The 72089-nt window shown below is 33.9% G+C and overlaps 3 protein-coding genes, 1 long non-coding RNA gene and 1 pseudogene across 4 annotated transcripts; 3 read left to right on the top strand and 2 right to left on the bottom strand.

The window, feature by feature from the left end:
- Positions 1 to 8783: 8783 nt before the first annotated feature.
- LOC131639654 (WD-40 repeat-containing protein MSI4-like) lies at positions 8784 to 16687 on the bottom strand. The gene is made up of 7 exons (XM_058910134.1): positions 16664 to 16687; positions 16288 to 16361; positions 15562 to 15673; positions 15371 to 15445; positions 15200 to 15276; positions 14454 to 14553; positions 8784 to 9064 (listed from the first exon to the last, which is right to left on the bottom strand). Exons 1-7 carry the CDS (start codon positions 16685 to 16687, stop codon positions 8957 to 8959), a joined length of 570 nt encoding a protein of 189 aa, XP_058766117.1. The 3' UTR covers positions 8784 to 8956.
- A 12419-nt stretch (positions 16688 to 29106) lies between these two features.
- Positions 29107 to 29649, top strand: LOC131639653 (secreted RxLR effector protein 161-like). Its single transcript, XM_058910133.1, has one exon. The coding sequence runs from the start codon at positions 29107 to 29109 to the stop codon at positions 29647 to 29649; it is 543 nt and encodes a 180-aa protein (XP_058766116.1).
- A 1099-nt stretch (positions 29650 to 30748) lies between these two features.
- LOC131639651 (serine--glyoxylate aminotransferase-like) lies at positions 30749 to 31597 on the bottom strand (annotated as a pseudogene).
- A 2374-nt stretch (positions 31598 to 33971) lies between these two features.
- Positions 33972 to 34661, top strand: LOC131639650 (uncharacterized). The gene has a single exon (XM_058910132.1). It carries the CDS (start codon positions 33972 to 33974, stop codon positions 34659 to 34661), a length of 690 nt encoding a protein of 229 aa, XP_058766115.1.
- Positions 34662 to 36609: 1948 nt separating this feature from the next.
- LOC131639648 (uncharacterized) lies at positions 36610 to 38481 on the top strand. Its single transcript, XR_009295011.1, has 2 exons — positions 36610 to 38145; positions 38237 to 38481. It is a non-coding gene; the product is annotated as an uncharacterized LOC131639648 (long non-coding RNA).
- The last annotated feature ends 33608 nt before the right edge of the window (positions 38482 to 72089 follow it).

The following is a 72089-nucleotide window of genomic DNA, read 5'->3' as shown; positions in this document are numbered from 1 at the left end:
TTCTTCGCGCTTGCACTCGTTCCTCTTATTCCCTGTTTCACCACAGTTATAGCACCTAATGGGAGCGCCAGAGTCTCCCCCACTAGGCCTTTTCCAATCACCAGCTCTTGGGTTTCCTCTACCATATGGTTTACCTCTGTCCATAGGCTTCTTACCCTTCTTATCAACTAACTCGCGAGAGTGAGATGATTTCAGCTTAAGACTATCTTCCTCAAAGATCCTGCTACAGTCCACCAAATCAGCAAATCGGCGAATTCTCTGATACCTGATACCCTGTTTGATCTCATCACGAAGACCATTCTCAAATTTGATACACTTAGAGAATTCTCCAGCTGCATCGTTGGTGTAGTGTATGTAGTACTTAGCCAACTCCACAAATTTGGAAGCATATTCCAGCACTGTCATACTACCCTATTTCAGCTCCAAGAACTCGATTTCCTTCCTTCCCCGCACATCTTCAGGAAAGTACTTCCTCAGAAATTCCCTCTTGAATATGGCCCAAGTAATCGCGATCCCATCCGAATCCAATTCATTCCTAGTAGTAACCCACCAATCATCAGCTTCTTCTGATAGCATGTGAGTACCGTACCTCACCTTCAGATTTTATGCACAATCGATCACTCGGAAGATCCTCTCGATCTCTTTCAACCATTTCTGAGCACCATCAGGGTCATGGGTGCCTTTGAACAGTGGAGGGTTGTTTCTCTGAAAGCTGTTCAACTGCCTGTCAGCACCAATCACATCTCCATTAGCATTCCCTCCCAATACACCAGCAATCATGCCCAGAACCTCTGCAGTAGCGTCATCGTTCCTTCCACCTCTTCCAGCCATTGTTCTGCTCAATCACAAAACAATCTCCTTAGAATAAAAGTATCGACAGTGTTTAGCTTACACTAGTCGCATACAAGGGAATACTGACACTAACACTCTGACTCTAACGACCTACTATGCTCTGATACCACTATTGTAACACCCTTCTAAAACCCCCGCGAAAAATGTAATACGATCGGAGTAATTATACAGCAAGGATGCTACAATTAATAAAATAATTAAACTCCAAGTTGTTTGACATGCTTTATTAGGAATAATCCAAAATATCAAAACATATGTTCAGCACAGCGGAAACTCATTTAACAATGTTATAAAACATCTCCAATAAATTCAACGGTACATAAACCGATAATGGCAAAACAATGTATCACAAGTAACTCTAAGACTATCGATCCCAGTGTTACAATCAGAGCATGACTCGACACGAACTACGGACTAGCCTACGAGCTATCCTCACCCAATCAAGAATGCCGCCACTCCTTAATCTGAAATCATCAAAGTAAGGGTGAGTTTCATTCAAATTAATAAGCATTATGCAGTCATAAGCAATAAAATTTCATAGCAATTATTATCCACTCAACCATACATGTAGTCGGAATTATTATAACAGGCAAGCATCTGTACGTAAGTACCATCTATCACATCACACAAACATTCAACTATATCACGCTATAATGCAATGAATGGACTGACACCAATGCATGTGGTACCAAATTCGTGAATCACATTCACAGGACTTCTTTCTTCGATACTGCCCTTTAAGTCGCTCACACCCCACATGGGCACACGACTAACCTCATCGCTCACATCCCACATGGGCACACGATGACTGCTTGCTAATCTCCGCACAATGGGAATTAGCCACCAAGGATCCGCTCATCAACGAGTCCAATGCAAATGATTTATGAATGAATGCACACATATCACATACTTATATCATCACCGATCCGATGCTTAACATTGTCTTATTTCATCTTACCAATAACGTCACAACAAGTATGTACATGTCCAAGCATCATTTAATCATTTACATCCGTATACCACAACAACATATTAACATTGACAGCATATTAATATTTACAAATCATCAATCATCCTCAACACAATTACATGCCCCAATAATCATATATACTGGCATATATACATATGCTACAATTCAATTCATCAACAATTAAATCGAATAAGTAGAAATAAAGTTGGCCACTGCCCATTTTATCACTTTATCAAATAAAGCATCTAATTAGCTTCGCAACGCCCAAAATGGCACATAAATCAGATACTCGGATCAAAAGTTATGGGTTTTTAAAATAAAAACATTTTTCAAAAATATACAGCAGAACCCGGTTCGTCCCTATGTGGGAACCGGTTCCTGACTGCTTCCCAAAACTCGTCTCTGATTTTTACTATGGGGAACCGGGTTGTCCCTATCTGGGAACCGGTTCCCAACAACCCAGAATTCTCACGCCTCTGTTTTTATATGGGGAAACCGGTTCCTCCCACATGGGAACCGGTTCCTACGTACCTGCACAGCAAAAATTCATAGTTTAACAGCAATATGCTTTACCCCATTCCACCAATTCGGCCACACACGAATGTAACACACAAACATTGTCAATTTACACGCTATAACACATTTCAAACAAGTTTTAAACATCTATTAACAACATATATCATGGTGATTGTCAAAATCATACCAAATTATGAAGATTCATCAAAACCTAACAAAATTCCCAAACCCGACACGTTCGAATTGAACTAAACGACAATCCTAATCAATTCTACTACCCACAATCACATAAGGATTACTAACCCGAAGAATCCCCCCTTACCTCAGAGTCGAATCTTCAAAGGTCTTCTTCTTCTTTCGCTCATCCCTCTTTCACGTACTCTTCAGTTCTCAGACTTCTGTCCTTTTTGCCTCTCCCTTTCTCTTTTCCCAATTTCCTTTATTTTTATGAAAAAAATAAAATATCTTAATAGGCTTACATAGTTAACACCCCCCTTATGCTAACTACCACACTAAGCCCAATGCCAATATTTCGTCATTTTCCAAATAATTCCCAAAAATTAATAATTCTAATAATTTAATTAAAAGTTTAATTAAATTAATAAACAAGAATTAATTGGGTGTTACAGCACAAACGCGTGAAAAACAAAAACTAAACGCCCAGTTCGCCTTAAAATTCCCCCTGATCACGAATCTGAGGTTCATTTGGCCTGAATCACCCGGAAAGCAGAGATACGAAGAACAAGGACCTTGGAGCCCTAGCAATGGCGTCTCCCTATTGCTGCGTGCATGTTTCAAACAAAAGGGTCTAAACAGTTCTAGGAACGATGTTAAGCATGTCTGAACACATCAAATCTATTTATATTACACGAATTGAGAATTTGAAAGTTAGAAAACTTGCAAACCGTGAGTTTGTTAAAGAGATGTTTCTGGATGCTTTGGCTTTCACCAATGACTGAAACGTGTTGCTGAGGACTTCAGGAAGCTGAATGAATTGCTGGGCAGAGTTGAAATTTGCTAGAAAATAAACTAACTCGTGCGCTAGTTTGCTTGAACTCTTGCAACTTGGAAACCCTATTTTTCTTATCTTTTTTCGTCCTCTCCTTATTAGGTTTTGTTATGAATATATAGAGAAGCCTTTTAGGGTTATAAAACCTAAAAAAAAATCTTGTTTTGGTGAAGAAAATCTTTGATTCTAAATTTGCATTAAAAATTGATTTTTATATTCCAATCTTGTTCCTTTCTCTCCAATCTCCCTTTTCACGAAATTGGATCATATATTTGATGTATTACATGATTGGAATTGATTGAAAAATCAAATCTTGGATTTAAAATAAATTATTCTAATTTTATATGATTTATCAATATTTAAATGAATTAAAATTCAAATAAATATTTATAAAAATAAAATAATTATTCCAAGAGTCATTATAAAGCCCATAGTGAAGTTTGAAACCCATATCTTAGGCTCATTTGGAAATATTTGGAGTTTTGAACCTTTTCTCTTCATGCATAACCTTGAAAGTAGGTGAACTTGTGCACCTTGCCATTTCCTCATACTTCAACATTTTTTCAAGATCTTAGAGTTTTTAGAAACCTTGAAGAGTCTTCTAACCAATGTCTTTGGTCTCATGTCAAAATAATTTTCCATGCTCCTTGTATTCTCTTTTGAAAAAGATGTCTTTTGGTTGACTTACAAAAGGACCTATAATGTTTTGGGTCATATCTCTCAAATGAAGCATTTTTGGACTTGGCATGTGATAGACAAAGTTGTAGAGAATTCAATTTCCTTTAGAATGAGCTTTGGATGGAAAATTTCTGATGTTCCATGTAGTAGTTATGGCTGGTCAAAGTTCAGTTGACTTTTCCTATGAAAACCCTAATTTAGAAAGTTTTGAATTTGTTGATTTCTGATCTTTTCTTGATGAAACATGATCAATCCTTTAACAAATGGTGAATGATACTTCAAAATAAGTTTGTTGACAAAAAATCAAGAATTTTGACTGTACTTTGACCACAGTTGACTTTTAGGTCAAGCTAGTCGACTGTTGACCTCAATCCTTTGAATTGAGGCCTGAATTTTGTCATGGAGATATTTTGAAACATCATAAGCCATATGAAATGCATTGGAGACTTTGATTCATTGATTTTCTTCAGAGAATTCAAAACCCTAATTCCTTGAGATATTGTTTTGGAGAATGTATCTTTGAGTTTTGAACTTTGGTATGAGCTTGAATAGGAGAAATGAGATGGGCAAATTTTGGGGCATGATAGAAGGCAATGGGAGTTTTTAAAGAAAGACGTGGAAGATAGATTGTGGGCGGCAATTGTAGCGATGGGAGTGGTGGATGTTGGGGGACGGATTAAAGGGGGTAGGATTGAAGAAGGCAATCAAGGAGGAGATATAGAAGGGGAAGGAAGAAAGGAGAATTTAAAGATTATGCAATGATTATTGGATCTTTAAACATTAGAGGGGGAGCGAGTGCGCTCAAAAGGAGGAGATTGAGTTCCATTATTAAAAAAGGTAATGCGGATATTTTTCGTATTCAAGAAACAAAGATGTCTAATATGTGTGAGCGGTGGCCAATAGTTTTTGGTGTTGTCCGGAGATTGGTTTTTTTTCCATAAATTCGATGGGTAGATCGGGGGGTTTAATCACTTTGTGGAAAAAAGATAACATGGAGGTTTAAGCCAGTTTTAGAGGAGAAGGTTTTTTGGGGATCAAGGTGATTTGGAACGGTAATTGTTACTATGTTGTGAATATTTATTCGTCATGTGATTTAGTGAAGAAGAAGAGTATGTGGGCCGAATTGCTAGATTTGAAAAAGAGGTTTTGTGATGGGGAGTGGATTATGGGAGGATATTTCAATGCGATTAAGAGTGGCAGGGAAAGGAAAGGTAGGGCGGTTAGGACCGTTACCAAAGAAGACGAGTTGTTCGCGGAATTCATCCTTTTGAGCGATTTAATTGATGTTCCATGCAAAGGTAAAAAGTTTTCTTGGTATAGCGGTGATGGTAAATCTAAGAGTCGGATTGATCGTTTTATTATTTCAAGCACGGTGGTGAATATGTGGGATATTATCGGTCAAATGATTGGAGATAGGGACATTTCGGATCATTGCCCAATTTGGATTATGATGGATAACTATAATTGGGGACCAAAACCGTTCAAATTTAATAATGAATGGTTCTCAAACGATTCTTTCGTTCCGTTTGTGGAAAAAGAATGGAAAAGCTTGGTGGTTCATGGAAGAGGCGATTTCATCTTAAAGGAGAAGCTTAGACTCTTTAAAGACAAAATCAAGATTTGGAATAGGGAAGTTTTTGGGAAGATTGACTTAGAGATTGAAGAAGGAGTCCATGATATTAACACCGTTGATGAAAGTTTAGATTTCACATCATTATCTTCTTCCTCTTTTGATGATGATATTGCCCTTAGAAAGGAGGTGTTAGGTAGATTTTGGAGGAATTTGAGGGTTAAAGAGAATATGCTTTTGCAAAGATCAAGGTTATTGTCGCTTAAGGAGGGGGATTCGAATAGTGGCTTTTTTCATAAAGTGATGAAACAAAGAAGGAGAAACAATCACATAGGTCCTATTAACACTACGAGAGGTTTGGTGGAATCGGTGGAAGATTTTAGGGAGGAGGTGTTTTCTCATTTTGAGAGTAAATTTTACGATTCGGAGCCGATCCGTCCCACTTTGGACGGTATTCCTTTTAAGTTCATCAATAGTGAAGAGGCGGAGGCTCTTGAAGAACCGTTCCTTGAATGTGAGATTAAGAATGCGGTTTGGGAGTGTGGTGGGGCGAAGAGTCCGGGACCAGACTGATTATCTTTCCTTTTTTTAAAGAAGTGTTGGAATTTTATTAAAGTGGATGTTATCAACTTTTTCAATTACTTCTTCCAAGGAGGACCGATTTCTAGAGGTATTACATCTTCTTTCTTGACTTTAATTCCGAAGTCTAAGAACCCGGTGTGGTTGGATGATTATAGACCCATTTGCTTGGTGGGATGTTTGTATAAAGCGGTGTCCAAGCTTTTAGCGGGTAGATTAAAAGTCGTTCTTAATTCTATAATCTCTCCTTCTCAAAATGCTTTTGTCCCCGGTAGGCAATTATTGGATGGAGTTATCGTGGCGAATGAAGTGGTGGATCATGCGAGAAAAGAAGGTTGTAATTGTGTTCTTTTCAAGGTGGATTTTGAAAAGCGTATGATAATGTTGGATGGAATTTTTTGAGGTACATGCTCAATAGAATGGGGTTTGGGGAAAAATGGAAGAAGTGGATGGAGTTGATGGTGTTTTCTAGTAACATGTCGGTGTTAGTCAACGGAAGTCCAACTAAAGAGTTTAAGGTTTATAAAGGCTTACGACAAGGTGATCCGCTTTCACCTTTTCTCTTTGTTTTAGTGGTGGAGGGTCTTACGGGTCTTGTGAAGAAATCTATACAAATGGGAGAATTTCATAACTATGCCTTCAATGAGAAATGCAAAGTGGATATTCTTCAATTTGCGGATGACACGCTTATTGTGAAGGAAGGAAGTTGGAAACATTTATGGGCCGTTCGAGCGGTTCTTCGGGCTTTCGAAAAGGTGTCGGGTCTTGGTATTAATTATCACAAAAGTAAGTTGATTGGTATTAACACTAATGCTCACTTTTTGGAGGCGGCTTCCAGTTTCCTTTCTTGTAAGGTGGAGGAGAGTAATTTTATTTTTTTGGCATTCCTATTGGTTTTAATCCGAGGAAGGAAGCCACTTGGAAACCTCTTTTGTCGAAGATGAGGAATCGGTTGGAAGGGTGGACTAATCGCTTTTTGAATTTGGGAGGTAGAATTACTCTTCTTAAATTCATGCTTAGCTCGTTATGCATATTTACTATGTCATTTTATATGATGCCGAAGAAAGTGGTGAAGATGTTCGCTAGTGTGCAAAGTAGATTTTTATGGGGAGGACTGGATGATAAAAGAAGTATTCATTGGATAAAGTGGGGGGACGTCACTTTACCGAGGAGAAATGGTGGATTAGGGGTGAAGAATCTAACTTTATTTAATTTGGCGCTTCTTAACAAATGGAGATGGCGGATCCTTCAAGGCCAAAATTCTTTGTGGTACAACGTTTTGAAAGCTCGGTATGGAGATCTTTCTTCCATGGCGTTGGGAACGAAAAGTAAGGTATGTATTTCGCCTCTTTCTTCCTTTTGGTGGAAGGATATTGTTAAAATTAATTCTTCTTCATCTATTTCTTCTCTTGGTATGAATGATCCTATGGTTGGGAGTTGTAGCTTTGTTATACGAAACGGTCATAACACTCCGTTTTGGTATTCTAAGTGGTTGGACGATACGGCTTTAAATGAGGTTTATCCGGATTTATTTTTGGTTTCCCGTCTTAAAAATGTGTCTGTGGCGGCCATGGGAGGATGGTTGGAGGTGGGGGGATTTAGGTATCCCCGGTTCCGTGGAGGATGATCCAGTTCTTAGGGGTCGGTGGTTGTCTATAAAGAGCCGTTTGGAGAATTTCAATGGGTGGTCGGAGGGTAAGGATACCGTGGTGTGGAAAGGAAATTCGGAGAGGGAATTTTCGATCGCTTCGTGTTATGAGTTCTACGAGAAGTCTCTTATTCCTTTTGGTCCCCATGTTAATCATGTGGAAGCTTTTGGTCTTTTGTGGGAAATGGATGTTCCATTTAAAATAAAGGCTTTTGGTTGGAGGTTATTTCATAATAGGCTTCCCATGAAGGACCTCTTGGAATTTCGAGGTATGTCTTTTTCATCAGAAGATTTAAATTGTATTTTTTGTGGAAATAGTAAGGAGACAAGGGATCATTGCTTTTTTGGTTGTTTGGTGGTGAAAAATATTTGGAATGAAATAGCTTTTTGAGTGGGTAAAGGGTTTTTTTCGAAGAAGGGTGTTTGTCTAATTTTATGGATTGACACTTATTCTTTCATAGTAAATTGGTGGTAGATAGAAAGTTGGATATAGTTTGGTTTGCAACAACTTGGTGTCTTTGGTTGGTTAGGAACGGTGTTTGTTTCCATAAAGAGGCTTGGAGTGTAAACAACGCCGTTTGGAACATTAAGTTGTTGTCTTGGAGATGGTCGTTTTGTAGAAAAATTACTCATCCCAATTATTCCTTTTACGAGTTTTGCAAGGATCCGTTGTACTATATCTCGTAATGTAATTGGTTAGGTTTTGGATGGTAATTGGTTTGTAATTTTTCTTGGCGGGGCTTTCCCGTTTCATCTCTTGTATTCGGGTTGTAGAACCCTTAATTCTCCTTTTTAATATTATCTTGATTTCTAAAAAAAAATTTAACCAATATACTAAAATTATCCGTTGAGATTTTGAAGGGAAAAAATAATAGAAAAATTTTAAAGGGAAAAAATAATAGAAACATTTTATGGTTAGTGAATCTCACTCATTTTCTTAAGCTATAAAACATCTTGTTATAAATAAGCCTATTCATTCTCCAATATCCAGCCTACATCTAGTTCAGTCCAGTGAAAATGGAGCCACATGAGCTAAGAATTACATGTTATGTTCTCTAATATGGCAAAAGATGAACCCACAAGAAAAGTAAATAAAACAGTGAAAATTACACAACCCTTCGTCTGTGAAGTAAATTATGCATCGGTTTTTGCAGCACAAGCCACCACGTGAGATTTGAATTTCTCCAACTCTGCCAAAACCTCATCCTCTGGTCTGTAGAGCAAATCACTCGTACGCCATATCTGCAGCAAAGATAAATGTTAATGAATCAACCAAAATAATTAAGTTAAAACAGGTTGCTGAACACATAATTATTGCTCAGTACTAAACTCGGACAAACATCATATATTTATCATTTATGTATTATTTTATGTAGTTTCTATTCGGGCATATTGCATTGAGCTTCCCTAAAGACTCCTTAAACAACACAAATGTCTTAAACAACACATGTCTTTAACTAGATACTGTCCCTTGTTTACTTTTTCTGAGATACATCCCTTCCAAATTAACACCGACTGTCCTCTGTTAAGACAAATATTGTGAGGCTACTTCCCCACTTACAATTGGGAAACAATTTCCAATGAAAGGTGGTGCAAAGATAGTCACTGAATCTTTACTATCCTTTCTTTCAATCCAAGTTAACATGACAGCATCCAAATTAACATGACTTGCCAGTGGAACTGGAATTTGCATTGACTTGTCAAAAGTTGCCTTTTTTTCTTTTATTTTGCTTCTTAAAAGTCACAGTTCAGTCCAGTTAACTTGGGGTTCTGTCATACTTAAGCATGTTGGCTTATTAAAAAATACCTCAAATTAGAGGGTCGGGGATGATATTCAGGGGAGGGTATCTATCATATAAGAAAATTGAATGGCCTGGAAAAGACCAAAATATCCTGCTTGCTCACTCACGTTCCACGTGGATAGCTTCCCCAACCTTCTTTCTTTTAGGTTTTGCCATTTATTTCTTCTCTTTTTCTCTCTCACTGATTTTCTCTTTCTTCCTCTTTCACGATTATTTTTTCTCTCTCTCTCACCAATCCTCTTTCTTTTCTTCTCCCTTCTTCTAACTCTTCCCCTTCTTCCTGGTTTTATTTTTTTACTTTCTTTTCTCTATTTCATAAGATCCATTTGATTTCTAATTTCACTCTTTTTTTTTTTTTCTTTCTTCAGATTCTTCATGTTCAATCTCGGAGGTTCTAACATCTTTCGTCATCAACAACAACAAAGGATTTGTAGGTAAAATAGATAGAAGAAAGTTTCAAGGATTCAAATTTAGATCTATAAAAGGTAAAAGATATAAACTTTTTAGGGTTTTTCATTTTTAGTTGTTTCATTTTTAGTCGTTTCATTTTTAAACAACATTGTATTCATGTTTTAACTTAATATTTTGTTTTTGGTTAACAATATTATTTATATTTTTTCCATAATTTTAGACATGTTTTTTTAACTATCACTCTTGATTTTCCTTTTCCTTGCGAGATCCATAATAATAATGGTGATCGGAATTATTTTAAACGGGTAGTAGGTTGGTCTGTTTTTCTTCGACAAAATAGATTTTGGTTTAATTTGTTTTCTTCAGTTTTCGTTGTATGTTTTAGTGTTAGTTCCATGACAAAGATGTGATTTTTACAGGTTTTTGTAGTTATGATGTTTACTGTTTAATGAATATTTCGATTTATTTTTGAAAAAGATCAATGATGTTTTTCAGATTTGTGTTATCAAAGAAGATCTATTTGGTTTTTAACTTCATTCTTTTTTTTCTTGGTCTTTAGGTCTGATTTATGGTTTCTAACTTCCTTCATCGTCAACAACAATAAAATAATTTGTAGGTAAAATAGAAAGTATGATTATTTGAGAAAACAAAAGAATCTAGAAAAAGTTAAGATTTTCTAAAAAAAGAGTTTTTAGAATAGAAAATGGGTTTGATGATTTAGAGTGATGATATATAATTTTCTAGAGTACTATGATGAATTTGTTGAGTTTTTAATGTTGTTTCTTTATATTTAACATATCTCCAGATTTGCAAGTCACCAAGGACGTCTTACATAGTTTTCAAGTTGTTATGTTACTGGGAATACTCATTGTATCACTGCAAGGAAGATTTCAACTAATGATTTTCTGATGTTGTAAGCTTCGATTTGTTAATTCCTCTTTATATTTAACTTTTAACAACTCCTACCAACATTGATATATGTGTATACTTTGTTTATGATCACAGCTTCTCGAATATTTTTCTGTAGTTGTGTTCATATAATAATCTCCATATATAGTTTATGATCACAACTTCTCGAATATTTTTCTGTAGCTGTGTTCATATAATAATCTCCATATATAGTTGATTATGTCAAAGAAATACATAATTATGGAGAAAATGCTTTTAGTGTTTTTGCTTTGTAAATCTTTTGAATCTTATATTGTGGTGTACAAGAAAATGTAATTTTTTAGTATCTCTTTTTCTGGTGCAATTGTTTTGACCATAGCGGTTGGTTGCTCTTTATTTCGATTAAGTCAAATGCAATCAATCGGGTAGCGCCGCTCTAAAGAGAAAAATTGGAAATTGTAACTATTAAGATTGTTTGATGTACACTTATTCTTGACTTTTAGGTGATTTAAATAGCTTTTCAATTTTTACTATTAGAATTATTATAACTAAGGTGTTGTTTCACCTACAAATATAAAGTAGGTACTTATGTCTACTGTAAGAGAAGAACTAATGTACGGAAGGACAAGCTCATTGATCAGTCACAATATTGATATTGATATTTTGAGAGGTTTTACGATACATACTGCATGATACATACGACATGAATTGAGAGGTTTTACAATGCCTACTACAGTAAGATATGAGTAATTTTTTGAGATCTGGAACAACTTTTGAACAACTTATGAGCATAGCTGTAATAGGTACTACAAGTAGTCAAAATCAAAAACAAGTTTCAAAAAATAGATATAGTTAACTACACTAGGAAAGGGTGACTTTTGGTTTCTTTCCATGAGTTATTTTTCTCTGATGTTTTATTTTATAATTCAAAAGTTAAATGAAATAGGATAAATACATTTATTTGATCATTCTTTATGAGATTTTATAATTTGTAATCAATGTAGCTCTGTTAATGTAGATTTTTTTTAGATAGGAATATCAATTATATTTTTTTGGGAATTTGAATCCTTAATAAATGTTCAAATCAAAATATTTTAGGTATAAAAATAAAAGGATTGTGAAATGGTTTAAAAATTGATCACTAAATACACAATAAATATGGAAATTTTTTATCTAGAATATTAATTTTAGTGTATAACCATAATAAAATAAAATATAACAATAATATGAAATAGTAAAATTAAACCACAGCAATATTAATGGAATTATTAACCCAATAAAAAATAGATACATAGTCAATATATTAATATATTTTATCGATGTTCTTCTCCAACTTATAAAAAATAGAAACATATTTAATATATTAATATATTTTATCGATATACTTTTCCAACTTATAAAAATTATTAGATAATTTTTTTCCTTTCAAACTTCAAACTTTAAGTTTTATAAAAATAATAAAACAACAATTTCAAAACAAATAAATTTATACACATCATAATTATGATCTATATAATTATTTGTTAAATTATTTGTGATATTTTTTCTATTAAAAAAATATAATATATCATCTAAAATTATAAATACTATAACATTTTTAAAGAAAATCAACAATATTCTAGATAAAGGCGTTTATGTTATAACATATCAAAAATTAAATTTAATATTGTTGATTTTCTTTAAAAATGTTATATATACGTTCAATTCAACAATATTAAATTTTATTTATGATAAATAAAAACATATCAAAAATATTTTAATTATTTAAACGTGTTTATGTTATAATATATATAGTATGGTATTAATTGCAATTCATATAATTAAATCAATTATCATACGATCTTTATTTTTGACATAAAAATAATCATACGTTCTAAATGAATTAAATGAATTTCAATATTAATACGATGGATGAACAAATTAAAGATTATAATAAATAATATATTATAATCTAAAAATTAATAAAATTATAAAATATAGTATCACAAGCAATCTAGAATAAATACATAAGTAATGTATGAGTCAAATAGTATCAAAATTGTATGATAATATGAAATATTCTTAATTATTTTATGATCACCAAAAAAATATAGTTATATACGGATACTTTTCATATCATTTTTTGTGTAATTGATTATTTTTTAAATTGTGTTTAAAAAAATCAGGCACAAAATTTAATATTTATATAAATTAACAACATTAATATTATACTATTCAAAATATTGAAGTTATAGGTCAAAATATTGAATATTAACGGGTTAACATGAAATTATTGATCAAAATAATTTGAAATTAACGGGAATCTGAAGTTACTGATTAAAATATTTAATATTAACGGGAACATGAAATTACTAATCAAATTATTGAATATTAACGGGAACCTGAACTTACTGATTAAAATATTGAATATTAAGGGAAACATGAAGTTACTGATCAAAATAATGAATATTAACGGGAACATGAAGTTACTTATTACAATATTGAATATTAATAGGAACCTGAAATTACTGATTAAAATATTAAATATTAACGAGAACATAATGTTACTGATCAAAATAGTGCATATTAACGAGAACATGAAGCTACTGATCACAATATTGAATATTAACCGGAACCTGAAGTTATTGATTAAAATATTGATTATTAATGGGAACATGAAGTTGCTGATCAAAATAGTAAATATTAACGGGAACATGAAGTTACTGATCATAATATTGATTATTAACGGGAACTTGAAGTTACAAAAGGCTATTTAGACACAATTTAATTCTGATGTTTTCAATTTTATTTCTGATTTTTTTTAAAACATAATTTAATGCTAAATATTCTTATTTTTTTTCCACAAAATGTTAAATATTCTTAATTTTGGGAACAATTTTTTTAATCCATGTATAAATTAAAATATGTCTTTTAATAAACTCTTTCTCTTAAATAATTTTGTTTTTCTATTTTACATTCTTATTTTATTGATTATTAACGGAACATGAAGTTATTGATCAAAATATTGATTATTAACGGGACATGAAATTACTGATCAAAATATTTTTTTTATTAATTATACCTTCAATTATTATTTTTCATAGATAATCAGATATTTTTTTATTAAAAAATATATATCTGAAAAAATATGGGTCCCGTACTAGAACCCGTGCGAACGCACGGGTTTGTTACTAGTTGCTTATTGAAAACTAAAGATGGCCTTTTAACAAGCTTTGAGAGAGGTAAATGCCATATGCCATTTCTTTTCATAGTGAATATATTCATGTTTTATTATTTTATCAATGACCTATATTTTAAATTAATATCATATTGACATGTCTTTCAACAGAGAAGATGATCTGACATTTCAATTTTAAGATTTGTTATGTCACTTATGTAAAGACAAATGTTCCGATACTTTCTTAAGACATTCATCCTAAATCCCATATATATGTCCGTGCAGTTTTCACAAGCAAGCAACATCATTTCAACTGTATAAAAATTGGATGATTACGGTATATAGTTAGAATATGGAAAATCATTTGACATACCTGCAATGTTCCCCCTCCACCAGTGCTTTCACAATCATCTGACACACTTACAATTGTCCATGGATCATATGCATTCCAGTGGAAGTCAACAACTTTGTCTCTGCATATATATATATATATATATATATATATATATATATATATATATATATATATATATATATATATATATATATATATATATATATATAAAAGTTTGTAAAAACAAATAGCAAGGTCGGGATGAGGGGCAGCAAGTATTTTGACACATTAAATAAAATAAAAAATCTGTCCAACAGATCTAATATTGTTTGACATTTTCACAATATGGGATGACACGATGCTATTAAACAGTCAAATGAATGCAACTTGAGGATGAAACAATGCAATTCGAGGAAACCACTAGGTTGATGTTATCTTGAAGAGATCATTTCTACTAGAATTCATTGATTGGTATTGCAAGCATGAGACCAGTACATCTTGAATATGTTAAAGATAGAGAGAATCAGAAACAGAGAAACCCAGCAAGTGTAAGAACACTTGAAAGCAACATGGAAACCCAGCAAGTGTAAGAACACTTGAAAGCAACATCAGATGAGAAACATAAATAACATAAGGTTAAGAATCATAAAATTTTATTTAATTGGCCAGGCTAAAAAAGGTAAACTATCAAGTAAAGAGCAATCCCTTCAGCTACAAATTTAGATGATTGAAATAACTAACACTGAAGTATAATTAAGTTTACCATAGAGACAGTACGTTCATACCTATGACCAGCATGTTGGAAAAACAACCCTGGAGGAGAGTTTATTGTTTTCCCAGATCGCTCTATCTTTTTACCAACCTGATCACAAAACAAAATAGACATCGACACCTAGCAACCAAATATTATCTTTGTGGCAAGTAAGCAGCAAAATATTATCCAATTGAAACTGCACCTTCTCATAATCCCAAATGTTTAAGAGACCGTCTTCTGCTGAACTTCCAAATACAGATGATTTGTCTGGAGACCACTGAATTAAACAAACTGTTACTAACATATGTTGGCAGCACAATCATAATATATATAGTGCCCGATAGTATGGCGAATTAACAGAATTCAAAAAACAAAAAGCATGCCGTAAATCACCTGAACACAAAGAACAGCGGCTTTATGAGCCTCAAACTTATGGATAGTAGACCCAACCCCATTAGAGGTGAGACTGCGCCGATCAAACAAGCGAACAGAATTATCTGCCGACCTAAAGTGATATGGTGAAAAGTCAAACACACGTGAAATGATAGGAACGAAACAGATATTGAAATATAAACAGGATTAAGAGAAATAACCCCTACAACCAGAGGTAGTTGTAGAAAAAACAACAAATGCAGACAGGGAAAATTGGAGAAATAAATGAGCAACCCTGCTCCTTAATAGATGGAAAATTAGAAATAAAAAGCAAAAGAAAGAAAGATAATCCCAACTATGAGAGATAACCAACTTCTCTGCTCTGCTCAAACAAATCTATTATAAATTCTTTGACGCCTATCTAATTCAGTTACACCCCCTGATAAACACCCTCGGATTCTTGATTCAATTTCCACCCACTCCCCCACCCCCCTTTGCCGCGCGCCCCATTATGATATATTGCAACCACTTTAGAGTGGATATTTTCAATAGTGCCTATTCTCCTAAGATATGTGGGTCTAACCACTTTAGAGCGGGTATTTTCAATAGTGCCTATCCTCCTAAGATATGTGGGTCTAACAAGATACTTCCCCATCTTGTTCAAAATAGTATGAATTACAACATGAGTTGAACTGAACAAAACAAAAAGTGGATAATTATAATTAGACATAGAACATGAGAACATACCCAGTAAGAATTAGATTATCATCATGGGGATTCCAGTCAACGTAGTGAAGATCAGCATTGTGAGCTTTTTCAACCTGCCACCAAGTTCACATCAGAGAAGGGAAATAATGACAAATAAATAATAAACTAATACAATGACATATTATGTTATTATGGTACACAGAAAGAAAGGGGGTTGTGTATTTAAATAGCTAAATAGCTAAAGATAAATGTGCATATATCCCAGTTGATAAAACCCCAATGTTGCACACACATATACCAATGATATTTTTAATAATCTTGAAAACTGAGTTCACCTAATGCTTCAAAATGTGTACAGGCATCAAAACAAAAACAAATTTAAATAGATCCTTGAAGTACAAAGCATGTACCTTACCAAAAAGCATGCCTTAAAATCCATACTTATATCAAAACAATAACAATCGAAGTCCTTTTTGTTAAAATTAATGTGTTGTAACCACCACAGACTTTACTAAGAATTATGAGAGAATTGCAACCATCAAATTTTAAGTATTGTCTTTATTTAGAGTTATGTTAGAGTTGTAACATTAAGATTGAGAGAACCAAGAGTCCTCATCTTAATTATCATTTTATTATGTCGATTTTGATTCAAGCCTATATAAAGGCTTTGTAATGCTAAGAAAAACATAGCAGTTGGTGGTGAATTCAATAAAATAGCAATTTTAAAGCATATCTTCCACCAGTGGAAGTATAGTGAGAAAAGTGTCATGTGCAGTTTTAAAGTATATCTTCCACCAGTGGAAGTATAGTGCAAAAAGTGACTAAATCCAGTTTTCCTCTGCAGAATCCTGCAACACCATAATTTATCACATACCACCTTTAGAATACCACCAACAAAGTGGTATCTGTGAATACAAGATTACAATCACAAAGATGTTTTTGATTCATGGCAAACTCAATAAGCATACAAGCAACAAGGTGGAAGCAGAAAACTCAAAGAAAAGCAAGCATTCATCACTCATGTCAGAACAGGTCGACCTATTATGCATATAGGTCGACTCAACACAAGCAAAACAAGAAGAATGCAGAAAAGCAGCAGTTAGGTCGACCTACTGTCAACCCAGGTCGACCTAAAATGGAGAAAAATCCATATACTTCTGCTAGGTCGACTCACACATCATCTAGGTCGACCTAAAATGAAGAAATTTACATATCAGTCTGCTAGGTCGACCTACACAACAACTAGGTCGACCTAATCTGAGAAAATGTCCCCATAATGCATCTGAAGAGGATTCTGGTCGACCTACTCCTTTAACAGGTCGACCTAACTGGGAGCAAAATTCTGCAAGCTCTGCTAGGTCGACCTAAGCACTACAAGAGGTCGACCTAACTGATCAAGAATGCCAAAAATTCTGTTTCTCTCATCTCCAACTGTTAAGCTATCATATATATTATCAAAGGTTCAATTATTCAATGAAACACCAAAGACTGAAAGATACACAAAGGCTTCTCATCTTCGTTCTTCGTCATCTCCAACACAATTACACATAATCATTCTTGCGTTGAGGGTTAGTGATCGAGTTCGATAACGTCCATGGAACGGAATTGAAGATTCCTAGTGGGTGAAGATTTGTGGGGTTTTTGGTGAATAAAATCTGCGGGTTTTGTCCTCCAAGATAGGTGTTTCTTGGGGGTTTTTATCAAGAGGTTCATCGAGGATCCATCTGAGTGTGAAGATTGAAGAACAAGGGTTCAAGGCAATTCAAGACACTGCAGAAAAGGAATTAAGTGAAGCTCTTGGATAACCTTGATCTGACGCAAGATTAAGGGGGAAGAAGATTCAAAGGATCGACATAATTGATTTATGGTTTATCTCTTTGCTATCTTCTTTGTATATACTACTTTCAACATTAATGAAAGATTTCCCAATTTCAGTTTGGAATTGGGGGCAGACGTAGTCGTAGCGAGGACGATCGACGAACTGCCTAAACAAATATCGTGTTCTTGTCGCTTTTACCTTTTCATTTACGTTCTGTTCATATTTGGTTATAATAGCAAATTAATCAACGATTCGAGTGTTAAGATTGTGAATTAAGAACCTATATAAACATCACAATCCATCACACATTGAATCACCATCAATTTGATCATTATCACCAAGTGTTTGTGTTTTTGCTTCTTTCACCATTACTGCATTGCATACTACGTTCATCATATAAGAAGTTAATTGATTTTCAATAGAGTGACGTATTGATTCTATAGTGTATTCTCTTATCGTTTATGTCAAGCTGGTTAGTGGTTTTAACACATATACAATCGTTTCAATAGTGGTTCGGAATAGACGCGAGTCGATTCAGAATCACTTCCGCTTAAAGTTCCATTAATTCCGCAAAACTGTTTAAGATCTATTCACCCCCCCTCTAGATCCTAAGGCCAGCGTCTAAAAAGTGGCATCAAGAGCTCTGGTTTATTCCGTGCTACGTGAAACACTTATTAGAAAGATGGCTTCCGGACCTAAAGGGGCTCACAATAGAGCTCCAGTTTTCAACGGTGAAAACTATGGCTATTGGAAGGTTTGTATGTGTGTCCACATCAATGCAATTGATAGGAACATCTGGACAGCTATTGTCAATGGTCCCTTTCAGATCACCATGACAAATGCAGCTGGTGCAGTTGTTCCAAAACCAGAAAATACTTGGGATGCTGAAGATGAAAAGAGATATGCATACGATTGGAAAGCGAGAAACATTCTAATCTCAGCTCTAGGAGTTGATGAATACTATCGCGTTTCCCATTGTAGATCCGCTAAAGCTATGTGGGACACATTGCAAGTTGCCCACGAGGGAACAGATGATGTCAAACTAGCTAGGATCAATACGTTAACTCAAGAGTTCGAACTCTTCCACATGGAAGATGGGGAATCCATCGAAAACATGCAGAAGAGATTCGTTCACCTGAAAAATCGGTTAAATTCTCTTGATAGACCTGTTTCCAATGCAGTTGCTACTAACAAAATCTTAAGATGCTTGAACAGGGAATGGCAACCCAAGGTTACAGCAATAAAGGAAGCAAATGATCTAAACACCTTAGACATTACCACTCTCTTTGGTAAACTAGAGGAACATGAACAACACCTTAAATGCCTTAACATGCATGAGAAAAGGGCAAAGAAAGAAAAGAACATGGAGAAAGAGGTAGAGAAGAAGTCAATAGCTCTAAAAGCTTCAAGCTCCAAGACCTCAAGACAAGAGCTAAAGGATAGTGATACAAGTGATGACGAAGACTCCGATGATGAGGAAATGGGACTGTTTGTGCGAAGATACAACAAATATCTAAAGAAAAATGGAGCAAAACATTCTGACAAAGGCTTGATCAACTATAGAAAGCAATCAAACAAGTTCAAACAAGATGACGACAACAAAGGAAAAATCAAAGGTCTTTGCTTCAATTGTGGGAAAGCCGGTCACTACAAACCGGATTGTCCATACCTTAAGAAAGAAAAAGAGAAGAACCAAAGCAAAGGTCATAACAAATCTAAAAGAGCCTACATAGCATGGGAAAGTGATTCATCTAGTGAAAGCTCATCAAGCGATGAAGAAGAATCAGCAAACCTATGTTTCATGGCTCATCAACACAATAAAAAGAAAGCTGTAAGTCATCTTAAACCCGAACTCGTAGATAAGGTATCTCATTCTCAACTAAAACTTGCTTTTGAAGAATTACATAGAGATGCAATTAAAGCTTTCAAACTTTTGGCCTCAAATAAGAAAATATTTTCATATCTTGAATCAAAAGTTGAGAAAACCGAAAAGGATATGGAAGCTTTAAAACAATCTATGCTAGACATTCAAAAGGATAAAGTTGAAATAGGAATCCTACATCATGGTTTGGTTGTGAGACATGTCACATTTGGCAAAAAGAAGTAAGAGATCTAAAAGCCAAGTTAGACAAGGCTCTACAACCAAAAGTGACTTTTGCCGTTGATCCAAATAAGTTCAAAAGATCGTATACTCCTTTATATAGTAAATACACTTTTGTACCAAAAGTATCAACTAGCAAAACACCATATTCTCATCATATTACCTGTCATTATTGTTGCAAAAAGGGTCATACCATTGAAAAATGCAAATTTAGGAGAATTTTAGTTCCTAAAGGAGTATTTCAATGGTTGCCTAAGTGCAACAAATTGTGTACTCACTACCAAGGACCCAATGAAAATTGGGGACCTCCCTCTCTAAATTAATCTTGCAGGAAAAGTGTCTTGACATTGCCGAAAGGTTGTGGTTCCTTGATAGCGGATGTTCAAGACACATGACTGGAGACCTATCTCTTTTCGTTGAGTTTCAAGCAAAGAAAAAGGGGTATGTCACCTATGGAGATAACAATCGGGGAGCCATACTTGGTAAAGGAAGTGTAGGTAACCCTTCTACCACTACTATAACTGATGTGCTGCTAGTAGAAGGTCTTAAACATAATCTTTTAAGTATAAGTCAATTGTGTGACAAAGATTTTAAAGTAATGTTTACAAATTTTGGCTGCACAATAGAACATACTAAGAAAAGAGACATTATGTTTAAGGGCTTAAGAGTAAACAACATCTACATGCTAAATTTGGATGAGGTATCTAAGTCTAGTACCAAGTGTCTAATTGCTCTGGGCGAAGACTCATGGCTTTGGCATAGACGTCTCGCCCACATAAATTTTGACTTACTTAATAAAGTTGTCTCAAAAGATTTAGTAATCGGCTTACCTAAAATGAAGTTTTCAAAAGATCATCTATGTGATGCTTGTCAAAAGGGAAAGCAAACAAAAATCTCTTTTAAATCAAAGAACGTGGTTTCAACATCACGCCCTCTTGAACTACTTCACATGGATCTCTTTGGCCCTTCAAGGACTAAAAGCATAGGTGGAAACACCTATGGTTTTGTCATTGTCGATGATTACTCTAGATTTTGTTGGACAATCTTTCTACCTAGTAAGGATCAAACTTTTCCAGCTTTCACACAATTTGCAAGATTATGTCAAAACAAAATGAACAACAAAATAGTTGCAATTCGAAGTGATCACGGTGGAGAGTTTGAAAACATTCTTTTTGAAAAATATTGTGATAAACATGGAATTGAGCATAAATTTTCAGCTCCTAGAACACCTCAACAAAACGGAGTAGTTGAACGTAAAAATCGGGTTCTAGAGGAGCTGGCAAGAACAATGTTGAATGAGGGTAATCTACCCAAGTATTTCTGGGCTGACGCGATTAGTACCGCATGTTATGTTTTGAATAGGATAATAATACGTCCTATACTGAACAAAACTCCCTATGAATTACTAAAAGGTAGAAAACCAAATGTATCTCATCTCCATGTATTCGGTTGCAAGTGTTTTGTCTTGAACAATGGTAAGGATAATCTTGGTAAATTCGATGCTAAGGCTGATGTGGGCATATTCCTTGGTTACTCACAATCTAGCAAAGCATATCGGGTATATAATAAGAGATTACTTATAGTAGAAGAGTCAGTACACGTGTTTTTTGATGAATCTTATACAAAATATGTCGAGAAAGGTCTTTCGTTTAATGGTGCAGGTCCTTCCACTGAAGACATTGTCAAGGATAAGGAAGACGAGAATGAAAGTATTGTAAAGAAAGATGCTGAGAGAGAGAAATATGAGTCTCATGATGAAAATGAAAAAGAAAGCATCTCAAACAATGAAGAACTTCCTAAGGCCTGGGCAAATGTGAAAGACCATCCAATTGACAATATAATAGGAGACATCTCAAGGGGCGTTACAACACGCTCAAAGATAAGTAACTTCTGTCATCATTTTGCTTTTGTTTCACAAGTTGAGCCGAAAAATGCTAAGGATGCATTACTTGATGAGAATTGGCTAATGGCCATGCAAGAAGAATTAAACCAATTTAAACGGAATGATGTTTGGGACTTAGTCCCTCATCCGGGAGATCATCAAGTAATAGGCACTAGATGGGTTTTTCGTAACAAACTTGATGAAAACGGCGTTATTACTAGAAACAAAGCTATATTAGTTGCCCAAGGTTATAATCAAGAGGAAGGTATTGATTATGAAGAGACATACGCTCCTGTAGCACGTCTCGAAGCTATTCGTCTCTTACTTGCTTATGCGTGTTCTAAAGACTTCAAACTATTCCAAATGGATGTTAAAAGTGCTTTTCTAAATGGCTATATAAATGAAGAAGTCTATGTTGCTCAGCCACCCGGCTTTGAAAATGACATGTACCCAACTCATGTGTATAAGCTGAAACGTGCTCTATACGGTCTTAAACAAGCCCCTCGGGCTTGGTACGAACGTTTGAGCAAATTTCTTCTTAGTCAAGGGTACTCTAGGGGTAAAGTTAACACTACTCTCTTTATTAAAAGAAAAGATAAAGATGTTCTCTTAGTCCAAGTTTATGTAGATGATATTATATTTGGGTCGACTAATGCAAAACTTGTCAAAGATTTTTCTAAGCTTATGCAGAGTGAATTTGAGACGAGTCTCATGGGTGAGCTAAATTTCTTCCTTGGCCTACAAATCAAGCAACTCAGTCATGGAACGTTTGTGAATCAAACTAAATACTGTACGGAGCTGCTCAAAAGATTTGGAATGAGTGAAGTGAAGGAAATTGACACACCTATGGCAACAAACACTACTCTAGACAAAGATGAGAAAGGTAAAGAGGTTGACGTGAAATTGTACCGAGGTATGATAGGTTCACTATTGTATCTTACTGCCTCAAGACCAGACATTATGTTTAGTGTGTGTATGTGTGCAAGATATCAATCTTGTCCAAAAGAATCTCACTTAAAAGCTGTCAAAAGAATTCTGCGATACTTACGTGGAACTACTACATATGGCCTATGGTATCCAAAAGGAAATGAGTGCCATTTGGTAGGATTCTCCGATTCAGATCTTGCTGGCTGCAAATCCGATAGAAAAAGCACCAGTGGAACATGTCATCTATTCTCAAATTCATTGATAAGTTGGCATAGCAAGAAACAAGTATCGGTTGCTTTATCTACTGCAGAGGCAGAATATGTAGCTGCTGGAAGCTGCTGTGCACAAATATTATGGCTCAAGCAACAACTTCTTGACTTTGGTATTAAGCTTGATCGCATACCTATCATGTGCGACAACACAAGTGCCATAAACTTGAGTAAAAATCCTGTCTTACACTCACGTACCAAGCATATTGAAATAAGACATCACTTCCTACGAGATCATGTAGAGAAAGGAGACGTTACATTTGAACATGTAGAAAGCAAGAAGCAACTAGCCGACATCTTCACCAAACCTCTAGCAACGGAGCAATACTTCAACATTCGTAGGGAATTAGGGATACTCGATATCTCTAATTTGTGCTAATTACGTTTGTTGTCTCTTAATATTATTCCTTTACTTTATAAATTTTTTTTGCTAACATTTCTCTTAGCGTAAAGGTAGTTCATCATCAAGCCAGGCGTCATTCCACATTGACTAAAGGCTGCCATCAAAGTTGACACCTACATATTGAAAAAGCGGTAACGTAATTGTGGTTCACTTCCAAAAATATTATCGATACTATAATATGCTATCAATTAACATGCTTATAGTGACTTCATACATATATCTCTCTTGCTCATATATGTGTCTCATCTTTAATACACCTTTAAACATATTTGACTCTCATGCTATCACTATCTACCTTTTCTTTTCTATACTATGAATGCTAGCATTTTATCTATGTTTCTCTCGTTACTCTTCTATTTTCGTTGTATCTCTTTTTGATGTTGTCAAAGGGGGAGATAGATGCTGAGTGTACGGGGGAGCTTTGTTGAGAGATTGCCTTGTTGAGAGATATATGCTGAATGTACGGGGGAGCTTTGTTGAGTCTTTATCACTTACTACCAAAGCTTCGACTACTGGTTTGCCATCATCAGAAAGGGGGAGTATGTGAATACAAGATTACAATCACAAAGATGTTTTTGATTCATGGCAAACTCAATAAGCATACAAGCAACAAGGTGGAAGCAGAAAACTCAAAGAAAAGCAAGCATTAATCACTCATGTCAGAACAGGTCGACCTATTATGCATATAGGTCGACTCAACACAAGCAAAACAAGAAGAATGCAGAAAAGCAGCAGTTAGGTCGACCTACTGTCAACCCAGGTCGACCTAAAATGGAGAAAAATCCATATACTTCTGCTAGGTCGACTCACACATCATCTAGGTCGACCTAAAATGAAGAAATTTACATATCAGTCTGCTAGGTCGACCTACACAACAACTAGGTCGACCTAATCTGAGAAAATGTCCCCAGAATGCATCTGAAGAGGATTCTGGTCGACCTACTCCTTTAACAGGTCGACCTAATTGGGAGCAAAATTCTGCAAGCTCTGCTAGGTCGACCTAAGCACTACAAGAGGTCGACCTAACTGATCAAGAATGCCAAAAATTCTGTTTCTCTCATCTCCAACTGTTAAGCTATCATATATATTATCAAAGGTTCAATTATTCAATGAAACACCAAAGACTGAAAGATACACAAAGGCTTCTCATCTTCGTTCTTCGTCATCTCCAACACAATTACACATAATCATTCTTGCGTTGAGGGTTAGTGATCGAGTTCGATAACGTCCATGGAACGGAATTGAAGATTCCTAGTGGGTGAAGATTTGTGGGGTTTTTGGTGAATAAAATCTGCGGGTTTTGTCCTCCAAGATAGGTGTTTCTTGGGGGTTTTTATCAAGAGGCTTCATCGAGGATCCATCTGAGTGTGAAGATTGAAGAACAAGGGTTCAAGGCAATTCAAGACACTGCAGAAAAGGGATTAAGTGAAGCTCTTGGATAACCTTGATCTGACGCAAGATTAAGGGGGAAGAAGATTCAAAGGATCGACATAATTGGTTTATGGTTTATCGCTTTGCTATCTTCTTTGTATATACTACTTTCAACATTAATGAAAGATTTCCCAATTTCAGTTTGGAATTAGGGGCAGACGTAGTCGTAGCGAGGACGATCGACGAACTGCCTAAACAAATATCGTGTTCTTGTCGCTTTTACCTTTTCATTTACGTTCTGTTCATATTTGGTTATAATAGCAAATTGATCAACGATTCGAGTGTTAAGATTGTGAATTAAGAACCTATATAAACATCACAATCCATCACACATTGAATCACCATCAATTTGATCATTATCACCAAGTGTTTGTGTTTTTGCTTCTTTCACCATTACTGCATTGCAAACGTCGTTCATCATATAAGAAGTTAATTGATTTTCAATAGAGCGACGTATTGATTCTATAGTGTATTCTCTTATCGTTTATCTCAAGCTGGTTAGTGGTTTTAACACATATACAATCATTTCAATAGTGGTTCGGAATAGACGCGAGTCGATTCAGAATCACTTCCGCTTAAAGTTCAATTAATTCCGCAAAACTGTTTAAGATCTATTCACCCCCCCTCTAGATCCTAAGGCCAGCGTCTAACAGTATCAGAGCTGCAGATCCTTGCAGCTGCGGCAAAAACAACAAAAGTTATGGCTTTTACATACAACCCTTCCGTAACTTATAACGATGTCAAAGTTCCTCCATTTGAAGGAGAGAACTATGTTTTTTAGGCTGTTAAAATGGAGACTCTATTCACATTTTTAGATGTTCTAGAGTATGTCAAAAACGGGTATGAAGAACCGGCACCAACAGAGGCTGAAAAATCAAAAGAAAAGGCTGAAGAATCAAGCCAACGGCTTGAAGAGTTGAAGAAGAAGAAGATCACAGATGCTGGAGTTCTCAGGATGATTCAAAGAGGAGTCTCTCTATCCATCTTCCCAAGGATTATGAGAGCTAAAACATCGAAAGAAGCCTGGAGTATCCTACAACAAGAGTTCGAAGGAGACTCAAAGGTACGAACGGTGAAGCTTCAATCTATTAAGAGAGATTATGAAAATGAAAGGATGAAGGAGAACGAGATCCTGAATGAGTACTTCAACACACTCTCCGAGTTGGTGAATCAGATGAAGTCGCATAGTGATACGATAGAAGATCGCAGAATTGTTGACAAAATTCTGATTAGTTTGACGGCAAGATTTGACCCAATGGTGAATGTGATAGAAGAAACCAAGGATCTATCAACCTTGATTGTTCAAAGGTTGATGGGGTCTTTGAGATCCTACGAGCAAAGGATGTTACGACATTCTGAAAAATCAATTGAGAGTGCCTTTCATTCCAAACTTAACATTCAGCCCAACAAAGGTGAAAATAAGCCCCAAATACAAACTAGAGGTGAGTCTTCTAGAGGTGGCAGATTTGGAAGAGGCAGGGGCAGAGGTTGAAACCAACGTGGCAGATTTGGAAGAGGCACAAATGGCGGAAGATGGAATGAAGCATCAAACAAATGGTGCAAAATTTGTAACAGCAGCACTCATGATGAGAAGGGCTGTTGGAACAAAGGCAAACCGCAATGTCACAATTGCAAGAGATTCGGGCACCTTTAAAAGGATTGTCGTCTTGCAAATAAGGAATATGCTTCGTACACAGAAGGAGAATCTGATGAAGGAAATTTGTTTTTTGCTTGTCAAAAAGCATTGCATGAAGAAGGTAAAAATATTTGGTATTTGGACAGCGGTTGTAGCAACCATATGACCAGACAAATGGAAGCATTTATAAACATTGATTCTACATTTGGCTCAAAAGTTAAATTGGGCAATGGAGAACATGTCGAAGTGAAAGGGAAAGGAAGCATTGGAGTTACCAAGAAGCAAGGAAGCAAAGTCAAACATGGCACGCTTTATGTGCCAGAATTAGACGAAAATTTGCTTAGCATTGGACAACTTCTGGAGCACGGCTATTCTCTAAACTTTGAGAATAGAGAGTGCAGAATTTTTGACTCGGAAAGAAGAAGTGTTACCGTTGTGAAGATGACTAGCAACAGAAGCTTTCCACTATCTTTCAACTATGAGAAAAATGTGAGCATGATGGCCAGAGAAGAGAATGACTCGTGTTTATGGCACATGAGACTTGGGCATTTGAATTACGAAAGTCTCAAGTTACTCTATCAAAAGAAGATGGTGTATGGGCTGCCAAGAATCGAAGAAAAATCTGTTGTGTGTGAAGGATGTGTCCTTGGCAAACACCACCGGCAACCATTTCCAAAAGAAGGTGCATGGAGAGCCAAACAAGTGTTGGAACTTGTACACACAGATGTGTGTGGCCCTATGAATACTTTGTCTCATGGCAAAAATAGGTACTTTATCTTGTTTATTGACGACTTTACCCGCATGACTTGGGTATATTTCATGAGACAAAATTCTGAAGCGTTTGTAATCTTTAAGAAGTTTAAAGCATTCGTTGAAAAACAAAGTGGCAGATTTATAAAGATGCTGAGAAGTGATCGATTGAAGGAGTACACCTCAAATGAATTTCACAAATTTTGTGAAGATGAAGGTGTTGAAAGACAACTCACTGTTGGCTATACACCTCAGCAAAATGGTGTATCTGAAAGAAATAACCAAATTGTGATGGAGATGGCGAAATTTATGCTACTTGAGAAAGGTTTACCTAAAACCTTTTGGCCCGAGGCCGTTAACACAGCCGTGTATTTGATGAACAGATGTCCAACAATGGCCGTGTGGAAAAAGACTCCATTTGAAGCCTGGAGTGGAAGAACACCATCGGTGAACCGTCTTAAAATTTTTGGATGTGTTTGCTATGCTCAAATTCCAAAACAAAAGAGGACAAAGCTGGAAGAAACAAGTGAAAGATGTGTCTTTATTGGCTATAGTTCCATGTCAAAGGGCTATAGACTTTACAAATTTAAGACAAACAAGGTGATCATTAGTCGGGATGTTGTATTTGATGAGAATGCTTCTTGGAATTGGGAAAAAGACAAAATGAAGGAGAAAACAGTCCTACAATCATATTACAACAACAAAATTCAGCAGCTGAGAATGAGTAACCAGCTCCATGTACATCAAGCTTCTCATCTTCTCCAAGTTCACCAAGTTCAAGTTCATCATCTCCCAGCTCAACTCCAATAAAATTGAAGGATTTGAGTGATATTTATGCAATATGCAACTATTGTGTTGTGGAACCAGAAAATTTTGATGAAGCAATCAAAGAAGATGTTTGGAGGAATGCGATGCAAGAAGAGATAAAAGCCATTGAGAAAAACAAAACATGGCAGCTAGTTGAAAAGCCAAATGACAAAGAAGCTATTGGAGTAAAGTGGGTGTACAAATTAAAGCATAATCCAGTTGGGTCAATTCAAAGAGCCAAGGCTAGATTGGTAGTAAAAGGCTATGCACAACAGCCTGGAATTGACTATAGTGAAACTTTTACCCCATTTGCAAGATTGGATATTGTACGAACAGTTATTGCATTAGCAGCTCAGAAAGGGTGGAACCTGTAACAACTTGATGTGAAGTCAGCTTTCCTGAATGGAGAATTAAAAGAAGGGGTATATGTGTAGCAACCTCAAGGCTTTGTGACTAAAGGCCAAGAAGAAAAAGTTTACAAGTTGAAGAAAGCTCTCTATGGGTTGAAACAAGCCCCTAGAGCATGGTATAGTGAAATTGACAGCTACTTCATTCAACAAGGATTTCAAAGAAGTGAGAGTGAGCATACCTTGTATGTGAAGCATCAAGGTAAAGATGATATCCTTCTTATTGCCCTTTATGTTGATGATTTGGTGTATACGGGTAGCAACAAGAAAATGGTTGAAAATTTTAAAATAGAAATGATGAAAAAATATGAGATGAGTGATCTTGGCTTGCTGCATCATTTTCTTGGTATTGAGGTTTACCAAGATGAATATGGAGTTTTTATTTTTCAAAGAAGATATGCTGAAAATATTTTGAAAAAGTTTGGGATGAATGGCTGCAAACCTGTTGATATTCCTTTAGTGGTGAATGAAAAATTAAAAAAGGAAGATGGTGGAAGATTAGTAGATGCAAGCATGTATAGAAGTTTGGTTGGAAGCTTGTTTTATCTAACAGCTACACGACCCGACTTAATGTTCGCTGCTAGTTTAGTCTCAAGGTTCATGAGTAAACCAAGTCATTTACATCTTGGAGCAGCAAAACGAGTTCTAAGGTATGTCATGGGAACCATGGAGCATGGAATCAGGTTTGAAAAAAATTCTAAACTCGAAATTAAAGGCTACTGTGACAGTGATTGGGCTGGAAGTGTTGATGACATGAAAAGAACTTCTGGTTATGTGTTCAGCCTAGGTTCAGGAGTAATTTCTTGGTGTTCGAAGAAACAAGACACTATAGCGCAATCTTCAGCTGAAGCAGAATATTTGGCAGGTGGTTTGACTACACAACAATCATTGTGGTTGAGAAGAATACTTGACGATATCGGAGAAAAGCAAGAAGAAAGTCTGCTGCTTCACTGTGACAATAAGCAATAGCCATGGCGAAGAATCCTGTTTTCCACAGTCAAACAAGACATATTAATATAAAGCACCACTTCATTCGAAGTGTGATCGAAGATGGCGATGTGCAGTTAGTGTTCTGCAGTTCACAAGAGCAGCTTGTAGACATTTTTACTAAAGCACTATCAAGAGGAAGATTTCAACAACTTAGAGAAACAATGGGAGTTAAAGAGCAACACATTAAGGGGGAGTGTTAAAATTAATGTGTTGTAACCACCACTGGCTTTAGTAAGAATTATGAGAGAATTGCAACCATCAAATTCTAATTATTGTCTTTATTTAGAGTTATGTTAGAGTTGTAACATTAAGATTGAGAGAACCAAGAGTCCTCATCTTAATTATCATCTTATTATGTCGGTTTTGATTCAAGCCTATATAAAGGATTTGTAATGCTAAGAAAGACATAGAAGTTGGTGGTGAATTCAATAAAGTAGCAATTTTAAAGCATATCTTCCACCAGTGGAAGTATAGTGAGAAAAGTGTCTTGTGCAGTTTTAAAGCATATCTTCCACCAGTGGAAGTATAGTGCAAAAAGTGACTAAATCCAGTTTTCCTCTGCAGAATCCTGAAACACCATAATTTATCACATACCACCTCTAGAATACCACCAACACTTTTGCACTATAAGGTGTCCTAAAAAATAAAGTCCAATGACAGCATAACTAAAGTTGAATCTATTTACAATCGGTAATAAAGTGTGGATTTTATGTGGAGGGCTGCCAAAAACATATTGCCTACAAGGGAGAACTTGAGAATGAAAGGTATGTGTTAGGAAGCTGAATGCTAAGCCTAACAAGGCTTACTAAACTAAAGAGAAGCAAGGAAACAAACTAAGAAAATAGAATTAAAAGATAACTTTGATTTCTTTGATTTATTTCCAATGTCTCTATGAGACTACATTATATAACATTCTAAATGGATACTAATAATATAAAAGCCCAAACACTACTAAAAGCCCAATAACCATACTAATAATATTAGTTCTATTATTACCCTTCTAAAAATAACATTACTACTAATATAAGTCGTATAATACCCTTCTATCATTGCCGCGGGGTTCACTTGAACCTTGTCCTCAAGGTTCTAAAAGTACTCCTGGATCCCATTGCTCAATTCCTTCCTCGAAAATGAGATCAAGGGCTGCGCTGAGACCATAGAGAAGCTGAACGGAAGGAGTGTATGGCCAATAGGTTCCTAACTTGTAGAATTTGAGGTAGTCAGCCCAATCAAAGAAAACTTTAAGTGATTTACCAATTTTCGAAGCTTCAATGGCTTTAGGGATAGCAACCACAAATCCTATCTCAGTAGGGAGGGAAAATGCTTTATGAGAACCTGTTATAGCCACATCTACTCCCCATTTGTCCATGCTGAAATCGAGAGTACAAATGGATGACACTCCATCAACCAGGAGGAGGGCTGGATGGTTGTATGCATCAAGAAGTTGTCTGACTTTGGCCAAGTTATTGGTGACACCAGTTGTTGTCTCATTGTGAACAGTGAAAATAGCCTTTATGGTGTGTGCATAATCTGAAGCAAGTTTTGATTCCAAAACGTCGAGATCGGCGCCACGGCCTCATTTACATTCCACAACATCGATGTTAAATTTAAGGCATTGTTGCTGATCAATCCAAAGCAAACTTAATTGGCCTATCACGAAAGACACAATCCGATCTCCAGGTGACAATGTGTTTGTCAGAGCACTCTCCCCAGCACCAGTACCAGTTGTAGGGAAAAGAAACGGTGTTCCAGTAGTAGTCTTGAAAATCTTTTTGACATCCTTAAGTAGCACTTTTTTGAGAGCTGGAATTGCAAGAGAACAATAGTCCTCGTTGTTTCGGCTCATAGCCCGAATAACCTGGTCGGGTATTTTAACCGGCCCTGGAACAAAGAAACGATTTCTTCCTGGTGCATTAACATAATCCATCGTCTTTCCTTTGTTTAGCACCAAATAATCACCTTGTTGAAATGCAGAAGAAGAAAGAAGCACTGCGGGAATGGGAGAACGAACGAAACTAAGAGTGCGAGAATAATTGAGAAAGAAGGCCATTTGAGAAGAATTTGAATAATCTCCACATTTGCTGTAATATGCTATTGACTTTTCAAAGTCTTTATCGCCACACGTAAGATAAACCGACACCTGAGGCAATTGAATTATTACCATCTCACCAGTGAGAACATCCATCTCCACTTTCACTTGAGAACCTCCGTTTTCAGTTTCTGTTTCAGCACTAACCTCGGAAGCGGCATCAATCTCAATATCGGTTTCCTCAGTAGGATGGTGGCTCTCAATATATGCTACAGCTTCTGATACTTGAGGTTCTGTTTCAATATGTAGACCAAGTTCAGTCAAGGGTTCAAAGCTTATTCCCGGTGCATCGGTAGGGTCGTGCAACTCCAATGAGATTGAGTGTGGATGATCATTTATTTCCATGCCACAATTTTTAACCTCAAGATATTCCTCGCCTTCTTCTATTTCTTTTTGTGAATTGATCTGACCCGGGGGTTCAAAACTTGATTCTACTGCTGGTGAAGGTGTGAATTCTTAAGAAGTCAAAGGGACTTTTGGTGATAATGTTGCAGAAAAATCACAACATATAGATTCTGTCTCGACGCTAATATATGAGCCTGCTGAGGCACTCAACTCAACTGGAGGTTTCGGAGGTCGTGGAGGTTTCGCTATGGTATTCAAAGTGAAACCTTGCTGCAACTCCAAATCTAACTCCCCTGAGAACCGTGGTTGTTGGGAACGGTGCTGCACCACGCTGTCACTAAAACCCTCATAATCAATTGAACTAGCAGTAGAGTATCCATCACAATCTACTCTAATTCGAAGACCTTGTCCATCCACAATCCTTTCCTCGTCATTCTCAGCTTTAATAGAAACAATGGAACCAGTATCTTCCAACGTAATCTCATTAGAAACATAGAGAGGTATTTTATCAAACACCTTATATGCATTATGTTCTAAAACATCATTAAACAACAATACCTTCGCGTCGATCTCATATGAGTTGAAAACAGATGTTATTGTTGCAGTCGTAGATGATGTTCCACCAAACAGAGTTGATGTTGTCGAAGCAGATGAAGTTCCTCCAAACGGTGTTGTGTAAGACGCAAATCCAAACGGAGTCGAAGAAGTCGAGGACGATGATGATGCCCCAAACAGTGTTGAAGAAGTCGAAGAAGCCGAGGTAGATGCTCCAAATGGTGGAGAATCCAACGGTGCTCCAAATGGGTTCGAAGAAGATACTCCAAACTGTGTTGAATTAGCCGATGAAGATCCGAACACAGAAGAAGTCGCGGTGAAAAAAGACGATTCAAAGTTGAAAGCAGAAAATCCGACCATGTTCGGATTTTGAGTTTGTTTTGATTGTTGTTTTAGCTTTGTTTCAAAGAGAACTTTGGGAAACTTAGCTTTTTGTTTTTTTCGCGAAACAGAAAGCTTTTGAAAATTTTTTTGAGATGATTTCTTAAAACTTAGATGAGAAGCTTGCCAATACTTCTTAAAATCTTTTCTAGTACTAAAACGGTTTTGACATTTATGACTCATTGTGGAGGGGGTGATTGTTGGATGCAGTTGTATGTAACAATGGTTGTAGTAATATGAATGAGGAGATGATGAATAAGATGAATATGAGTTAGGGTTTGGTGGATATGGTGAATACCCATGATTTGGATACAAAATTGGTGATGGTGTTGGAACATATGGGTTTGTGTAATAGGGTGAGAAAAATTCCCATGGAAAGGATGGAAATGAAGGTGTGGTAGGAGTTATGAAAGAGGGGTTTGTGGGATAGGTAGGAGGAATGCTCCATTGATGAGATGAAGGTGTAAGATAAGGGTAATCCATAGGAGAATTTGAGTACATGATGAAAGCACCAATTGTTAGGAAGCTGAATGCTAACCCTAACAAGGCTTACTAAACTAAAGAGAAGCAAGGAAACAAACTAAGAAAATAGAATTAAAAGATAACTTTGATTTCTTTTATTTATTTCCAATGTCTCTATGAGACTACATTATATAACATTCTAAATGGATACTAATAATATAAAAGCCCAAACACTACTAAAAGCCCAATAACCATACTAATAATATTAGTTCTATTATTACCCTTCTAACAATAACATTACTACTAATATAAGTCGTATAATACCCTTCTATCAGTATGTTACTAGATCCATTATGCCCTTTCTGCAACAATAGTGTGGAATCTATTGAGCATATTCGGCTAAATTGTATTTTCGCGAGACAATTATTCTTTTCCTCCATGCATCCTGAGTTACCGTTTACAATCAGATATGGAGCTTGCTTCTTGGTTGGAAGCTATACTCTCGGGGAAAGACAAAGGTGTAGTGCAGCTCATGTGTTTGATGATTTATAACCTGTGGTGGGCTAGAAACCTGAGAGTTTTTCAATCAAAATCCCTCACTCCCATGGAGGTTGCAAATATGGTAGAGGATCTCGTGTTTGATTTCAACAAATGGAATCCGGAGGTGTATATCAAGAACAGAATCCCCGAGTGCAATGACAGCAAGGTGCAGGGAGTGTGTATCATCCAAGTAGACGCTAGTGTTTTTGAAGAGGGATGCATTTCTTTTGGATGCATTATCAGAGATGAACATAGAATCGTATTGTCGGCGTGCAATGTAAAAGCGATGAATGTTGAGGTGGCCCTGGCAGAAACATTGGCAATTAGGTGGAGTTTGAATCTGGCCAGAAGTAAAAACATAAAAAAGGTATTGGTGCAGTCCGATTGTTTATCTGCGGTCGACTGCATAAACTGTTTTTCAAACATTGCTGTTTTAGAACCAATTGCAACTGATTGTAGGAATTTGTGTAATAGTTTTAACTGTGCTTCTGTTGTTTTTATTCCTAGATCACAAAACTTTGCTGCTCATAACCTTGCTAGGTGTGGGTATAGGGAAGGTGACTGTATGTGGGAGGGAGAGATTCCTGCATTATATGTATCTGTTTCTCCTTTAAATTGAATGAATTTGTCTTCCCATAAAAAAAAAGTTGAATCTGTTTTAGTGCTTAAGCCCTTTAGCCTTCAGTTTTTCAGGTCTCTCTCAATCACAAACCAATTGTTTTAATAAGTGTCAAAATCAGCACCACGTAAGTGAAACAAAGCAGGGACCCACTTTATCACTTTATCCATAAACAAAATATTCTTACTAAAAGGTATTTCTTGAACTAAACTTTCCAAATCCTCCGAAAACTTGTGATATTTTAAGACTACTTGTGGTAAATATGCTAGTAACGCTGAAAGTATCTTGTTTCATTATATATGACAGTGGTGTGTTCTTATTCCTAACTTTTTGTAATTCAAAACTACTACACTCATCCAATGCTTACTTGCAACAATGCCTGTCAAATTTTAAAATCTTGCCTTTGCTGAACCCGCATAATTTAGTGTAAGGGCATAAAATTAATCATCCTCCTAAATATAGTATTTCACTATTTCCTTTTATTACTAGTAAGTGATCTTAACTTTCAAGAAGTGGTGTTGATTTTACACTCAGAAATTACATTATTTATCCACACTCATTCACAACATGAGAACCCGTTCTCTTTTCTCGCTATACATGGTTTACCTTCTTCATCCATACTCATTCATAATCACAACATTGTGAGAACCCATTTTCCTTTCGCTACACATGGGTTTCCATCCAACTACTCTTACTTGACATTATACTCAAGCCATACAGCATGTTGCCAACTGGCAACTATTGAAGAGTAATTCAATATTCAGAAGATGGGCATCTGAAGTTCTGATGTGGGCTGATCTTCTGATGGTCACTCAGAAGATGTTGTGATCTTCTGATGGTTACTCAGAAGATGTTGTTGACCAGAAGATGTTATCTTCTGGGTCCCATTAACTTAGCTGTTTAGTAGTAAGGGTACTTTAGTATTTTGTAGTATTGTACTGTTTGTACCTTAAACTTGTTCACTAAGTTTAGTCTGTTAGGGCCTACGTGGCAAGAATTTTCTTTTGTATAAATAGCCTTGTAGTAGCTATCATTTATTAACAATAAATTTATTCTCTCTCATTAATCTTTGCGCCGTTATTCTTTTGTCATCATCTTTATTCTTTGTGCACCAACAATTCGTATCTAGAGCTCCGGTTCCAAACACAGGGAAACACGAGTGAACGTGAGTTTGTGTGACTGTGTGATTGATTTTATTTTTGGGAAACAAAGTTGTGTTGAATCACATTTTCTCTTGGCTGTTTGTGGGATGGGAAACACTGTGTGAGTGTGAGTGAAATCTGTTTTTCTGCACAAGTTTAAAGATGAGTGGAAGCATTTGAATACCAAACTTCCAGTTCTCGATGGCAAAAACTGGAATAGATGGATGACTCAAATGCGTGTATTATTTGGTGCTCGAGATGTTCTAGATCTTGTCACCGGAGGATATGTTCCGGTTGTAGCGGATGCAACAGAAGAACAAAGAGAAGCGCAGAGAGACGAAGAAGAGAGACCAAAAGGCGTTGTTCTTCATCCATCAGTGTGTGGATGTGAATGTGTTTGAGAAGATTGTTGATTCTATGACGTCAAAAGAGGCGTGGGATATACTGGTCATGTGTTACGGTGGTGACGTATCAGTAAAGAAGGTGAAGCTTCAATCCCTGAGAAAGCAATATGAGAATCTCAACATGAAGAACAATGAGAAAGTCTCTGAGTATATCTCTAGAGTGATTTTGATCACTAATGAGATGAAGGCTTGTGGAGAAACCCTTTCTGAACAAGTAATTATAGAGAAGATATTGAGGTCGCTTACTCATCAATTTGATTATATTGTTGTATCTATTGAACATTCTAAAGATCTGGAAACCATGAAAATAGAAGAGTTGCAAAGCAGTTTAGAAGCACAAGAGTTGCGTCTGACTGAGAGAACTTCTGAGAGAGAAGTTGAGCAAGCTCTGAAGGCTTCCCCATGTGAACCGTACTGACTATCAGCTGATTGATATTTCTGAAGATGACTTTGTAAGTTTTCTTTTACTTATTATTAGGATATATATCTATTTTGTTGAAGGCTGTGTTGCTTTCTTTTTGTTTGCTGAATGCTGAAGATGCTGCCATATCCTGAAATCTGAGAGTATTTTTTTTGGAAGGTTGCTATACATGACAACAAAATGTCATCTTTCATATTTTCATTCCATTAAAAAATCAAAAATATCATCTTATTTTGACTTGTGTATAAAAAACTTATCTTGAGTTGATAAGTATTAATTGATTAAGTAAAAAAAATGAAGTTTTTCTTAAACTTATCTTAAACAAATATATGATAACAATAGTTCTGTGATGTTTTCATTCCATGAAGAAAATCTAATATTTCATATTAAATTCTACCAAATGAATAATTAATTTATTTTTTTAGACTTAAACAAATAACACTGTTCAACTCAAGATAAGTTTTTTATACACAAGTCAAAATAAGATGACATGGGGGTGCATTTCCAACCTTAAATTTTTCTCATGTTGGTTGAATATAATTTGGTTGATTTGGAAAAGAAAAAATGAACAATTATGATTCCATTGGCTGCTGATGTAATGACTAACACGTCTACAACAAGAAATAGAGACATAATTTTGGTATTCTTCGAGAGTAGCTAACATTTCTTAACCTATTTGTGTGTTACTTTTAGGTGAGTCTGTTGACTGATAATGGAAGTACCAAGGATGATTTGAAACTTCCCACTGATGATGCACTTCTTTACCTTCTTTATTCATTACAATCGGATTATTCATTTCACCTTCCATGACTTCAATTTGAATGTGAATGGTAGGGACAGAACAATTTCGTGTGAAAATCTTAAAAAGAAAATCAAATCTGAGCATTCTTGGGAACCATCATCATGGAGCCCGGTAAGGAAATATCGTAAAATGCATGACATACTTGCGAGGGTTCCACCTGGCTTTGAAGCTCATGGTAAGAATTATTCTTTGTGAAACTTCATTCATTGACCAAATTGTATATTGTTGAAGATCCGTGTCTAACAGTGCATGTTTTGATTCAACTCATATCTGTACTCCTATAGTGGGAAATTTGCACATGGTTTTATTAGATTTAGTATGTGCATAAGTTTAGTTACTCCTTATTTTGGTCATGGGTGTTTAATACTTTATTTGATGTTTAATTTCCAACATGTGCGGTTGGGTTAACAATCATAGAACTTAATGCTACATTTTCTCCACAGTGAACCTGTTGTTGGGATTGCAGAATTAGTGTTGCAGCAGCTGCAACTGCTTCTTCAATGACACGAGCTAATTAGTTGCTATTTGACTTTTAAAAAAATCAGTAAACCAAATACCATGTCTACTTGATTCCATTTTATAGTTGTCAAATTATGTGTTGGAAATTTTTCAAGTGGTGATGAAAGGTAAGTTCTGAAGATGGAGCATCAAAGATGAAGATCTATAACTTTGGTTGACTACTAAATTCATATGCTAATTAGTTGGTTTTTTCAAAGTAATTTTTATTTCATTTCGGAGCTTTCTTTTTAGTTTTCTTTTTTCAAATTATTGGAGCATTAAAGTGATTGGTGTGTCTCTGTTTATAGGGATTTTAGAAGTGAAAAGAGTTTATTAAAAAATGAGAGGGTCCAGTACTAGCACCAACACGTCGTCAACTGAAGCATTTTACTGATAAGAAGACATACGAAGCAATGGATGGGTTAGCTAAGTTTCAAAACAAGAATGCTCATCAATTAGCCATGAAAGTTGTCCGCAATTATCTTAGTGTAGATAATAAAGACCAATCAATTTATTTGATCTATTTTATTTTATTTTATTTCTTATCATTAAATATTATAAGAGCCATTTATTGATTGTGATAGTAATAAATGCATAAAATCAAAGTTAATTATTAAGGATATTTATAATTGTTTTTAATTTAAAAATAAATTATGCATCAAATATAATTTACCTAAAATAATGTTTCCTCAATCAAACTTTTATTTTGAGACTACTATGTATAATTAAAATAAGAGAGTTTATTTAAGATAATTTTAATTTAATTCATTAATTTATTTAAGGTCACTGTATTTTATTTTGACAAAATACAAATGCATTTTTTTATTTGCATGTTTTAAATTTATGGTTGTTTATGTATTGTTTTTGCACCTTCATATTTTTATACTTCAAATAGGTCAATCGATTTGAAAAAAAAAAAAGGTTAATTAACTGTAGAAGTGATATTTAAAAGAGATATAAAATTAAACATTTAAGAAAACGAGAACCACATGTCAGTAGAGGAGAGGATTTGCAAAATTTTGAAAACCAACTTTCCCTTTTTACTCAAACAAACCCTCCTATATGTTCCCATTTTTTTATCTTATTTTATTTTTAATTGTTATTATTATTATTATTAAAGTATCAATTAAAAGTTGAATTAAATGTAGAATTGATAAAATAAAAAGAGAAATTCTTTGGCCACCTCCCTATCTTCTAGTCCACCTCTGGTGAAAACCCCATTATACCCCTGACTTCGGAAATGAACTTCCGAAATGCATGAAAAAGGTGTTTTCGGAAGTTCATCTCCGAAAGCGCCTTTTTTTTTGAAAAAAATGTCTTATTTCGGAAGTTCATTTCCAAAACTACAATTTCGGAAATGAACTTCCGAAATAAAACGCGTTCTGCAGATTAAGCAGAACTCTCCCCCTCCCCCAAATCATTTACCCTAATCATCATCAAACACTTCCATAGGCGAAATTTCTGCAGAAGCAAGTGTGAAGTAGCCAAACTCTTCTTCCAAACTCAACCAAACCGCCTGATACGACCTCCAGAGGGGGAACGATGCGGTGGGACCATACCGCCTGTACCTGGACCGCACGATGCACGATGACGTCACCTGGAGGCCGTTCGCCGACTATGCTCTGGTTGTCCCCTTCGACGGGGTTGCTCTATATTCAGGCTGGTTGGCATGCGGGACCGGCATCATGGTCCGGTATCTCCCGGAGCGGTGCATGAGGCAGTTTGGGTTCGTGCAGATCATACCCAGGTCACCCTTCGAGGCTGCTCCTAACACAGTGACCAGAGTGCAGCTCACTGCCATATGGGAGGAGTGGCAGCATCATGTGGTACCGGAGGAGTACCGTCGCATGCGGGTCACCCAGGACTGGCACAGTGTGGAGGGGTACGTCACATGGTTCTACCGGGTGTCCCATCCTCTCTTGAGACCCGACGTTCCCGGCGCTCCTAGGCCAGCACACGAGGAGATCCTGGAGAACCGGCAGGCGGAGGATGACCACGCCATTGATCTCCTTCCGATCTGCCAGCGGATAGAGATGCTTGGGCGGGACGCGTTGCATCGAGGTGTCATTCATCAGGGCGGACCAGAGGCAGTCGCCGTGATGGAGATGTTCGTCACTGATGCGGGCCGTGTGGCGGGGTACAGGCGGCAGAGGAGGGCCCAGGGTGAGCGGGTTAGGGACACCCAGTAGTGGTGGGGTTTATTCATTTTTTGATTTTGGATTGTATATTTAGCACACTATTTTTATTTATTTCGGTTTGTATATAATATTTGCATATTAGTATTTTTTTTTGTTTATTTATCATATTAGTGTTTTCAGTCTATCTATTGTTTATTTTATTTGCCGGTAACGTTTAATTAAAATGCGGTTGCGTTTAAGAGAAAACATAAAAAAAAAAACAGTTTCTGCATAATTCGGAAATGAACTTCCGAATTCACCCCCCATGAGGTGTTTTCGGATGTTCATCTCCGAACGCACCCCCCATGAGGTGTTTTCGGAGATGAACTTCCGAATCAAGGAAATTGTTTTAAAAAAAAAGCGCTTCGGAAGTTCATTTCCGAAGCATGGGTAGTTTGGGAATTTCGCTGGGGGTGACCCCCCATAGGGAGGTGGGTAAAGAAATTTTCAATAAAAATGAGTATGGTGGCCACACGGTTGCCAGCACAATACCGGTTTTATTTTGTATTATTTTATTATTTTATTTAATTATTTATTATCATTTATTATTTTATTATTAATTACTAGAATTTGGTATTGAAATAATGGATGAATGTCAAATGGGGTGTTGGCATATAGTTTTTCATTTTAAAAACATATGAATAAATTTAGTTGTTTTTTTAATTTAATGTGATATGCTTTTTTTTTTAAATAAGTAATTTGTTTTAATGTGATATGCTTATACCCTATTTTAGTTTTTAAGTTTCTAATACTACTAATTTGTTTTTTTATTATTTAAATTTTTATTAAAATTCAAAACTCTTACTTGAAATAAAATATATTTTTAGAAAAAGGTTAATAAAAACAAAACAAAATCAATAGAGATTTTATAATTTTTTAAACTTATAAATTACTTAAAAAAACAAAATATTTTCAAAAAAAAAGTTAAATGGTAGTCATGAAAAAATAATGATAAATAATAATCATGAAAAAATAATGGTAAATGGTAAAAATTTATACAATCATTTTTATAAATAGGAATAAATTATAAATAATTTTATAAATTCAAATATTAATACAATTGTTTTTAACATGAATAAGTTAACTGGGGTTTCTTAACTCATCTGAATTGACGGGTAGATGTGAACGCATCTATGAGATATCAGTGATTGATCTTTTCATTATTTCTTTTGTTACTGTTTTATATATTTGAAGTTGACAGGTAGATGTGAACGTATCTATATGATCAGTGATTGATCTTTTAATTATTTCTTTTGTTACTATTTTATATATTTGAAGTTATAAAATTAATTGACGGTAGATGTGAATGTATCTCTGAGATATCAGTTATTGATTGAAATTACGTGAATATTTATGATCTGCAAAATAAGTTATATTATGTTTGATATTCCAAACTAAATTTTGATAAATGATTATAAGTTATAAATATATTAATGTTATCTAACTGAAAATATGATGTCATATTTAATAATTTAGTCATTGATACGTGTAATATGAATCCATATGTTTATTGTTTTTACTTAAAGAGCTAAAAAATTGATGTATTATTAGCTTTTTCATTGTTAACTGTTATGTTTTTGGGATTAACATTGACTAAAATTTGTTAGCATTTTTGTTAAATATACATGGTTGATTTATATAAAAGAACTTTACAAGTGATATTTGGATACATGTAATGTGAAACCTCGACCAGACTCGTGCGCCACTACTACAAATGTTGTATAGAAGGAGGTTTTCCAATCACTTTGTTAGATGGTAAGCTTATTCTTCTTTTCTATCTTTGTATCTGTATATGAAACACACAATATTTATATGCCTTAAAGTTTATTCTTATTCATATATTGTTTTACATATTTTATAATGTATGTATATGATGCATGTTGTTGGCTGGTTGCAATCATACAAGAAGATAGCATCTGATATTTATACCAGTAAATATGTTTATTGTTTTTATTTAAAGACATAAAAAATTGAATGTATTAATAGTTTTTTCATTGTTTTACCGTTGTGTATCATGGGTTTAACATTTATTAATATTTACTAAAACTTGGAAAACACTTTGCCTAAATATATGTCGTTAATTTATATTAGGAAACTTTATAAGTGATAGACTGATACATGTAATATGATGTCCCGACCAGACTCATGCGACAGCACGGGTTTCCTACTAGTTATATAAAGAACCTAAAACCATACACACACCATTACATAGAATCACAACCAAAAATGTGATAGAACATGGTAGTGAATATATATATATATATATATATATATATATATATATATATATATATAAATATATATATATATATATATATATATATATCCTAGCCGATTTTGTTGTTACCCTTCTTGTTGATACCAACATTTCTTTCGGTATGAGCACCCACACTCCTAATATGGTCCGATAAACGGCGGCTGGTGGTGGTTGTTGGAAATTATAAAATAATAATTACCATAGTGTGTTCTAATGTGACAAAAAATGGGAATAGATTTTTGGTTGTTACATAAATTTGTTTTTTGAATTCAAATTTACAACATTTCATGAAAGGGTGCCTTGTGTCATTATAGATGAATCATTGCAATATATGGTGAAAAGGTGTTGTTTCATCAAGAGTTGCAAACTTATGAAACAACACATGCATGGCCTATAAATACACATTTATGAATCCAAAATGAAATACACAAAATCATTATCCTCTGAAATAATTTCCAGACAGCTTCCTTGCATTCGAGTTTCTTCACCGGTCTTGTGCAGACTCGAGTAAGGCTGAATTATCCTGGGTATTCAGGCCGTTCCAACTCTAAGACAATCGAGAGTGTGCTTGAAATACTTTTAAGGAAAGTGATTCCGTTCACGATTCTAGCCTCGTTCCATTTGGTTTAAAATTGATTTTTCTAACAATCTTAAAAGTAGTTCAAAGAATGGCAATCGAAGTTTTTGTTTAAAGTATAAAATGGAAGAATGAAAAGAGGAGAAAAACAAATCCAAATCAAGAATACAAGAAGAATCGGTGTTATAAATCCGGGTACGTTTTAATTTTTCTCAAAAAAAAATTAAAGATAAAAATAGAGATAAAAATACTCTAATTTCCAGTTGTTTTGTTTTCAAATGAATAAGATACCGGAACATTAAAATTTAAATTATATATCTTGATGAACATGTTAAAGTGCTATAGTATGTTAATATATAAATTACCGTTCCGAGATATCATAAGGCAATATTACAAGTTTGTTTTTAAATTTACTATAAATCATTGCCTTGTTTATCATAAACAGAAGCATTGGTTCAACTGCACTATTATGTGTCCGTTTGCGATTGTGGCACCTTTGAAAACATAAAAATAAAGGCAATATACATTTACTGTATTAGAGTTATATCTATGCATATACATACACAGTATAACAATAAGTAAGAATGTGGCTTCGTACTGTGTTAAAAGATATTAAATTATTTTAAAAAGGCTTTAACCTATACATAAAAGCAACATAACTTAGTTCTATATTATCTAATTATGATTCCTATTTTGATATCATAATAATATATATAAAATGTATATATATCTTATGTTTATAGAATTTCTATTGCACATATATATGATTATGTATATAAAGATGATCAAATTTATTGAAGCTTATAATTTTAAATTATACAATTGAATTATGATCTATATGTTATGTGAATTGTTTGTGTTTGATGAAACTTATTATTATAAGACATATAAAGATCATCCGAAAATGGATCATGTCTTATATAACAATTGAATTCTGAATTGTGGAATTTTGAGAACCTTATCACGGAGGATATGGAATTTGAGATTCCCACAAGTTAAGAACACTGTGAGGAAGGTTCTCCACTAATCGTTGAAATACAATCAAAAGTTTGTCAATGTTTTTAAAATTAAAAAAAAAAAAAACTCGAACTTAAAATAAGCAGAAAGTCTGAAAGGCTAAGGATCTAGGACCAAACAAAATTGATTGTCGACATATTTCTTTTATCAAGTAGAAGAAAATAGTGAGAATTTTGTTCGTAAGATTCCTATTATTCTTCGAGTGGAAGATGATCCTAAAGAGTTACAATGAAGATGTAATTTCAAGGGACTTCTCTTGGAATGATGTTATCCAAGATGAAATAGATTCAATAATGTCAAGCCAAACTTGGAACTTGTCAATCTACCTAAAGGATAAAAATCCATTGGATGAAAATGGATGTTGAGAAGGAAGTATCATAGTGATGATACACTAGACACCTACAATGATAGATTGGCCAAGAGTTTTATACAAAAGGAATGTGTTGATTATTTAAACACATATGCACCACCAACAAGGATGGCGATAATTAAAAGTATCGCTTACATTAGTTTCTTGGCATGATCTTATTGATCAAGTAACTGTCAAACGACATTCCTAAATAGAAATCTCAATGAGGAGATTTATATGGAGCAATCAGAATGTTATGTACTTCCCACTGATGAACAAAAAAGGTGTACAAGCTTGTTAAACCCTTGTATAGATTAAATCAAGTACCGAAACAATGACATTAAAAGTTTGACTTTGTCATTGTAAGATTCTCCGATTAAAGAGGAAACACACAAATTAAAAGGGACACACACAAGTAAGGGGCGAAATTTCAACTTTATCAAAACAAGAATTCAAAGAGTTTGTCATCATCAAAAATGGGGAGATTGTGAAGAATATATATCTTATATTTAGTTTTGGACAAAGATTATCAAAGAAGTAAAGGATCAAAAGTGTCATGCACATCAATGATGAAGTTGATCAAGAAGTTTTAGAATAGAAATTCAAGTGAAGAACTTGAGAGAAGTGAACATAACTAAGGTACTCATTGCAATTTATATTATACTATTTTAAATTGCTCATGATTTCATCTCTCACTTCATCTAAAAACCTTCTTGCATTATCATGCATGATTATCTCAAACTTGTACTTCATCTAATTCTTGTGACAAGTGTTTGTAAAGAGAGTCATGTGAGAATATTGTGATATTCCTTTGTCTCTCTATACGGATTACATGTTGATAATTATCAAAGAGATGAATGGAATCTTAGAAACGAAGAGGTTTCTAACTTCCACAACCAAGATGAAAATCTTGAAATAGTGGACACTCTTTTCGATCAAAGTAAAGCGAAAGAGCGGGAGTTTAAAACATAGTCAAACACACTATATTGAGAAAAACTTCCACATTCAAGATGAAAGATCTTGGATTAATTGACACTCTTTTGGGGATCAAAGTAATGCGAAAATAGTGGGGGTTATGAACTTAGTCAAATACACTTTGTTGAGAAAGTTCTTGGTAAGTTCAAATTGTCACGTTTCAAAAAGTGAATATTCAATTTGATCTTAGTGTCAAAATGATGATGTAAGAGTTATGGCTATATTAGAATACACAAGTGAAATTGGTTTTCTAAATGCAATGTACTATATGCAATATAGCAGTTGCAAATAGTAAATGAGTAGATTTACTAGAAATCCAAATAGTGAGCATTCGAAGGACATCACAAGGATTTTGATTATCTTTTAAAACCAAATATTGACCTCCATTATGGTAGGTTTCCTGCCATAGTAGAAGGATATACCAATATGAGTTGGATATCGAGTGTTGAAGATCATAAATTTATAACTGAGTTGATATTTACACTAGTTGGAGGTGAGATTTCTTGGAAGAGCAAGAAGCAAACATGAATCACTCTCTTGACCATGGAGCCATGGTGTGTGGATCTCGCTTCCACTGGTCAAAGAAGTTAAATGGTTGAGGGACCTTCTGTCAGAAGTTCCATTGGTTAAGCACAGTGTTTCAAAGGTGTTAACACAATGTGTTAGTCAAGCCAATTTAACAAGAGAATTCAGATAAGTGTAAAATGGAAAGTCTAGGCACTGAGGCCTTAGACATTCGTGAGAAAATTGATTAAAGATGTAATCATTTACTCGCATATATACGATCGATCTATAATTTGGGAAATTTATTTACTAAGCCACTGGCCAGAGACTTAGTAAAAACAACTTCGAGAGGTATGAGGTTGAAACTCCTTGAGTAAGAGTTCCGACAGCGGCGGCAACCCAATCTTACGTTAACAGAACATTAACCTCAAGATTTTCAATGGGTAACAACAAGTCGTTGATTTGGATAATTGTCGAACATTTCGTGATAATGTTGACCTTAAAACGAGGGTTGAGTTTTTTTTTTTTTCTTAAAACTCTTAATGAAGTTCAATACCAAGGGTACGTGTCTCGTGGAAAAGGACACAGTATGAACTTCACCTATGTGAATTTCGAGATGGTGCCGTCTCAAAGTGAGAGTTGGAGTTTCTCTCATGAAAAATTCATGAAACAGGATAGCACATGGCCATAAATAAGTGCTAAGCGAGTTATGCAGAGGAAGAACCTTTAAAGAGTGTGTGTAAGGCAACACCGGTCTAATCATATGGATTCATGGTTTAAAAGCTTTGCTACCTAATATTCCGATTAAGCTTTGTGTTGTCCTCACTAAGGTTAAGTTTTAAATCGAAAGATACCTAACTGTATTAACACTCTTTATATCTCATTTCTGGAATTATTAATTTTGTCATTATTAGAACAAGTGGGGGATTGTTGGAAATTATAAAATAATAATTACCATAGTGTGTTCTAATGTGACAAAAAATGGGAATAGATTTTTGGTTGTTACATAAATTTGTTTTTTGAATTCAAATTTACAACATTTCATGAAAGGGTGCCTTGTGTCATTATAGATGAATCATTGCAATATATGGTGAAAAGGTGTTGTTTCATCAAGAGTTGCAAACTTATGAAACAACACATGCATGGCCTATAAATACACATTTATGAATCCAAAATGAAATACACAAAATCATTATCCTCTGAAATAATTTCCAGACAGCTTCCTTGCATTCGAGTTTCTTCACCGGTCTTGTGCAGACTCGAGTAAGGCTGAATTATCCTGGGTATTCAGGCCGTTCCAACTCTAAGACAATCGAGAGTGTGCTTGAAATACTTTTAAGGAAAGTGATTCCGTTCACGATTCTAGCCTCGTTCCATTTGGTTTAAAATTGATTTTTCTAACAGTGGTGTGTTTGGAAAAAACTAACAAAGAACTATTCCAACTACAATTAGACCAAGCAACTACAGTTAGACCAAGCCCTTCTCCCGCCATTATACCTAAAAAATAAACCATAGATCAAATTTCCTCACACTTCGATACCCATGATTATCTATCAGATCGATGTTATCTGGTGGAGCGGCGGCAAGTGGATCAACTCTATCTAAAAATCAAATCAAAATCAAATCAAAATAAATGGTTTAGAAAATCAAATGTGTTTTTAAATATCAAATAAAAATATAGTGTCAATTACCTTCGAGAGCTGATGACGAATCATAAAATGGTATGTCCTCATTTCCGTGTAGTGCAACTGTAAATATAAAAACAAATAAAGTTTCTTAATAACATGCAAAAGAAAATGGTAAGTCGAGAATTCTACTTCTACTTAGACATACTAATTAATGACAATGACAAGTTCTAAAGGGGAGGTAGCAACTCATTAATATATATATATATATATATATATATATATATATATATATATATATATATATATATATATAAAATAAAACAACCCAATTTTATATTAAGTTATAGCCTTTGGCGTGTATCAACATATGGATTATGGATTTTCTTTTTATAAATATATCCAAATATATGATTTTCTTTTTTAAATTGAATTAAAAATAAACAATTTAATTAGTCAAGATTTATTTAGAAAGTCGATATTTTTCAAGAGATATTTACGTGAAATTGAGCTGAAATCAAATAGTTAAAAGATTCAAGGATACATTTATAGAAACAAAAAAGGTTTTCAGTAAACATGTTATAAAATAAGAATATTTAAAAATAAAAATAACTCAAAATTTCTTCATTTTTGTTTTCAAAAACAAATAAAAATTCTGTATTTTTATCAAGGACTTCAAATCATGTCGGTTAGTAGAGTCATGAATAATTGAATTAAAGGTCAAAAATAAAATAGGTTATTAATAAAGTCATGAATAATTAAATAATAAATAAAAAGGGAAAACAAAGATAACCTTATTGTTTATCCTACACGCTAAATTAATTGGGAGAAAGTAAAATTCATCAACGTTGTGAGAGGAAAAAGGAAATCGTTATTCCGGTGTTAAATCAGTTGTGTAAAAAAATTGTTCTGTTTCGTCTCAAATTTAAGTACGTTATTTTTATTAATTATTGCATTAAATATTTATATTCATTTTATTTGTTAGACTTTCTTTTAGCTTGTTCAAATTGATCTCTTGGGAGTGGTTGGTTGTCTTCTACAAAGGAGATGTTAATGGTGTTTGGGAAGAATGGTGTATTGATCCTAAGCTAGTGCTTTGTTAATTGGTTTGAAGGGTTGTGGACTCTTTTTAGTGTTCTTGTTGTAATTTTGGGTTGTAGCACCCCTAGTGCTATTTATTAATCCATTTTGCTTAAAAAATAATCACTGTAATTAGTTAAAAAAGCACATTTTCTAACCATTTCTCATTACAATCACTTATCCAACCGAAAAAATATATGTGTGGGCGCGCACGCCATATGAAACCTTGAAATTTCAAATTATGGAGGTTATATTATTGCATCACTTATTTTAACTAAAAACTCTTATGATTTTTAAGTTTTTGAATGTGATAAGTCTTTTATATATATATATATATATATATATATATATATATATATATATATATATATATATATATATATATATATATATATATATATATATATATATATAATTATAATGTTGACTTTATTTATTTATTTATTTATTATAATTATAATGTTGATTTTTTAACATTATAATTGTAATAAATAAATAAATAAATAAAGTCAACATTATAATTGTTGTAGAATTCTTTATTCATATGATATGTTTTCCCAGCAAGGGACAAATTAATTTAAAATCTTATTAAAGTGTTAGGATCCAACCACCTGCTTTAAATCTTTAATAATAAAATTGCCCTATTTGGAGTAATGGGGTGAGAATTTCTACAAGGCAAAAAAAATTTAAATAGGTACCAACGGGTGCATAGATAAAAGTCTATACACCGTGCATAGATTATTATGGACCGTTGGATCATTGGATCAAATTCTAGACATCAATTGTTATTACTCAATACTTAATACTCACCACTCAATACTTAATACTCAATACTGGATTAAAAACATGATCCAATGGCTTATATAGGCTTATGCATGGTGCATAAGGAAAATCCTTATGCATATTAGCCAAAGCCGATACCAACTTCCAACTGCAATGTGCTTTTTTCAAGGACATGATATGATATGAAAATGTGTGATTCATTGTCACCATGTGACCAAGATAAAAAGTTAATTCATCTATCATGCCTAGCTACTCGCCAAGTTTAACGAAGAAAAAAAGAGGCTCAAGCATGAAATTTTGGAAATATATAGCAAAAGGGTACATACACTTCATTTGGTTCATAAAAAAGCTGTTACATCCAATGAGGAAATGCAGCTAGTATAAAATGAGAAAAATGTCATCATAGTTTTCAACATTATTTGAGTTTGTTCAACAATCTTTTCAACAATATCGATCCTAGCATTTCGTTAAAGACGTTATAAATTGTCTAAAGAGGTAAGGTAATTTTAGACAATAATTATTATAGGAAATTTCTTTACCCACCTCCCTCTTTTCTTGGTCACCTCTGGTGAAAAACCCAAAATACCCACACTTCGGAAATGCATTTCCGAAACGCTTATTTTCTTTTAAAATTTGTCTTATTTCGGAAATGCACTTCCGAAAACACGAAAAAAGGTATTTTCGGAGATGTATTTCCGAAAACACCCCCTTTTTTAGATTTTCGAATATGCATTTCCGAAAACACCTTTTTTTTTTGGGAGGGGGGTATTATATGCCAGCGATAACATTTGTCGTATTGGCTATCCATGTTAATTTAACGTTTTTCCTTTTCAATTCTTTATTTTTTACGGTTACCTAAATTAACTTCTCCAGTTCTATTTTTTTATAGGAATTAATTCTTATATTAGATCTAAAGTTTACACAAATAAACTATTTGTAAGATAGAAGCAATTTTTAATTTGGTTGATTTTTTTATTTGTCTCAATTATCTTCCAAAAATGCTATCTATATAATCATTCATGTTTCTCGCGTTTTACATTTCATACTCGTTTCGCCATAAGATTTCTTTTAATATTTTTAGTTAATAAAATACTTCTCAAATTATAATTATGTGAATCCAAGTTTATTAATGACTATTGACAAAGTTACTTGCATTGTAGAGTGTTCTTTTGCCTTAAAGGTATATCATATACAATTAGTTGGAGCTGCAGCAGTGTTAATTACTGACAATAATGATGGGCAACTAATAAATATGGGTTCACCTTAGGAAAGTGGTGATGCCAACAGACACATAGAAAATATTTTAATTCTATCGGTTGTAATTGAATTATCCTTTGGAAATTCGTTGAAGATTTCTCTAAATAAGAAAGAGATAGTGTTGCTAAGGATTGAACAGTCAGCACAAATTAATACAAATTCATATATGTACCCACCATTCAATCTATTTTCTATCTCTCCGTCCAGAGATAGTTTCATATGAACCGCCATCCAAATGAAGATATTTCCCCATCTGTCAAACCCAAAAATTCCACACCCGACAAACCAAAAAACACCATGCAATATACATACACCATAGATGGCTGGTAGTTTTTGCTATCGTGGTTGTAGTGCTTGCAATTAAGATAACAGGTTTAATAGTTACAATAGTTTTTCGCTTAAGTATTTACCAGACTAGCACCTGTAATCGCCATAGATCTGTCGACGGTGACAATGGACATTAATGTTTATACTACTTCAAAAAGCACATTTCGTAACAATTTCTTACTATAATCACTTATCCAACCAAAGTAATATATTTCTACGTGTGCGTGCGCGCACCATATGAAAATTTTAGAATTTCAAATTATGGAGGCTATATTATTTGATCACTTGTTTTACCTTAACACTGTCATGGTTGTTAAATCTTTGAAGGTGATAAGCCTTTCAGGTTAAGGTCATATCTTCCAATAATTGTTCTTCTTGATCGTGGAGGTATTGTTTTTTTCTTCTTCTTATCAAGTTTAATTTTTTATGTTTATCATGTAAAATTTTGTACTCAATACATAAGATTAAAATTTATATTATTACTAGTAAATTAAATAAATATTTAATTCATACATACTATTATAAATAATATTTGCTCTATAAATCAGTTACAACAGTTAAATCATTATATACTTTTAACATTTATGATAAGAACTTTTAAAGTAATATATAAACTACAGTGATGTTGCATACTTACAATTGCATATTAAGAGTGTATTGACAGATCAGAGAGGTTTGTAGCAAATGTGTGACATACTTAGAAGGAGAGAAACGAACAGGATTGATTTGTGTGTAATAACATATAGGTGATCTCATTTATACATGTGAGATGAGGTTGAAAAAGAGAACGAAGTTTAATTAGCTAGCGATGGAGGTGGCTGAGAAGCGAGAGCTGAAACAACCAAAAGCATTTCCAATATTATGTAAAAATGATTTTCTGCCATGGCTGGAAACTGAGAAAAGTGAAAAGATATAGTGATGAAAAGTAAGTGTTAGGAGTGATAGTCACATCCGCTCTCCAAGCATTGTTCCCGCTGGAGATGACTGTGTTAAATAAACACAAGCTAATACTTCCATAAATATGGCCAAAACTACTACTCCTACCACTACCGCCACAACAATCACCCATGCTGGCGTAGACCTTTGAGTGCTCCAGTTGGGGTTGTTAGACACCGGGAAAGCATCTTGCAGCGGCGCTGAATCAAAAGGATCTAATGAAGTAAAGTAAAACACATTTTCATAAATATATGTTATAAGTTTTTTTGAAGTTTGAGTTTAATAAAACGAAATAAGAAGAAAAATAAGTTTAATTACCTGTCGGTGACGGTGGAGATGGGTGAGAAGCGAGATCTGAAACAACCAAAAGCATTGCCAATATTATGGAAAAATGATTTGCTTCCATGGCTGGAAACTGAGAAAAATGAAAAGAGATAGTCATGGAATGAATTTGGAGTGATAGATGAAGAGATAGTGAAGTGAGTGATTCAAAAATTTCATGAGTAAATTTTATTCGAAGAAATATTTGTAACCAATCTGAAGGACTATGTGTTGAATACCACCACATGTGAGATGAGGTTAAAAGATATAAATTAGTGTTAAATTTGCAAAGAGAATAATACTAATTTTGCAAATAATTTTGCAAAGAGGTTAAAAGAGAGAATAATGCTAAATTTGCATGCGGTTTGGATTCAAATGTCCAAATGTGTGTCAACAAAAATTCCACACCCGACAAACCCAAAAAACACCATGAAATATACATTCTCCATAGATGGTTGATGGTTTTTGCTATCATGGTTGTAGTGCTTGCAATTAAGATAATAGGTTTAATAGTTACAATAATTTTCCGCTTAAGTATTTACCAAGACTAGCAGCACTTGTAATGGCCATAGATTTGTCGACGGTGATAATGGACATTAATGTTTACACTACTACAAAAAGCATATTTCGTAACAATTTCTTACTATAACCACTTATCCAACCAAAGTAATATATTTCTACGTGTGCGTGCGCGCACCATATGAAAATTTTAGAATTTCAAAATATGGCTTGTTTTACCTTACACTCTCATGGTTGTCAAGTCAAGTCTTAGAAGGTGATAAGCCTTTCAAGTTAAGGTCATATCTTCTAATAATTGTTCTTCTTGATCGTGGAGGTATTGCTTTTTTCTTCTTATCGAGTTTAATTTTTTATGTTTATCATGTAAAATTTTGTACTCCATATAGAAGATTAAAATTTATATTATTACTACTAAATTAAATAAATATTAAATTCATACATACTATTATAAATAATATTTTCTCTATAAATCAAATTTAAGTACATTATTTTTATTAATTATTACATTAAATATTAATAATCATTTTATTTTGTAGACTTTCTTTTACCTTGTTCAAGTTATCATTTTCTCAATTCGGTTAATGTCGCTATTTTTTGTGTATCTTCATCACCGTAACTCCGATTTGCGCAAAATTATTGCTAAAACGATCAGGTGAACGTTAGTAATATTTTCATCAAGTTTAAATTATGTTTTGGAGGCTATTTTTTTGTTTACCTACTTTTGAAATTGGTAATTTTATTCTATTTTAATATTTATTCATAAATGATCGAAAATGAAACAATTGGAGAATCAGGAGTCAAGAGAGCAAAATAATTGTATATGGACTCAAAGCAATATGTGAAATCACAATAAAGATACGATCTTGCTCAGCGTAATCTTTTAATGTGGATGGGTAAACGTCTAAGGTAAGGGCACTTTCCCATACTGATTAGAATGAAAATAATAGTTAGATATTATAGAAAAAAATGAAATAATGCATAATTATTTTAAGGAGAAAATATAATTGAAATATAGTTATTCGATAATATAAATACCAATTTTACATATAGTATTTTGGGTATGATTATGTGATATGGACGAATCTTTGTTTTGTTTGTGATTATTATTATTATGTGGTTGTGATGTGAATCAGTTAATTTTGGAGATGGGTGATCATGTGAAATAAATTTTAAGATGATATTTTGGATGATGTGATACTATATGATTGTATGATTTCCGAAGTGGCGGGATTTTCTTAAGTGGTCGGATTTACATTTGCACCATCATTTCATGACATATGCATTATTTTCCTTTGTGATGGGTTGCCTTTATGGCGGTTTGCCTCAGTGGTGGACTATTTCCCCCATTAATATGGGATGACTTCTGTGTGGTGCCTTTGTGGCGGGTTGATTATATCTGGATCATGTAGTTCTAAGAGCCTGCATGTTCATACCTAAAGATAATTGTAAAATAATGATTTTTGCGAATTTAATTTATCTTAAGCTTTTATGTTTTATATGATTTGTTTTATAATATTGTATGGTATGTTTTGTTTTATTTGATATGGATGATGGAAAATTAACTTCTTACAACCAATATTTTAGGTACCAATGAATTTGATTTGAAGATGTGAAGTGAAAATGATGTGATGTTTCACGTGATTGCAGGAAGAAAATTGAGTTTTATAAATCTCATTTGTTTTAATTTAAATTACATATCTTTTCAAACTTGTAATTATAATTTTATATCAAAAATGAATTGTAGTATTTTTTAAAGTAAATATAGCTTTTTAACTAATGTTTTGGATTAAAATCCACGGTGTTTCATTTCCTAATTAAATAACTACAATATCACCACAAAAATACCATGGCAAATCTGAAGCTAAACATTTTACACATTTACAATCAAATCTAATTAGGTGTTAGCTGAGATTTTTGACATCTTCAAATCTTAGCATACCAAGAAAGAGACTGAAGAAACACTTAGTGGAATTTGGATAGTTCTGGAGGTGTTTTTTGACAGGCATGTTAGAGACATTTCGATATGAAAATTTCAAAAAGGAAAACATCAATGTCCCTGTGTCTGGAGTAGTGCTTTGGACTTAGTAGTTTTAGAATAACAAAAGGAACAATTTGACAAGGACGGTTGAGACCTTCAGCAAAGGTAAATAATTGTTTTTTATTTTTATCTGCATTAGAAAACACACGTGGAAGAAGAAGTGAATGTGAAATACATGCTGAAATGACATGTTGATTCCTTAGGAGTAGAACATTACAAGCTATTAATTTTACATTTTTTATAAATAGGAGTTATAGTGTTAGGATTTGAGGTGTATAATTTACTACAAAAACTCACTATACTCGAAGTACCCAAGCGAAGCGAGAAATGAGTCAATTTGAGTGCAATGTATGTATTCGAACACCAATTTCATTCAATGCAAAGTCTTATACTTTAAATTTACATTCCCTACATTTCATTTTTCATTTATTTTGAGTTGTAACAATTTCGACCATAGTCGAAGTCCTTTACATTTCCAGCAAGTTTACTTTTATTTCTCTTATCTTAGTACCAAGATTTTGCCCATGTCGAAATCCTTTACTTTTCGCACAAACTTAGAAAAATTTATGCAATATGTTCTAGGATTCACTAGTCAATCCTACAAGTAAACTTTTAAAAGAGACTAATGGTTGTTTACATTTTTAGAGTTTTGAAATAAATGTGAATGAAAATAAAAAATATAATAATATTTTGTATGTTAATACAAAGATGGAAAAAGGTTTAATATTCAACCAAAATATTTATATTTTATATAACTTCAAGTATTGTAGAATATCAATAATATAAAGTCTTATTCCATGGCACACTATAAATAAGTCACCAACAACACATCTAGTATTATCTTCTATTTGATTGTATAGCAAATATAATATCTAGTCCTGACATGATTTGAAGTCCTTGATATAATTTCTTGTGTCATGATATATTATTTAACTAGATGTGTTTGATTTAACATTCTCTACACGCATTACTAGTTGAACATTTGAATCCAACCGACGTGCAAATTTGGAATTATTTTCTCTCTTTTAACTTCTTGCAAAATTAGTATTACTCTCTTTGCAAATTTAGCTCTAATTTCTCTCTTTTAACCTCATCTCACATGTGGTATTCAACACATGGTTGTTCAGATTGGTTACAAATATTCCTCGCGATAAAATTTACTTAGGAAATTTTAGTATCACTCACCTTACTATCTCTTCATCTATCACTCCTAATTCATTTCATCACTATCTCTTTTCATTTTTATCTTTTTCCACCCATGGAAGCAAATCGTTTTTCCATAATATTTGCAATTCTTTTGGTTGTTTCATCTCTCGCTTCTCACCCACCTCCATCGTCAGGTAATTAAACTTCGTTTTCTTCTTCTTTCGTGTTATTAAACTCAAGCTTCAAAAAATTTATAACATATATTTATGAAAATGTGTGAAATTCTGGAAATTACAAAACATGTTAACACAACCATCTCTACATCACGTAATGTCAAAACAAATATTACAACATCTGGAAACCGACCATACATATCAGACAGAAATTGATACTGAATTTAAATTACATAATGATAAATAACACAGAGCATTGTTAACCTAATTCGGTGCAACATCACCTACTCTGGGGGCTACCAAGCCATGAAGTAAATCCACTATGACAGTATTAATTCAAAGCCTAAACAGCCCCAGTTTACAAGTTCTCACTTAATCACTATCTTGCGCAACATCCACCTAGAAATCAACATCTAGATATGAGAAATCACCATCTCACTTCCTAAATCACCTCAATGATATCTAACAGTCTCAACCCCGGTGATTGTATATATCAAGAACAACCCAATTTAAAAGAATACACTTCAAATACAAACCTCAAACTCTTTTGCTTCAAAGCTCCAAGATTGAGAACAATAACTTGACAAATTGTCAAGTAACGTTCAGTCAACCACATAGTATCAAAAGATACATGGGTGACTTACAAACTACACAAGAGACTCAAACCTACAACTCAATACCTCCCCTAGTTTTACAATTGTGAAAGTTCTCATTACATTAGGTTAGGCCTTTTCTTTAAATAAACCTCTACATTCCATGGGATTCGAAATTTCCATCCAGATATTTCTTGATCCACAAGCTGAGTGATGAACCAATTATGCAGATAAATCTCCTTAAATATTTGAACAAAAATATCAAGTTTCCTAAATTGTCTCATCATCCAATTTTGACAACTTGTATATAGTTAGAGATATAAACTTGTTCCAGATTAAATCTTCTTGACCTGCGAAAATTACTGAGATATATCCAAAAGAAATATCACAGAATCAAATCAAATCTGTCAAGATTGAAAACAACTTATACATGTTCTGGTACAAAATATCACAACGTCTGTCATAACATTCTTCTTTACTGAACCTGAACAGCGTGTTAGAATATCTTCCATAACATCTTTATTGTAAACCATGTTTTAGTAAAATTTTGCCAAAGCTAAAATTATGGTACTAACAATCTCACCCTTTGGTAAATTTTAGGTAAAACAATCAAATATCAACTAATCTGGAGAGAGGAATAAAACCACAAGGTAGGGGAATAAAACCACTGACTAAACTGCACAAAAATTGTATCAAAGATACAGCAGTTACACAAAGTCTTCTTCAAAGCTCTCCAGAAGTCAGATGTTCAGACATTAGGTCTGTGTCACATTAGAATAGATTTTTGGAGCTTGTACAATCAGACAGGTCCATTACTCCCACTATTATACAGAACCAGTACTCCCCCTTAAAGGGAGAACCAAAAAATGAACTACCCAAGTTCACACACCATAGGCATATACAACAGAAGATAATAAAAGTCTCACATCAGGTAAGATGTCAGAATATTAGGTAAGATATAATGCACACACTTCTCCAGTTTCCAGTAGCAGCAACAACAACACAACATAACTCATAACACAACACACATCTACGCTCATAACTCTGGACACAAGACACAACTCAGGATGTTAGAACATTCAACATGACATCCTGCAAACACAACCACAACAGAAGTGGCAAAATAAGCAGAAACAAACTCAGACTCAAAACTCACATGGCAGACAGTCATGCTCCCCTTAAATTGTTGCATACGTCAAGCAACAATACTAGATGCAATGATATTTTCTCCCCCTTTTTAGCTAAAAATTGACAAAAATTGAGTTGAAAGAAACCGACACATAAGAGATTAAAAGAATCAAAAGAAGCAAGAATTGATTCAAGATAAAAACAAAGAATCAAAACTGGGTCAATAGCTAGATGCAAGACTAATAGCACCAAACTGACTCCGAAGGAATAGTACTCACCCAATCAGGACTGACAAAAACAAAAGAAATGAAAACAAAAAAAAAGCTACTTGACCCAAAGAGACAAAAACAGACAAGAAAAAAAAGAAAGAAACAAAAACTTTTTTATTTTTTTGTAAACATATAGCATATAACAACTATCCAAAATCCCCCTCCTGAGTGAATGAACTTGACCCAGTCTTCATTAGCATCTGAATCATGTAGATGAACCTGATTATTCTTAATGGATTTCATCGTTGTATCAAATGTTTTCCTTTTCCTAGATGCTCCAGTAGATGTACAACATTTGTTGAAACGTTGAACCCGACCATCTTTGGATCACTGCCCTTATCCTTCTTTGATTCTAGCAGATGAACCTTCTTAGCACCAATATCTTTGGAAGATTTACTCATTGTTGAAACAAGGAAAGTTACCTAGATTATATTGAAACCGTGCTTGTAACGACAATCAAGTCATTGAGCGCTGTTTTGGAATAAGATAAAATCATTCTTAGTAACAATACATCACTCACCATAGGAAAGAGACACGTTTCTTATCAGTTTTCCTCTATTTATAAGCTTTGATAGTTGGAAAATGTTATAACATTTGAAATGACATTCTCCATGCCATTCGAAATGCTTTATAATAGATTGCACGTATCACAAGATGAAGGCATATAGTTGGCAAACCGACCAAACAGTTACTACTATAATTATTAAGCATTGCAATTCTAAAATTACCCCTCATATTCTCAATCTAACTTGCACCTCGAGTTATGATGAAAATACTTCCTGTAGCTTCTCAGACATACCAATCCTAGGAGTGTCAATATTTTCTTGTAGCAAGACTTCTGACACAAAGGTGACTTAAACCAAAGACTTGTTTCTATAAATAGAGTTAAATCATTGAGTACCTTGATTGTAGCAGCTTGTCACACAAAAATTTCATGACATTCAGTTTGACATTGTACATTTTTAATAATCAACCCAATAGAAACTACATCTTCCTTTAGCAATGTAGTTATCTTTAAAGATAGACCAATATAACGTAAATTCTTATCCAAGAGACAAGATTGTTTCTCAACCAGAGCATCCTCCTTTCATAAAATCTTCATAATACTTGACCAAAGGCTTTTACTTCAATATTCACCATCATTAGTTATTTCATCTCTGAAACTACTGATGATTACAGACTAAAGTAAACTCTAAATAATGAACTCCCTTTTTGACAAAATTTTGTTTACTTGAGAGCTTTATTACTCAGTGCCTGCTAGTCTTTTCACAATTTCTGGAGTAACCACTTACTGAGATGATGTTTCAACATCTAGATGAAGATTACTAAAGGTACTTCTCTTAGTAGAATCACTCAGAAGCATACCTTGTTCTCTTTCAAGGAGAAGATAAGAACCTTTGAAGACTTTTCAAATAATAAATTTTCTTATGTTGTAGACCACAAAAGAAAAAGGAATATACATGATTCTATCCACCAAGATACTCACCTTGCATTAGACTAGTCAAATCCACAGAATAGATTCTACAACTTTTGTAATTGTCTGATGTTGCACCTTCTGGTGTGACATCTTGACTTCATCTTCCTTAAACACCAAGTTAGAGAATAAGCAATTAAGTACTTATGGAGTCCACAAATAGAAATTATTTTCAAATCCTCATAAGAAATCCATACATCTCATTAGAGACAAAAACATTCTTTATTGATGATATATACTTTTAGACCTTGATCACACAACTGACTTGTGTTTATCACAATAGTTATTAGTCCTTTAGTAAGAAGATCATTACTAAAACTTAGATACTCCCTCTATAATCTTCAGCTATCCAATGCCCCTAGTTTCTCTTTTAGTATCACCAACAAGAGTAACAGTCGATAGAATGAAACTAAACAAACCACCAGTAACACTTTTACTGCAGTCAAGTGTCTGGAGCAGTCAGAGTCAAAATAGTAATTGTCTTAGTTGAAGATATAAGATAGGTATGAGAAATTAGGCAATTATTAATTCCCTAAGTTTTAACCAGTGCTTGGTTAACCAATACTAATTTTGACCTTATAGAAGTCAAGGAAAAACAAACAAAATAACTTGTTAAGATTAACTTATCATAGAAGAAATATCTTCAGTGCAAGTATATGCTTATAGCTTAAGTAACTTGATGTCTAGCACAATATTAACACATTTAGAATGACATCCTTGACTCAGCTTGCTTTTTTGATGAAAACTGCGTTTTATCACTAGAGTTTTCTCTTTTCTAATAATATCTTGAAAACTCAATCCTTTCTAGGCTTCTAAACACCTCCCTTTTAAGGAATTTCCTCCAACTTATCTCAGCTATCCTTAAAGACTTGATCATCATATAGAATCCTCTTAATCTGCAAGTAATAGATGGTAAACAACCTTCCTTATCTTAAGACATAAGATGAGAAATATTCACCTCCTATTCCCTTCATGGCTGACAACCCCTTTTGTTCATGAAGCACATATATTTTGAATAAACAGACAGCTCATCATGAGATAATTCTTCTATACATAAGACTACAGTAGAAATCCATCTTTTAGTCAAACCAGTAATATCCTTGGCAGATATAAAATCAGGAACATATCCTTGATTTAAGCCAAGAAACAGAACAATCGTATAGTAGCTCTTGAGATAGGTAGGGCATTCTGATCCACAAAGAATCCAAGTTCTTCACAGTCATATTATTGAATGTTCGACATTAATTGGATTTACCTCCTGCTTTATCTTGAGCATCATAGACTTATCAATGTCAGAACATATGTTTTGGACATTTGTCTAGACATTCAGTCCATTTTCCTCAAACAATGGTTAGATTGCATTCCAAGGAACGTAATAGTAATAAGAAGCCTTTCATTATATACCAGAGCACAAGCTCCTATAGATTTGGAAACAAAAAGAATGCTCTTATTCTTCTTCAATAGCTCGTCACATTCATGTCAAGCGTCTTGATTAGACACCATAGTACTTATTCTTGATTAGTCTCATATCTGAACTTTTTCTTCTAAACACACTTAGATGTACCTTTATGAGTGGACTTGAGAAATTCCCAAGTATCTTTGGGCACAGTACAAGTGATAAAAAGTCTCAGATTCTTCCCTTCAGTATTCTTAACACCAGGATTTTTCTAACCTGTCAAACTTCAAAATTTTGCAAGCCATGATTTCCATAATGTTATCACTTTAGCTTTCCAAAACTCTAGTACTGAGAAAATATCTCCCTAAAGCTCACCCAATATACCAGGGTGTTTGCTCTGATGCCAATTGAAACTTTGGCCCTTATAAAACATGCTAACACAAACATCTGAATAACACGTAATGTCAAGACAAATGTTACAACATCTGGAAACAGACCAAACATATCATACTGAAATTGATACTGAATTAAAAATTGGATGATGATAAATAATACAGATAATTGTTAACCCAGTTCGGTGCAACATCACCTACTCTGAGGGCTATCAAGCCTGGAAAGAAATCCACTGTGACAGTATTAATTCAAAGCCTAAACAGTCTCAATTTACAAGTTCTCACTTAATCACTATTTTGTGAAACTTCTACCCAGAAATCAACATCTAGATATGAGAAACCACCTTCTCACTTCCTAAATCACCTCAGTGAAATCTAACAGTTCCAGTTCCTGTTATTGTGTCAAAAACAACTCAATTTAGATTATTACACTTCAAATACCAAACTCAAACTCTTTTGCTTAAAAGCTTCAAGAGTTAGAACAATAACTTGACAAACTGTCAAGTAGTAATCAGTCTACCACATAGTAGCAAAAGATTCATGGGTGACTTACAAACTACCCAAGAGACTCTCAAACCTAACTCAAGACTTCCTCTAATTTTACAATTTTGAAAGTTCTCATTACATTAGGTTAGGTCTTCTCTTTAAATGCACCTCTGCAATCCATGGGCTTCGAAATCTGCATCCAAATATTTCTTGATCCACAGGCTGAGTGATGCACCAATTGTGCAGATAAATCTCCTTAAATCTTGGAACAAAAATATCAAGTTTCCTAAATTATGTCATCATCTAATTTTGGCAACTTGTATAAAGCTGGAGATATAAATTTGTTCCATATTAAATCTTCTTGACCTGCGAAAATTACTGGGATATATCAAAAAGAAATATCACCGAATCAAATTAAATCTGTCAAGATTTAAAACAGCCTTAATTGTTCTGGTACATAATGTCACAACATTTGTCAGAATATCTTTCTTCAACGAACCTGAACAGCATGTTAGAGCATCTTCCATGACATCTTTGTTGTAAACCATGCTTTAGCAAAATTATGTCCAAACTAAAACCTTGGTACTAATAGTCCATTTTACTTTATTTCATTAGATCATTTTGCCTTTGCGTCGCTGCAAAGATGCTTTTCCAATGACAAACAACCCCAACCGGAGCACTCATAAGTCTAAGCCAACATGGGTGATTGTTGTGGCGGTAGTGGCGAGAGTCTGACTCTTGGCCATAGTTATGAGAGTATTAGCTTGTGTTTATTTAAGATCATTATTACGATTTCTAAATAATTCATATAAGTTACAATTAAAATGTAAAATAACACATTAACTTAATTTTTACTATTCAAAATACATCACAAATTATCCAATGTAACACATAAAATTATATATATATATATATATATATATATATATATATATATATATATATATATATATATATATAATTTGTACTAACTCTATCCTCCCATAAAAATTACATCAGAACTTTTTAAATCTCATTTCAACCTCATTTTTAATTAGAATACATTATGGTGTCTTTTCTAACTATCTACATAAGTATATTATGATCAAGGACATACCCAAATATTTTATTCACTGGGGGAAAATTTTATATATAAATTTATTATATTAAAAACATAATATATTATTTATGAAAAGATATCATATTGATTTTTAAATCTTCTAATATAATGAAATTTATATGTCATTAAGATTTATATTCAGTGGGGAAAAGATTTTTTTTGATAAAGTGTTTGGGATTTAAAATAAAATTGCAAAATAAAATAAAAGATTTAATTATTGGTTAATTTTAAGGTGAGATACACAAGAATTATACAAATCAATTAAAGAAAAATTATGAAGAGAATTCAAAAGGGACCTAGACGGAATAATTCCTTGTAGATGTCACCTCATGTGTCTAAAAAAAATGTAATATTTAAAGTAATTAAGATGATAAAAAATGGGGAAAAATGTATAAAAAATTATAAAGTCACGCTAGTACACCTCAAAAAACTATGTTAATCACATAAACTTGTTTATCAAAACACTTCTCATTTAACCAATATATTAATATTATCCGTTGAGAGTTAGAGGGGGTTGTAAATTTAAAGTGAAGTAAAGTGAGAGTGATGATAAGTGAGAGTGATGTAAAGTGAGATTTTTAGATAAATAAGGACTATTTATTAGTGATAAGAATAAACATAAATAAATAAATTTAACAAGTGCGAAGAACTCATATCTCAAGAGAAAGAAGCAATAGTTAAGAACTCATGTAATGGTGGGACAATAATTAGACTTATCAGTCCATGTTTAAGCAAATTAGTTAATGATATAGGATAATCTCTGAATTTGAAGGTTTTAAATGTTGGCAAAGAGATTCTTGGCTTCCTAATGGCAGAATCCAGTTGACAATAACATTCACCCTCTTGATTTTCAGGCCAGTCTTCAAACATATTTTGGCATTATTTATAATTATTGTAAACAAAATCCCATTCAGTGGGGATTCCGTTGTGAATAATTTGGTTGTTACAAATTTGGCCCAAGGCTTTTTGTAACAAAATAAATGTTTTTATTCCCATTTCTTCTACAGAAGTTTTGGGAGGTGTCTGAATTGATGGTTTTCCCAAATTTAATCAAACTTGTGGTGATATTTGGGTTTTTTGTAGAATTTAATGTTTCACTGATTTTTTTTGTTCTTTCAGTGGAATTTGTGGTCTTAAGGAAACTTCTTTTCCTTTGCCTTTAGGAACAATGTTTTGAATTTCATGTAAAAACTTTTGGTCACCAAATGTTTCCAAGTAATAAATGCATTAGCATCTTATTTTGCTACTGGAAGACATTTTAGCAAAAAACCATTTGTTTGCTATACATTATTCACTGGTTCAAAATCTGGAGTTTACTTAGATTGGGAAGAAATGGCCGAATTAATTGAAGAAATTAAATTATTTCCAAGATATGGTCAACCCTTGTATAAAGGATTCTATGATATACAAGAGGCCATAGACACGGTAATTAAGACTTGTGGAAATGATACTATCATATCACAACGAGTTCTTAAATACCAAAAATTATTGAAAACACTTGGAAACATTTGGTGACCAAGAATTTTTACATGAAATTCAAAACATTGCTCCTAAAGGCAAAGGAAAAGAAGTTTCCTTAAGACCACAAATTCCACTGAAAGAACAAAAAAAATTCAGTGAAACATTAAATTCTACAAAAAACCCAAAAATCACCACAAGTTTGATAAATTTGGGAAAATCATCAATTCAGACACCTCCCAAAACTTCTGTAGAAGAAATGGGAATAAAAAAATCTATTTTGTTACAAGAAGCCTTGGGACAAATTTGTAAATCCAAATTATTCACAACGGAATCTCCACTGAATGGGATTTTGTTTACAATAATTATGAACAATGCCAAAATATGTTTGAAGACTGACCTGAAAATCAAGATGGTGAATGTTATTGTCAACTGGATTCTGCCATTAGGAAGGCAAGAATCTCTTGGCCAACATTTAAAACCTTCAAATTCAGAGATTATCCTATATCATTAATTAATTTTCTTATACATGGACTGATAAGTGTAATTAATGTCCCATCATTATATGACTTCAATCCATATTTACCAGCATTCCAAGCAGACACATTAGAAACCATAACTCCAGAACTTCCACAAAATGCGAAACTGGAAATAACATCGTTATATCCATATTTTCACAATAATTGTCCGAGTCATCATTTAATTTGGCTATATTTCAAGAACTTGGATATTGAATTTGAAGAATTCCAAATACAAAATTCTGGTCCAAAGACCTTACACTTGGAAGGCCTCCCACAGCAAATAGAAGTTGCTAGAGCCAAAATAATTTCCAATGACTTGGCTGGTCCAAATACTAAATGGACGAAAAGAATCTTCTAAGAGAAGATAAAACGGGGAAAATTTATTGCAATTCAGATATTGCACAAAATTTCTTTTTCCCTTTTGAAGTCAAATATTAAATGCCAAAATTGGTAGTGGAATATAGGAGAAGAAGCACATCCTGTGGAAAAAGATCTGATCCTCAGAATCCTCACAAGTTAATCCTTTAATTGTGTAAATTTCAAAAAAGGATACGTCACTGATGACGTAAAATTGAAGAAATTATTGCCGACAGGTAAAAGGCTGAAAAAGTCAATTATCAAGGGAACAATTACTTGACCCTTCCAAGATTTGAAAGCGTGATCCTGACACACAAGGCTATAAAAGGGGGTATGTCCCTTTCAACTTTTATCATGTACATTACTAATAAGTAAGTTAGGTAAACTTGTTTTGTTTGTATTAGAGTAAATAGTACATTAGATAAGGTTAGAAATTAGTACCTTATCTTTGCATAATGAAAAAATAATAAAGTATTGTTCTCTATAGACTTCCCCTTCACCTATAAAAGGAAGCTCTCATCATGTTTGTAAATACACCACTATTCATCACTCTTCATATGCAATCAAATATAATATATGCCTTTCAACATGCTTAGTATCAATTTCCAACACTAAATTCCTTATTCCTGATTCCTATTGCTCTCAAGAGGTATGAGTTTTTAAGCAGTTAGTTTAACTTGTTTATGTATGTTTATTTTTATTACTAGTATTAATTCATGTCTATATCACAATCAAAAGACGTAAATCATGCTTGAACCGAATGTGTTATAGTCTAAAGAAATAATCTGATAGGGAAAATCTATGAGGGAAAATAGTACCGCTAGGATGAGGTTCTTAGACGATAAGGAACATTGACGTAGAGGTTGTCTCTAGAAGAAACTTTGTGGAAGTAGGTTAGGGATGAAAAGGAACTATTAAATTACAGCCTCATATTTCTAGAAAGATTTTAGAATTTCGAGATAAATTGGAAGACTAAAACAATTACAATCTTTTATAGGATTAGTAAATTATGTTAGGCCATATTTCAAAAATTTGTCTAAATTAAATTCTCCCTTATATAATAAGGCACAACAAAAAGGAGTTAGAAAATTCAATGATCAAGACATAAAAATAGTTCAACAATTGAAACAACAGATTAAAACATTAGAACCATTGGCTTTACTATTAGAATCCGATTATTTAATTATAGAAACTGATGGGTGTGAATTAGGATGGGGAGGAATCTTAGTCAAAAAACCCAATGGATTTTCTTTAAAGTCATTAGAAAAAATTTGTAGATATACTTCAGGAACTTTCAAAGAAAAAGGATATTTAACATCCCTTGACTAGGAAATTTTAGCTATTATTTATGTGTTGGGAAAAATTGCTTTATTTATTTTATCTAAAAAACATATTACTATTAGAACTGATTGTGAAGCAATAGTAAAATTTGCAGATACAAAAAATGAAAGAAAATTAACCTCTAATAGATGGCTTAAATTTAAAGAATTTGTCTTAAATAGAGGATTTAAGATAAAATGGGAACGTATTGAAAGAAAAGATAATAAAATACCAGATTTATTATCTAGTAAATTGTTACATAATTAACAATTGTGCCTGGATTTTTTCAGAAAAATACAGGAAATTCAGACATTACAAATGGCAGGCAAAGTCGTTGGCTTTGATGCAACCAAATTAAAGACATTTCCTGAAAAGGAACAATTCTAAACATCTTCGAGAAATCAGCTCAAAGAAGAAGAAACATGTCTTTTAGACAACATTTGGAACCTATTCACCACCTCTCAAGGTAACAGCAAGAAAGTAGCAGTAATAAATGCATTGGCATCTTATTTTTCTACTGGAAGACATGTTAGCAAAAAACCATTTGTTTGCTATACATTATTCACTGGTCCAAAAGCTGGAGTTTATTTAGATTGGGAAGAAATGGCCGAATTAATTGAAGAAATTAAATTATTTCCAAGATATGGTCAACCCTTGTATAAAGGATTCTATGATATACAAGAGGCCATAGACACGGTAATTAAGACTTGTGGAAATGATATTATCATATCACCACGAGTTCTTAAATACCAAAATTATTTAAAACACTTGGAAACATTTGGTGACCAAGAATTTTTACATGAAATTCAAAACATTGTTCCTAAAGGCAAAGGAAAAGAAGTTTCCTTAAGCCCACAAATTCCACTGAAAGAACAAAAAAATTTCAGTGAAACATTAAATACTACAAAAAACGCAAAAATCACCACAAGTTTGGTAAATTTGGAAAAACCATCAATTCATACACCTCCCAAGACTTCTGTAGAAGAAATGGGAATAAAAATATTTATTTTGTTACAAGAAGCCTTGGGCTCAATTTGTAACAACCAAATTGTTCACAACGGAATCTCCAGTGAATGGGATTTTGTTTACAATAATTATAAACAATGCCAAAATTTGTTTGAAGACTGCCCTGAAAATCAAGAGGGTGAATGTTATTGTCAACTGGATTCTGCCATTAGGAAGGCAAGAATCTCTTTGCCAACTTTTAAATCCTTCAAATTCAGAGATTATCCTATATCATTAACTAATTTGCTTAAACATGGACTGATAAGTGTAGTTAATGTCCCACCATTATATGACTTCAATCCATATTTACCAGCATTCCTAGCAGACACATTAGAAACCATAACTCCAGAACTTCAACAAAATGTGAAACTGGAAATAACATCGTTACATCCAGATTTTCAAAATAACTGTCTGAGTCATCATTTAATTTGGCTATATATCAAGAACTTGGATAATTAATTTGAAGAATTCCAAGTACAAAATTCTAGTCCAAAGACCTTACACTTTGAAGACCTCCCACAGCAAATAGAAATTGCTAGAGCCAAAATAATTTCCAAATACTTTGGATGGTCCAAATACAAAATAAACGAAAAAAATCTTCTAAGAGAAGATAAAACGGGGAAAATTTATTGCATTTCAGATATTACAAAAACATTCTTTTTCCCTTTTGAAGTCAAACATTCAAGACCGAAATTGGTAGAGGCATATAGGAGAAGAAGCACATCTTGGGGAAAAAGATCAGTATCCTCATAATCCTCACAATATAATCATTTAATTGTGTAAATTACAAAAAAGGATATGTCAATTATGACGTAAAATTGAAGAAATTATCGCCGATAGGTAAAAGGCTGAAAAAGACAATTATCAAGGGAACAGTTACTTGACCCTTCCAAGATACGAAAGGGTAATCCTAACACACAAGGCTATACAAGGGGGCCCGTCCCTTTCAACTTTTATCATGTACATTACTAATAAGTGTGGTGTCGTTTTCTTTACCTCCCCGTTTCACTTGGGAGGACGGCACGCTAGACCCTTCACGCAAAATTTGGAAGGAGAATACGCCCGTGGCGGGATGAATTTTGTTTCAGTTCTTCCTACGATATCACACGAACTTTTTAATTATCCTACTAGGAGAAAAGGGGAAAAAGATCTCAAATAAACCCTAGGAGTTTACTAAGTGTGGGGATTCACCTAGACTAGAAATTCTGGGGTCCGGGAGGTCGGTTATACATAGGGAAGTGTTTAAGCACCCTACACATCCGTAGTACTCTACGGGAACCTTCTCTGTGTCTATGTGTTTGTGTTTGTTGCTTATTATTGGGAAAGTTTCTCCTTTGTGTTAGGAGAGAGAATTGAATTGATTTAAAAGAAAGACAGAGAAACTATTTGTTTTTGGTATTTTATTAACTCGCTGAGATTCCTTGTGAACCTCATGCCTACATATCCCTAATGGATGTTAGAGCTTTTTGTAGTTTGGAGAACTAATTAGGGAAATTAATTGGTTTTTGTGCCTTGCTTGAAGCTCAAGGTTGAAGCTTGAATTAAATCTCTGTTTACAGTAAAGAGACATGAAATTATCTTCATAGAGAGGTATTTCTACTATTCCACCACAGACATTTGAAAGAGTGACAGAAAAGCTGAATTCATTTCATTAAGAGAGGGACCTTACTTATATGTTTGCAAGTATGCCAGTCACGTGTCTCTTGAATGAAAGAAAGATTCTCATCCAAATTAGGGAAAGTGTACAAGTCCGGGTTTGTTTGCCTTAGAGAATGCCTTTCAAAGTCCTAAATGGGAGAATGTTTTAAATTGAAATTGAAATGTTTGTTTGTTTGAACGTGGTGAGATAGGAGAAATATCTTTCTATGGAGATAAGCTATGTATACCTACTGTTTGAAAAATTTGATTTTGGCTGACCTGTATGAGGCCCAAGCTTGAGGCTTTTTGATTGATTTGATTTTTTACTGACTCTGGGAGATGACTCCACTGGGAATTTGACTTAAACTAAGAAGTTTTGTGTTTTGTACGAAGCCCAGAATTGAGGCTGACTCTAGTTGGAGAGTGTTTATTTGATGGATTTTTATTTGGTGTTCTGTACAAAGCCCAGAATTGTGGCTGACTCTACCTAGGGAGACTCTATTTTGTGCCTTGTATGAAGCCCAAGGTTGTGGCTGACTCTTAAATGGGGAAGTCATTATTTTCTGCCTTGTATAAAGCCCAAAGTTGTGGCGGACTCTTAAAGAAACTGAATATGGATGACTCTATGGGGAAAAGATCCTAGAGGTTAGGAATCTTTGACACAGGAAATGTGGTTTATCTGCCTTGTACAAAGCCCAAGGTTGTGGCTGCTTGATGATGAAGGACTCACTGGGGAGACTCTATTATCTGCCTGGTACAAAGCCCAAGGTTGTGGCTGACTCTTAAGGGAATACCTATGAGTATGGTTTTGACTCTAAAGGGAATATGTGCTTTTGTTGAATGAATGACCCAGGTTGGAAGATTGACTTCACTGGGGAATTTATTTGAATGATTCACCTAGAGTAGATTCCACTAAGGAGTTGACTTTTATAGACTGAGACTGACCTTAAGTGAGATTTATCTTTTAAAAGTTGAAATTTTTGGAATCTAACCCTTTCCAGGGAATTATGACTTTGAAGGACTTGATTTTGGAGGCTAACCCTTTCCAGGGGTTTTACTCTGCTGGAGAGTTTTATCTTTTGAAAGTTTAATTTTTGGAAGCTAACACTTTCTAGGGAATTTGGATTTAAAGGAGTGATTTTGGAGGCTGACCCTTTCCAGGGGTTTTTGAATGATGGAAAAGGGATTATCTATTTGAGACTTCTTGTTTAAAGCCCAAGATTAAGGCTGACATTGACTAAGGATAGACAACTATGGATCCTAGACTCTGCTAAGGAAGATTAATGAAGATAAAGGTGACAGTGACTGTCCATGTCTCTCATTCCAAAAGGTGTACTCAATGTGAGATTGAGACATTCTTAGCTTGTTTAAAGTCTGGTTTAAAGAATGGAAGAAACTTACCAGGATAGGCTAAAAGGTGACTAAAGACCTGTTCCTGTGTTTATAAGAAACCCGAGGGGTCCTTGTATACAAGCTCAAGAGGAAGCTTGGAATGCTTTTAAGAAGCCTGTGGGTCCTTGTACAAAGCCCAAGGGGAGGCTAATCAAGGGTCATCGAGGGTCCTTGTTATAGCACAAGAGAAATCTATATAGTTTTGAACTTATTTTGGCTCTAAGCAAAAGGGTAAGAGGTTTCACCGGGAATAATTCTTCTTGGGTGGATGTGTCCTATTTGGGTTCTAGGACTTTTTTCAAGATGTTTCACCGGGAATAATTCATCTTGAGGGTTTGAACTAAAGATCTCTAATTAGGAAAGAGCCTTCACTGGGAAGACATTCTCAATCCTAGGCCATAGTCCTATAATATATATATATATAAATATATATATATATATATATATATATATATATATATATATACATATATATAGTTTAACTTTCCTAAGGTTTACACTCAGACGTAGTTCTAAACAATATATAAACAGTTTATATTTGACAGTAATTTTAAATAAAGACTGTAAATTGAAAGCATGTAAAGCCTAACCTGGATGGAGTGGAGGCCTTTGAAGATGTATGTACAAAACCTTACCAGCAATTTTGTTGTTTTGTTGATAACAATTGGATATTTATTATAAACAGTTGAAGGTTTTTGAAAACAGAAGAAGTGAAGATGGACAAAGGTCACATAGGTATCTGAAGAGTTTCACCGGGAATAATGCCCTTCAAATACCAGAAGAATGTTTTGAAAACAGAAAGAAGATTTTGTAAATACAGTTTTTGAAAACAAACTATGAAAAGAAAAAAAAGTGTTGGGACTTACACTCTATTAGAGGCCCACAAAAAATTTACTGTTTATGAAAAACATTTGAAGAGATTTGAAATGATACAAGGTTTTGTTGCCTGAAAACCTTGATCGTCTGTTTAATCGAAGTTTGAAAACAGTTTGAAAATTGACAAAAGTCAACTTAATTAGGGTAATGACAAAGTCTATACCCAATTAAGACCTAAATTATTCGGGTTTTATCAAAAAATATGTGCAAGATATTAAGTTTTGAAAATCAAGTGAAAACTATATTTTTAAAATATTAAAACATACTTAAAACATATGATTTTAAACCTAATTAAAATATGTTGAAATAATATATTTTTTGTGATTTTTTTGGATATTATCAAAATAGATATATTAAATGAGAAGTGTGTGAAAAATCAAGTGAAAATGATTTAATTTGATAGGTGAATTAATTAGTTGAAGTTGTAAAGAAATTGAATGGGAAAAGTGATAAAAAATAAGGTTTTGTCTCCCAAAGGGCTTGAACTCACGCCCTCTAGGTCACCACTTAAAACACTTACCATCTGGACCACGCGCGTAGCTTGTTAGACAAACACCTTCAGTTCATCATATTTGAAAACAAGTGCATAAAGGAACAAAAATAAAATGAACAAAAAAAAGGTCTGAGGGGGGGTTCGAACCCCAGACCTTGGGCAAGAGAGAGACTTTGGACGCTCGTTGTAGCCATTGTGACATT

Source organism: Vicia villosa, unplaced genomic scaffold, assembly GCF_029867415.1.
Source record: "Vicia villosa cultivar HV-30 ecotype Madison, WI unplaced genomic scaffold, Vvil1.0 ctg.002727F_1_1, whole genome shotgun sequence".
Classification (NCBI taxonomy): Eukaryota; Viridiplantae; Streptophyta; class Magnoliopsida; order Fabales; family Fabaceae; genus Vicia; species Vicia villosa.
The sequence above is the reverse complement of the archived record's forward strand: the minus strand, read 5'-3'. Positions and strand labels throughout refer to the sequence as shown.

Coding starts and splice junctions, on each gene's coding strand:
- LOC131639654 (XM_058910134.1), bottom strand. CDS start 16,687: ATGGATTTTAAGGCATGCTTTTTG. Junction 15,674..16,287: donor GATAATCTAATTCTTACTGG/GTATGTTCTCAT, acceptor ATATCACTTTAG/GTCGGCAGATAATTCTGTTC. Junction 9,065..14,453: donor GTGGAGGGGGAACATTGCAG/GTATGTCAAATG, acceptor TCTTTGCTGCAG/ATATGGCGTACGAGTGATTT.
- LOC131639653 (XM_058910133.1), top strand. CDS start 29,107: ATGAATGGCTGCAAACCTGTTGATATTCCTTTAGTGGTGAATGAAAAA.
- LOC131639650 (XM_058910132.1), top strand. CDS start 33,972: ATGGAGCTTGCTTCTTGGTTGGAAGCTATACTCTCGGGGAAAGACAAA.